At 40.7% G+C, this 72,089-nt stretch overlaps 1 protein-coding gene across 1 annotated transcript; it reads left to right on the forward strand.

Annotated features, from left to right (window-relative positions):
* Positions 1 to 12,722: 12,722 nt before the first annotated feature.
* TXNRD1 (thioredoxin reductase 1) lies at positions 12,723 to 40,646 on the forward strand. The gene is made up of 14 exons (XM_008927960.3): positions 12,723 to 12,890; positions 15,012 to 15,134; positions 18,880 to 18,952; positions 19,067 to 19,186; positions 19,949 to 20,091; positions 20,220 to 20,335; positions 21,989 to 22,214; positions 24,909 to 25,001; positions 26,720 to 26,796; positions 28,395 to 28,551; positions 31,473 to 31,580; positions 33,412 to 33,507; positions 35,637 to 35,771; positions 38,923 to 40,646. Exons 2-14 carry the CDS (start codon positions 15,042 to 15,044, stop codon positions 38,983 to 38,985), a joined length of 1,500 nt encoding a protein of 499 aa, XP_008926208.2. The 5' UTR covers positions 12,723 to 12,890; positions 15,012 to 15,041; the 3' UTR covers positions 38,986 to 40,646.
* The last annotated feature ends 31,443 nt before the right edge of the window (positions 40,647 to 72,089 follow it).

Genomic DNA, 72,089 nt, shown 5'->3' on the forward strand with positions numbered 1-72,089 from the left:
AGAGTTAAGGAACATTAATTCTCCAGCTGTACTTTGAATGGCCTGAGGGAAGTGTTTGTGAGGAGGTTGTAACAACTTGTGTTAGAGTAACACTGTGGGAAGCAACCGATTAAGAGAAGTGGGGTAAAGAGGTGAAAATGTGTGCTAGTGTTTGGGTGCAGCATCAAGATTCTGTTCTGCACCGAGACTCCTTGGTTATAAGTGACCCTGGATAATTCTGATTTTTTGATGCACTGATTTTCAAACTTACGAAACATCTCAAATGTAGAACTTCATTTTTACCATTACTTCAGTGGATCTTCACCGCAGCAATGTAAGACCTTTTCCTTTTCTTAATAAAAGGAAATATGATTAGGACATAATTGCAAAAGAATAAGCAAAATGAAACACCGTGAATGAGGAACAACACTCCAAGGTGGTTTTTAAAATTTGATTTTTTCTCAAATTGGCTGAATTGCCAGCTGGTAGTTCTCATTTAACAAAAATATTGAGATGAGGTTTGGTGGAATAGAGTTCCTTCTCTAAGCTTGTTCAGCAAATTATTTTAATAACTATGTTTTTGAAGCTGTAATAATTCCTGAATACCCGTAACAGTTATTATCCTCATTATCATAATAATTTTTGTTGCTATAGAGATCTATATTGAAGGCATAATTTCTAAAATCATAGTGGTCATTCCCACAGTAAGTTCAGAGACTTTTTTCCACTTAACAGTCATAAGTGTAGTTGTGTGGTTTTTGGTATTTGAAACCCCAGCTGACACTGGAGATATCACTGCAGAGTAGAAGAGTAATACAGGAATACAAATAGGAATTGATTAAGTGTTCTGTGCAAAAAAAGCTAAGGACGGGGAGGCAATGCCTCTTAAACATCAAGATTCAAAGTTACTATTCTGTTCTCTTTTTTCCCTTTGTTGTCGTTCACTATTACTCTTGTAGCAGAGTACTGAGAGCTGACATGGTTGGAGTCCTGCACTGAAAGACAATCACAACTCTGGAAGGTTATAGGATAAATAGATGTGATGTTTACATTTTACACTGGGGGACTCTTAGGACTTACGCAGGACAACAGAGCAACTCAATGGTCACTGATGCTAAGAGCTCCTCAGTCTACAGCATTCATTTCATTGCTGTGTGTTGCATCACAGCATCCTTCAGGCTTACTCAGCCCCAGAGCCCAGCAGTCAATCTGAAATAGAGAGCCCAGCAGTCAATTAGCCCAGCAACTAAGAAGATCCATCGAACAACACCACTGATGATTGGTTTTGCATCCTTTTAAATCTTTTAAAACAAATGTCAGTATTTGTCATAAGCAAGAACGCCGATCAGATAAATTGCTGTGTTTGGTGTAACAAGTCACGTGCTTCTTTTCATATGAAGAGTGAAAAAAGCTCAAATTGGACTGACAGCGAAGAAAGCTCAAAGTGGACCAACAATAGCAGCAGATATTTGTGTGCAAGTTTGGTGGTGGTTTACAGGGTCACAGCTTTTATCTTGCCCTGTCCAGCTTCTCGGCCGATGCCAGAAATCCTTGGCAGGCTCTCCTCTTGCCAATTCACTTGAAAGCCACTACGGTGGGGCTGCAGCCTCGGCAGCCCTGTGAGACAATGGTGACAAATTATGTCCTGAACATAATTTGTCTCCAGACAAGAGAGCACGATAAGCCTCCTCAGGCTTCCTGCCTCACACAGTTAACGGTTCAGTTAGAGTGTTTTTTCTGTATATATGTTTCTTAACATGAGCTGTAGGGAAAAAACCCCGTTCCTGAAGCACCTCCTGTCGCCGGCATCCCACGGGAGGGAGAGCTCCGGGGAGAGCCCATCCCACCGCCAGGGGGCGCCACAGCCCCGGGCTGGCTCCGCCGCGTCCGTTGTCATCGCGACGGGGCCGGGCCGGGCCGCGCGGCCGCCAGGGGGCGCTGCCGGGGCGGGGGGCGGCCCGCGGAGCTGCGTGGGGACCGATCCCCCGGCCCGGCCCGGCCGGCCATCCCATCCATCCCATCCCATCCAATCCCATCCCATCCCATCCCAATCCATCCGACCCGCGCCAGGGCAACCTCTAAGGAAGCCAGGCGGTGCGGCAGGCCGCCCCGCCGGCGCAGCCCCCGGAGCGGGCGCGCCCGGCAGGTAGGCGGGGCGGGGCGGCGGGCGAGAGGGGGGCACCTGCCTGGCAGCGCCCTCGCACCTGGAGGGCTCCGGGCGCGGCGGACGGGGGGGTGGGCGGGCGGAGAAGACTGGCTCCAGCTTCCCGGAGAAACACCCGGGAGGGTTCCCTCTCTTGCTGCCCCCTCCCTCCGCTGCAGAACAACTTTGCTGTGCCTTCAGCAGGAGTGACCGCGGTCCGACCGCCGGTGCTGGTTACCTGTGCCCGACCACAGCCTGGCTGTCTCTTGACTGGCTTTATTGAGGCCAGCGGGGCTGGGCAGGCTGTGCCATTGTCCCGTTCACGGAGCTCGGGGGGATGCAGGGAGCGGGGCCCCGGCCCTGGGAAGATGCAGGGAGCAGGACCCTGGCCCTGGAGAGTGCGGGCAGCAGTGCTGGGTGAGGGTCTCTAGCACACACCGTGACCTGAAGGGAGCCTGTGCTGGGGACCTGGAGTTAGACGGGAGCTAATGACCCTCTGGTCCATGGAGATGTTTTCTGTCTACCGGGATTGAGGCGTGTTCGCACGACAGCATTGGGGAAATTTGTGTTTCAGCTGTCTGATTTGTCCCTCTTGTGAGTCAGAATTTCAGCCTGAGATCCTCCTTGGACATAGCATTTACCGTGCTCTCACTGGGTCTATAAAAATCTGATGAAAGAAGAAAAATAATGGGCTTGATGTAATGAATACCTGAAAATGAACCGATGCTTACATCTGGCACTGAACAGCAGTTCTGCTTAAATGAAAAAGCACTCTTAGGATGTAGTACTTCATTGAGCGTCTACTACTGAAGGAGTTTTTTCAGCTCCACCACATCCTTGGGAAAGGGGACTGTTTTTAAAGATGTGTAATGATTTGAGAACATTGACACTAAAACACCTCGGGAGTTTTAAGGTATTATATAATATTTTAAGTCTTATTATGCATATGGAAATTGTCAGATACTTGGCAAACAAAGAATAAAGATACCTGTGCGGAAGAATTTGCGTAAGGCACAGCAGGAGCTGGCAAATACAAAGATGGGGTTTATAGCAGTTAAAACTCTGGAGATAGGCTTATTGTTATGGCTCTATATTGCTTAGTATCTTTCAATTATACCAACACAAAATCCTCCAGTCTGAGTCAAAAGCCTGGCATTGGAAGCACTGGATGTTCCTTGATCCTAAGAAGAAGGACTAGGAAAAAAAAAGGAAACTCTCAAACCACTGTCAGGAAAGTCTGGTTGCCCTTGTACTTTCAGAACAGTGCAGTGACCTGATACCAGTTAGGGTTAACCCCCAGCAGTTCCCTTACCTAATGCTGCCACTACCATGTTATGATTTAGAAATACCCAGTTTAGTTTTAAATCAGATACTGAAAGCTATGCAGGTGTGGTAGCACAGAGTCTGGGACAGAGTAAACTGCTGTGGAGTTATACCCAAACCTGGTTCCTCTAGCCAACAATATATCTGCTGACAAACTCAGAAATGAAGCCTGCATCTTAATAAGCTTTTTCAGCCTTGTGAAGCTGACTCATTTAGGGTAAATGACTTAAAAGAACATATTGTTTGGGCTTTGGCTTATATGCTCTGCTGTATCTTTGGTTTTTTCTGTTTAAGACTTTCTGCTGCCTGTTCTACAACTCTGGCAGCATCTTAAAGTAATTCTCCAGGAAGGTTGGTTTAAAATGTGACATCGAGGTTTATATTTCAGCATGAAGGCAGCTTTGCTTCTGGGATAGTTGCACACAAGTAGATTATTATCTGAAACCCAACATCCATTTCCCAAAGGAACACATCAAAGTTTTTAGTGTCCACCAAGGACAAGAGATGAGGGAAGTTGGGGGTGCTGTTGAAGAGTTTAAATAGAAGATTAAAACAAAAAAAAAATTACAGAAATGTGAATAATTTACTTTAAAACGGAAACATAATTCAAATAAGCTAATTACTCATTGTTAAACTGACTCTAAAACACAAGCAATCTAAAATTAACCCCTTTCTATAGTTAGTCATAACAGGCAGTAGGGTGTTTTAATATCTCCATACATTCCTTGGACAAAGTATATCTAAACTTATGTGTGTTGTAGGAGGATGAAATTGGGACATTGGTAGCTGTAAGAATTTCTTAATGGCTCTCTGGATTTTTTCCCACCCTTCCATCATTTTTTCAATGGCAATAATAAATTTAGTTATTAATTCACTGTAAGATCTAAAGATGTTTAAAAAATAAACAGTGGGAAATTGGCAGTGAGCAAATCTGGCAAGAAAAATGGTGACTAGCACAGGAAAAAGTAAAAATGTTAAGATAAAGTGCTTATATATGGTTTGCATAAGGTAGCTATTAAATACATTCTCTTGTCCTTAGCTTGTGCTTTCAAAAAGGTTATTCTCAATCTTCAAATACCATTCAGTTTACTTCACCAATTGAGTTTTACACGTGCAGTGTTTATGGCATTTTGTGGTTATAAAGGTATGAAAATTGGAAATAACTCAGAAGAGAGTGCTTTTCCTGATTTTTTTGTTGTCTCCACATCTTTTTAGCTTTCTGTATTATAAACAGGCATTTTACTGCAGAAAGAATTAAGGACAAAATTCAGAGCTATACAATTAGGGTCTAAACTTACACACCTCAGAATTAAGGTAGCCTGAATTGCAGCTTTTGCTTTATAAAATATATTGTTTGTTTCTGTTGGATTGTACCTTGGCATAGCCTCAAGTGCTGCTTTTTTTCTCCCAGACCCTCATGCTAGTTGAATTTTGTGAGCAGCTGTGTTTCAGTTCAGTTTGACTTTGACATAAGTTGAAGTTGCTCAGCTTCTTTTAGGACTGGGCACTCAGGACACAGCACACGCTCGCTGGTGGGCCTGGAAAGTTACAGTAGACGTGGAATGAAATTTGGGCTGGATTCTGCAAAGGGATTTAATAAAGTACTGTTAAATTAATTGTTCCTCATTGCTAGTGCTAACCTGAGAGCCCCTGAATGCAGCATAACTGTGAGATGGAATAACAGGGGATCCACTTTGGTGGTCCTAGTTCTGTGCTGGAGTACAAACACCAACAGTGATTAAGTTGCATTAACATTTACATGTGGTGAGTGTCTGAGTAATGAGGCCCCAAATATTTTTACTTTTGCAGTATTTCCTGGAAATGCCTTGACCATATAATTTACATGTGAGCTGCTCAGGTAACAATAACAGATGTGTCATAGAACTCTTTATGGAGAAGAGTAGAGTAGATTCAAATGCTTAATGTGGCATAATGCCCAGGTACTTCCTCTGCCCTTGTTAATAGTTATGCCATCCCCTTGATTTCCGCTGTGAACGGAAACAGTGCTTGGCCCTCAACAATGTATGGTACTTGTCTTCTTTTTTCCAGTCCTTTATTATGGTTTCTCTATTTTCAAAACTCTACCACTTGTTCCTATCTGAAAGTTGTTCCTTCATTAAGCTCATCTTGGACACTTTTGGTAGGGTGTCTTGTTATTGTTTGGATTGTGCCTGTAGAAAACAAATCAAATACCAGATAGAATCATGCACATTATGCCAAATTGGTAACTCATTATCCTTTTTCTTTATCACTGCTATCTCCTGAGAATGTTCTGTCTTCGATGTCTTGCCTGTTTTTGATACCTGCCTGTTGCAATGCAACTGCCTTCCAGTTTGTGATATCTTGACTCATTTTTTTCAAGTACTTGGTTATTTTTTCCTCATTCCTACTTTTCAGTACCTTCCATTTTGAATGTGGTGTCACACTGTAGGTCTTCATCACAGAACTCAATTATATTTGATGGTCTCTCTTTTTCCTTATCTTCAGTTTGGTTTTACCCTCTGTTTTTCTTCCAAAAAGCTCACAGTTGTTGCTTTTCTTAGCATATTGCCTTTTCTATCTGTACCCTTTGTGCCTTGTATTATTGAGTATGTAGTTGGACTCATTTATGGTAAACCCTGTCGAGTTGTGTGACCTCCTGTAATTTTTTGGCTCTTACAACCCTATCTGACCCAGCACTTTCATTTGCATAAAAGAGATATAAATGCAAAGGGAGGAAGTAAGTAAAGCATGCAAATACTTTCATTTCCATAGAAAATAATGGTAGGTTAGTCTAGTCATAGCTTTTCTTAAGAATCTGCTAATGAACTGGTTTTGCATAGTGAACCGAGATAGCGTCTCATTTAATCTTCTGTTCTAGCGAAGTTGCCTGTTTTGCTTGTCGAGTCAGCTGCTCGGGGAAGAAAGTGCTGTTTGACCTCACCTGTGCCCTGGCCTTGCATCCCCAGTAGAATGAGAAGGAAACTCTCCACTTCCTTATCTCCTCTGCTGTATGCACAGCCTGACACAAAGCAAGCACGTCTCTGTAATTCTGGCTTACGAGTGTAACGTGTTTGTTGTTTTACACCCATCTTTCACAACCGTTTCCAGCCAGAGCTTTGTTAGAGCCTGTGTGCATCAGATTGGTTATGTCATATCACTTAGTTGGCAAGAGAGTTTGCAGGGCAGTGACCTGTTAGACTGTGCTCCTTCACTCACCTCACAGAAATGCTGTGTCATTGCTTGCTGGGCTGTTACTAGAAGGATTAAATTGTTCTGCCCAAGACCTTTTGTTTTTCAGAGACAAGAAACTTTGATTACTCTGAATTGCAATAAGTGGGGTTTCTTTCCCCCACCTATTAAAAACGAAAAAAAATCACAGTTTTTTGAGCCAAATATCTAAGTACTTTCCATGGTATAGTATAGTACCTCCTTAAACTACATGCCCTTTCTGGGACATCACCTACAAATAACTTTTTTTCCTTTAACAGTGTTCACTTTTAATACTGGCTCTTTTGACAATTAACCTGATTTTGTGTGAGCTGTTTTCCACCATATTTTTTATGTTCTCCATGACTCAAATGCAAGCTTGATTACAAAGAGGTGTGTGGGATTGAATTAAATGGCTTCAGTTGTGGTTGAGACAATAAAGGCATGGCTGGGGGCAGTAGGGATAATGAATGGCACCAGCACCTGGGAGATCCTGTTCCAGCCCTGCTGAGTATTGTTTTACCTCTCTGTGCCTCAGGTACCACTCTTGAATAAGTGTGGCTGGTGATGCTTCCTCCTCCTGTCAGAGAGTTATTTATTTACTGACCAGGAAAAAAAAAAGGGGTAGCATGAGAGTATTAATCACAGCTTGTGGGAGCCACAGGTTTGTGTTGGCCACACATTGGAATTTCAAGAAGAAAAGTCAGGAAGTTCAGCTTTTTCAGGTCATCTCAAATAAAGAGTGAGCCAGTATGGATGGCACTGTGAGCATGATACACCCACAGGTAGTCATACCAGAAATCAGCTTCCTTTGCTTTGATTTGGATTAGACAAAGCTTTATACTACTATGGGTAAATCCAAAAGCAACAGTGACTTTTGAAGGGAATAGACAAAAATCCATATTAAAATTACCAGTATTATAAGATTATATTTTCCATAATGATTGCATATAAATCATTAAATGAGATGTTGTAGCTTTTAGCACAGTTCCAGGGGCAGAGAAGCTTTATCTTAAGTTTTTCAAAGCCTAGTTAATTTAGTTCACAATGAAATAAAGTGGAAGTGGTCAAAAATACATAATTAATTTAGGATTGCTTTTCTTTTACTGAGGAAGACATAATCTGAAATTTACCATTTTTAAATTTATATAGCTTGTTCTGTTAGAGCTAACAGAGTTTGTATTGGAGATGTTCTAGAAATATGTGAGGCCAGCATGTGATGTTATGCTCACAGAAAACATCCCTGTTCATGCTAATTAGAGCAACCTGGCTAATTCCTGTATGGTTTGCTGTAAACAATTACATAAGAAATGAGGAATGGCTGAAGGCTCAAGGGCAAGTACCCACTGTCTGATACTGCTCAGGACTTTGGTGTCAGAGAGCACTACTGAGAAAGTCTGTGAGAAAGCCCAGGTCTTGTTGGAGTGGGGTTTAAAGTTCCAAACTTATTATAGCAGAAACATGTCTTCCAGGGCTTTTCATAAAAAAACAAAGAGTACAACTGAACTGTTGAAATCAGTGAAGTAAAGTACTTTTTCATATCACATGGATACTTAAAAAAGCAAAAGAAAAAAAAATGCCTGGAAGTAGGAATTACTTCTGCTAGGAACTAGGAACTGAAACCAGCTCCAGAAGCCCTTTTGCAGACTATCAGGATGTGACAGGTATGAACTTGAGTGGCTGGTTGTTAGAGGCTGAGAAGTAGGTATTTTAGTGTTGAGTTTCTTGCCTTGGGTTAACAGCTCTTCACATTCTTCTGAGCTTTCAAAGGTGGTGGATTACAGCCTTCAAAACACAGTGCTGACCTATCTTGAGTGAAAAGCAGATTGGATGATGTTGCTGAGTCAGTCCCCAGATGTTCATAAGAAAATTGAGCTGAAAAGGGTGAATTTTGTCATTTAAGGGCTTTGTTTGAGTGGGAACTTTTCTGTTGTATATAGAGAGCTTTGAATCAGGGCCTCAGATAGATGTCACTTGAAAGTTAGTATTCTGTTTTATCTGGCATTCGTCATTCCTCTATCAGTATTTCTTCTTTGGCTTGTCTTGGTTTTGTAATTCCTGCCCTGCTCTGTAGAGATTAGATTAACAGTTCTCAGTAGATTTTTATTGTCCTTTGAGAAAACAGTGCTATTAAGCTTTCTGCCATTTTCTGCTTTTTTCATATGTTAACTGCATTTATTTTGCTGAGAATGATGAGGGGTTTTTTTCTCCTCTACCTTAGAGAACTGAACACTTAGGTTACCAAGCTCCCAAAAGAAAGTTTGTATCTACATGTTTTGCTACTTTATGGAAATTATTTTAAAGGCCTTTTATACTCAAATAGTTGTGGTGAAGAAAGAATTTATGTTTTGAGGAAAGATTTTATGTTTTGAAGAAAGAGATGGGTGTTTTGGAGTAATACTGTGTACTACAGTCAGGATTCTGCTAACAGAAATCTGTGACAAAGTAGACTCCCTGCTTCAAGTAGATGGAAAGTTCAGTTATTCCACATTATGCTTTGATCATGATCCCGTTCAACCTATCTGTTATTTAAATGGGAGAAGTTTTAAGCCTTTAGATATGAAAAGCATATTAACAAGAATGCAATTAAAATTAAAGGACTTTGCAGCAACACACTGAATAAATATAAGCAAAAACAGTTCGAAGAACTTCTGATTTCTTAGGAAAATGCACTTTACTCTTTTGCTTGTCAGTCTCAAAGCTTGCTAGGTTTCAGATTTGAGAATGTCGTAATTTAAGCCCAACTGGCAGCTCAGCCCCACACAGCTGCTCACTCCCTCCTCCCTGGTGGGATGGGAGAGAGAATTGGAAGTGTGAATGTGAGAAAGCTCGTGTATGAGATAAAGGCAGTTTAATAGGTAAAGCAAAAGGCGTGCATGCCAGCAAAGCCCTAGGCTTCAATTCTTTCTCAGTTTTGTCAGATCAGCTGATTGCAAGGCATCCTGTCAGTGTGGATTTGTGATCTGATCCAGGCTAGAGGTGTGTATTTTAAAGGCTTGGGTTTTTTCCCCTTGTCATCTGAATGATGTAATGGCTCTGTTCCCACCAATACCAAATGTTTGAGGTTACACAAAGGAGGAGGTAGTGACCTGTGTTGACAGTGCAGAGATGAGCAAACCTAGAAGAGGGAAAACCTGAAAATTTCTCAACCTAAAAGGTTCACTTGGACATAAGATAAATGTTCATCGTTGTATGAAATGACCTGTACTTCTCAGATGCCTGAAGAAAGGGCTGTAAAGCGAGTTACATGCTTATTTGGAAACATTACAAATTTAAAGTCATCTTCTGAACTACTGGAGTAGGGGCAGCTATTTTTAAAATTATAGTTTGTCAAAAATGTGAAGTTTATTCTTTTTGATAATGTTCTTCTGTGTGATACAGAAAATCTAGGTAAATAAGTGAAGACTTTTGCCTTGAAGTGCCACTTCCAAATCTTCACAGTGAGTAGTTGAAGCATGAGTGCTTTCCATGAGTCTCCACATCCTGCCTCAGCAGCCCATGGGATCCCTGGTTGTACACTTCTGCAGAATAAGGTGGTTCTTATCCTGCAGCAGTTCTGCTTATGAGATTACACAACCAACAGTCAAAAGTTCAGAGGCCTCAGTACCAGGAAGGACTTTGGTTTGTGTGGAAGCTCACTCCCAATAAGGAAGGACACAGATTAAAAATACCATAGTTGCTTCACTGCGTTTTTTCCCCCTCTGCTGGAGAAGTGAGGCTTAAAAGGTTGGGGTTTTTTCTGGTTCAACAAGCCACTGAGCAAAACTGGCAGTTTTGCTGCTACCAACAAGGGAAATGTTTCTTCGTCCCTGCCAATCTGTACGGATATGCCTTCTGCCTGGCACCAGCTGTGGTGCTTATGGGATCCTTCCCTGGGCTGGCTGAGCTTGTTGGACTGGTGGGAAACTGTCCACAACTTTTCTTCTCGTGGGTTAATTTTCTCCTGGGTTAGTGAGTTGATTTAGCTCACGCAAAGGTCTGATGTCTGCCAGGGCTGGTGCCAAGTATGCATGCAGACAGCAAGAAGGAAAAAACAGTGTGGTGGAAGAGAATAGACTTGTCCCATTTGATAGTATTGATTTGTGAGATCAATTCACACATGAAGAAGCACTTGGAGGCTCATAAGGTAGGTAGCACTCAACAGCCACCATCTGGATTGGGACTAACAAAAAACAAAGATGGTGGTAGCACTGGGCAAGAGCCTCACTGGATCTTCCTTTAGTTGCTGTGAGTTGCTACAAACTTGCTGAAGTAACACTGATACTCATCAGGCAGAGTCATCCTCACCACTACATCTCTGAGATGTTACCCAGAGCAGATCTGTGATTCAGTTTCCCCTTATCAGTCTCACTCTGCAAAAGGTGTCCACTGATTCATTTTTTGAAAGTATTGATTCACAAGGACCATAGGTTATTGTAACTGCTGTTAAAGGATGGAATTTTATGGGGAGCAAGCAGGTGACGCACAGAGCACTTTCTGCTTTGTCATCCTGCCTGTGGCAGGTTGCCCAAACCAGCAAGGGAGAGGCCCCCAGCAGCAGAGGCAGCCAACATACAGAGTCTTTCAAGTCTCTGCCAGAGGTTATGGTTGCCTTTGGGTTTTGGGGCTATTGCTAAAGCTTTGCACCTCTGGCACAGATCTACCTGAAAATAATTAGAGATGTTTATATAAATACCTGTGTTGTCTAATGACTAGATTTTTATCTCACTGAAGATACGGTTTTAGGTGAACATTCCTGAGGTTGTTCAAACTTGTTGTAAGAATAAAGTATTCCTTCAGTTGCTTCAGATATACCCTGAATTGTAATTTGATAATATATTGAAGCAAAAAATTATCTCTTGTGAAGTTTGTGAAGTTATTCTTTGTGAAGGCTTTGTGTTCTTGCTTTTGTCTTTTTACATTTGTATGTTCCCCAACTAGAAAAGGAAAAGTATTATCCATCACTAATATTACTATTAACTATTACATAACAATTCTGATCCTTAAATCCCTTTACCACCATCAGCAAAGTAATATTCCCAATACCTTTGTGAGATAAAGGAATTCTCTGAAACTTGGTGATAGAAGAAATCAGAGATGACAAGGTTATAAACCAATTTTCAATGACTGCCTTTTTTCATTTGTGTCTCTGTGTGTGAATGCTTTTCAGGTTTGTGGGCTCAGTGCCCAAGGAATGTATACATAGCATATAGTATGGCTGTTTTTCAAAGTGTGGGCACATGTCAGGGTTTGCTAATTAATGCTGGTTGTGCAGTGTAAAGTATGTGATTAAGTACAAACAAGTGTGTACTGACCCATTTATTGGAAATTAAGCTTAACATAACTCAGTTCTGTGCAGGAAGGTAGAGCTAATAATGGATTCCAATCAAGTATTAGATTTTTCCTTATTGTCTTTTTTGATACCACATCAAATAAAGTTTCACCATGTGTAAATATGTTATTTTTTTCCTTTTCACTAATATGCTTAAACTTTAAATTGGAGATATATACATATATACATATATATATTTAAAATCAGTTATGACCAGTGGGCAAGCTGATCTTTTTCAGACTTTGGAATATGTTTATTTAGAGGATTTCATAGTCTGAGCAGTACCATGTGTCAGAAATTACTGGGGAGTGGGGGGAAGAAATTGCATGGAAAAAACCAATTATATCAATACTTCGAACTGAAAGAAGTTTCCAGACAACTAATTGCAGGAGAAAGATAAGAACCTGTAATTCAGTTTAAAATAGTAAATTCTTAAAAAAAAAAAAAAAAAAAGAGCACATCAGAATAAGAATGTCACTTTCTGGGCAAGAAAGCTGAAAATCATAATTTTCCTTTAAGACTGAAGTTTTAGGCTTAACCACAGCAAACATGATTTCCTTGCTTTGTTACAAGCATATTGTTAGATTGGCAAAAAGTACTGAAATCTCAGCCAACTCTCATATGGGATTTTATTCAGGAGAAAAATATAGCAAGTCATCCTAACGTTGCAAATGACTCATCGGCCGCCTTAGGAAACGCTGCCCTGGGACAGGCATGCCGCTGATGAGGAAGCAATGAGGCTGCCAGGCCACTCCCCCAGACAATTTCCCCGGAGGAGCACAGCCTTCATAAAGGACGTCTCTCCAGACAATACGTTATTTTACTCTTTATTTCACAGAGGGAGCCCCAAAGCTGCGAGAAGGGCAGCGCGAAGTAGCAGCAGAAACTTCACGGCCAGTTCTTGTACAGGAGAAGCCGATAGGAGATCATGAGAAAACTTTAAAGGTAGGGGGAGATACATTTTAAAGTCTATAATTTAGTTTTGCCATTGAAAAATAATCAGCATGTAGGCTGTCTTGTAAAAATTGCAGTTCATGGAAGAAGAATGGAGGAGATCCGTTCCCAGGATGGATCATGGTCATGAACAGGTTCCCCTGGTAAATGGGACATAGAGCTTGTCAAGATCCTGGCTGCTTTGGAGTGAGGTTCTAGGAGGTGGCTTCAGAGGAGGTTGTAATCTACTTTGTCTGATCTCAACTTTTAGTATGTTTTCATACAGAATTATTGTGAAGAAGTAATGAAAGATGAACCAAACAGGAGGGAATAAAAGCTGAAGGTTCTTAATCCATGTGAAAACATAAAGCATTTTTCAAAAGTAGCATTATATAAGTAGTGATCTAATAAAATTTCATGAGTAGTTTTTGTGGTTTCTTTGCATGCATCATAAAGATACCGTTCTTGGTAGCTGGGTTTGATGACTGTAGGAGTTAGTCCACCCTTAGGCTTCACACCATTCCGTTACCACTAAGGAAACAAGAAGTTGTGCTTTGGTAAAGAATGGCACCCTTTCTCTAGTTTTACATCCTTAAATAGAAATAAAGTGAAGCTGCATATCATAATACAATATATGCCCCTTTTCCACAGTTACTCTGATTGCAGTAGGAAGTTTGAGCCTGGCTAATGGCTGTGTTAGAAAAACAGTAATAAGGGAACCGGGTGCAAAGTAGATTTAGTGTTAGGGGTGAATGTTGGGATTGCAGAGAGGAGGAAAAAGAATGAGGTGTTTTTGGTTGCCTTCACAGCAGCCACAGGTGGTTTCTAGGTTTTGTTTCTACTGTTAACAGGCTTATGAAATACTATTAAAATCTAACTTTCTACAGGCAGATGCACAGTCTGAATTTCTGCTGACATTGCTGTGTAATTTTTCTGAGGGATACGGGACTTTTGTCAGTGATATCTCTGCTGGCAGCCATCAGTAGAGTACACATAGTTATAGAGAGGGACTAATGAAACCTCAGAGAAAGGTGACAGTAGAATGGTTTGAGTACAAAGGGCTGCTTAATGCAAAATGAAATTAAAATGAAAAGAAAAGGGAAACTTCTTTGGGCTTTTTTCTTTCCTTTGATTTGCCACTACTATTCCAGTAGTACTGAAGCAAGTCCTATCTAGTCAGGCGCATGGAAACACTTGAATAAAAGTGAGCAGATTCATAAAGTGACAAAGTAGGGGTTTCTTAATTTTTGGTCTTTAAAGTTTTTCCATGACTTTTGTTGATACCGATTTACATCAGCTGAGTCAATCCTGATCTTGTCCTGGATTTGAGAGTCATTTGAGGATTTTCTCAGGAACTCCAAAGGCATGAAGGTTTGAAGCCCTGATAATCTGCAGCTTCATGAATTAAGTACAAAGGCTCATTTTAGAAAGAGAGTGTTATGATCTTTGTGGCATACAGCTGTCAAAATGCATTTTAGGATTTATGGATTGTTTTTCTGTGGTAGTAGTTGTGATAAAAAAAAAAAATCTCTTTTGAAACCATAGTGGCCATACTTGATCCTTTTGATGCTGAAGTTAAAGCACTAAACTGGAGCAATAATAAACACATACATGTTACAAAAATGTAGTTTTCAGAATTTTTTTTCTTAATTCAATTCTGTTCATTCTGTTGGCAAGGCTGGGAATTACTGTGAATTGTTGCAATGTTGTATAGGGTTGTTGTATTTTCCTACTAATACATGCAAGAGGAGGGGAAAAACACTAATTAGGAAAGTCCAGGGCAGATGAAAAGAATAAAATAAATTAACGGAAAGCTTATGTCAGCAGTTATGTATCTCATCCTGGAGTGCAGTATGAGGCACTGTGGTTGTATTTTCATGGAAAACTAAGCTCTGCAAGGAAACTCTGGGCTCCAACAAACAAGAAAATTCATAGTTCAGTATTTAACAGGTACTGAGCTATTCAAGGATGGATTAAGAACTTGAAATTAAAAAAAGCTAATTACAAGCAGCGCTCAGAGAATTCAGATGCAATTATGTTCTCTTATCACAATATTTGCTGCTGAAAATACTAATTTTCGAATGCTGCAGTAATGTTTCAATATTCCCTAATACTTTTTTTTCCTCTGTTCAGACACATAAGGAAGATAAACCTCAGAAAGCGATGGAAGTGAACGGGCTCACGCCGGTGCCAGATTCCTATGACTATGATCTCATTGTCATTGGTGGAGGCTCAGGTGGTCTGGCAGCTGCCAAGGTATGAGAGGGAAAATACAGATTCTTATTTTCCTTGTAAGTGGGTGGGTGACATCCTCAGCGTCTTGGATTTGGGTATCTTTAAGACACTGTAGGGGCATAACATTTCTGCCTGATCAGTGATATTTGTTTTGAGGTTAGTGCCAGATATACAATGTTCTTTTCTTTTTGTTCTGAAGAAGAAAAACATAAAAATCTCATGGTACACTCCCTAGTAGAATGAAACTTGGTTCCCCCTAATGGGAGATAATGCTGCTGGAAAACAGCAGGTAGATACCTTAATCGTGTTTTTTAGTAGTTGAATTAAAACCTAACTCATAAATGAAAAGGTTTTTAAAATTATTTAAAATTAACATCAGGAGGCATCTAGTTTTATATAAAAGTATTACCTCTTCAGAAATAGTTGTGTATCTTGTTTTAAGTCTTGAAAATGGAAGAGATTTTGTGGTTTGTGAGCTTATATAGTTGCATAAATGGAGATTTTACCTAGACTTAGGCAGAGTTAGGGTCTTGCCCTTGTGGTGGTGGGTTGACCCAATACAGCTCTTCATTTCTAGGGTGTGGTGTTTCCTGCCTGTAGCCAGATAAATTATGGGGTTTGTTGAGGATATTGCTTTTAGAGGCATATCTACAATTAATTAAAAGAATCCACAGGGGTACAAAATATACCAGCTCTTAGAATTGTCATTATCCCAAATATTTGAAACTTACTGAAATTTAATGTAGACCAGTAGCTCTCCTTCACATCAGTAGTCAGGCACATTTGGATTCCTCTGGCTTTGGTAAGATTAACTATTTATAAATGAATTGAGAATTCCTAGAAATAAAAGTGTTTTGTTGCGCAAGACCTGGAGCTGGATTATTCCTCTAAACAGAAGGGATCTCTTTTGTTCTCAGAAAGTGGAGAGGTCATTTAAGAGTGAAAGAAAATAAGGAGAAAATATTTCAGCATGACATTGGATTCACACTGAACCTTGGTCCCTTTGAAGTACTTCTGTTATAATGGAATTGTGCAGGGCTGAGTTGTGGATTGTACATCCATAACTTATTTTGGTAATTTACTGCTTTCCTATCAATAGAGGCACTATTGTCATGGCACAGGATTGAAAGTAAGATCTACAAAAATTCTGAGAATCACAAAGAGAAGCAAACACTGCTTTTCAGAGGATGAGGATGAACAGAAGAGAGTAACAAGAGTAAAATGGAACTTACAGTAATGCAAAACCAGTTTTCAGTAATAAAAAGCCATCTGTTGAAGTTTCCATAAGGAGACTGGCTGCTTTGTTGTATACATGTGCTATGTTGTGAAGGTACAGCAGTGATGTTTGTTGCATCATTTTTCAGTTGCGTGACAGAAAACATGGCAGCTGGGAAGATAAATTGCCTTATTCCTTCAAGTCAGTGTATATTGATTCTTAGTGTTTTCAAATGATTGTAGAGTAGAGCAGAAGATGGTAGATCAATGAAGTCATCAGTAGTTATCAGTAGTAAAGTGTATTTCTTATCAGTTTCATGAAGTTGAAAAAAAACCTTTAAAAAATTTTAAAACAGCTTTTTAAAAAGAAACTTTAAAAAAACCCAAAACAAAACAGAAAAAATCCCCAGCTACACAGCTCTTAAACCAAGTTCCAGATATCTACAATCACGTTTGCAGTAGTTTAACTAGATTGGCTAAATGTGTGCCTTTCACTACAACACATGCAGCTTTGTGTGCACATCTTCCTCTCTATATTGTGCTCAGAACTTGTTAATTTGGAGGCACGTCTCCACAGTGAGTGCAAAAGCTGCCAAGTTGACTTTGTGCAACCCAACTGCAGATTCAGACCAAGGTGCCAGGCCCCTACTGTCAGTTCACACAGAACACCTCCAGCCATAAGCAGCCTTGCTGTGTTTGTGGGGCACTGCACTGAGCCCAGCAGGGTTTGGAAGCCTACAGGGCAGGTTTTGTGGCTGTGCACATCACTTTGCAGAAGTGGTTATATCTGTTTGTGATCTCTGCTGAAGTAGCAGTGGAATGCTCTGCTGTATTACACGAGCATACAGCTGAGTGTGAGCTTGGGAATCCATGCCTTCTACTTAGTTAACACTAGTAAAGCTGTTGTGAGTGGTGTTTAAGAGTTGTCATTGTAGAGAAGCTTTAATGACACATCTCAGTCCCTAAGCACCTTCCTGAGGAACCTTCTCAGAGGTACTGCTAATGGATAGAAATTAGCTTCTTGGCCAACCTAGATCTTTATTGGAAGTGGAAATCCATTACCTCAGTATTTTCCAAAGGTGTCTACAGACTGCGTTGTTTGAATTATCATTTGCATTTTGCATGAAGTAAGATACATTTAAAATTGAAATTCTTATTGTCAACTATTTGGTTTAACAAGTATTACTGGTAACATAAGGCTGAAGACTGTCCAGCTCCTCCCAAATAAAGCCCAAGGCCTTTGAGTAATACCCTGTGCCTATAGTTGTTACATGTCTAAGAACTCATCATGTGATGCTGCACAGTTGTGGTTACTCCAAGTAGCAAAGTTATGTTGCTACATCTCATGGGGGGAGTCTTTCATTGTTATTTCTCAGCTACACAGGGCTTACTTATGTGTTTCTCCGTGGTAGCAGTTTTTGCTGTGGATTTTTGCCTTTTTCTTAAAAAGCATGAAGGAAGCAATGGAATCAGTATAGAAATTTCAGTTCTCAGTGTCATTTACAGTCATTGATTATAGATTTGCTAATGAAACCTCTAAGGGGAAATACAGAATTGTAGAAACATTAAGTTTGGAAAAGACCTCCAAGATCATCAAGTCCAACCTTTGTCTGAGTACCACCATACCCACAAACCAAATCACCAAGCACCATGTCTGCTCATTTTTTGAACACTTCCAGGGATTATGACTCCACTACTTCCCTGGGCAGCCTGTTGAATGCTTAACCACTCTTTCAGTGAAGAAATGCTTCCTAATATCCAACCTGAACCTCCCTTGGTGCAACTTGAGGTCGTTTCCCCTTGTCCTGTCACTAGTTGCCTGGAAGAAGAGGCTGACCCCCACCTCACCACAACCTCCTTTGAGGTAGTTGTAGGGAGCAATAAGGTTCCCCCTGAGCCTCCTTTTTTCCAGACTAAACAGCCCCAGCTCCTCAGTCATTCCTCATTGGGCTTATCTTTGTTCATCCTGACAGTGAAGTCAGCTTGCTGCAGGTCACATCACCTGAAAGAACAAGAGCTGAGCCTGACAACTACAGATTGTGCTCAAAATCTAGTGTTCCCTTCTCCTAAAAGAAAAGAATTTGAATTAAGCACAGTTTTCATGCTTGGCCGTGTGACTGCTTATGTCATTGTGTGATGTGGTTTCAAACAAATGTTGGAGAAACCATCTTTGAAGGGAAAACTGGATTAATTAGGAATTTGTTAAGTATGTTAAAAGTAAATGGGCATGTTGGGAAATAGTCTGAACAAACTGACAGGATTGAAAAGAGAAGAGGAGGGTGGACTCCCAGAATCTTCTGTGTATCAACTGGTACCATGTGGTAGTGTAGCAGGATGAATGCCTTTCTTTTTTTTCCCTTTCATCTTCTTTTTCCTGCTGAATGCACAGATGAATTCAGAAGGTTAATGATTGTCTGTCTGTTCCCTTGCAAGTCATTCATTGTAACTTAATTAAAAGTCACAAAGCTTTTCAGCAATGCATGATGTTATCATATACTCCAAATTTAACCTCTAATATTTAGATATGGGTCTTATTTAATTTGTTTTGCAGGAGGCTGCCAAATATGAAAAGAAAGTGATGGTACTGGACTTTGTCAAGCCCACACCTCAGGGAAGCTCATGGGGTAAATTTCCTTTCATTGCAAACCTGTTATAAAGGAGCTTTATTCAGACTCTGACTCTCATCTTTCAGATCTGCCACACTGATGTGAAAACCATATTCTGTTCCTTTCTCTCAGGTCTTGGAGGAACATGTGTAAATGTGGGCTGTATACCTAAAAAATTGATGCACCAGGCTGCTTTACTTGGACAAGCCTTGCAAGATTCACGCAAATTTGGATGGCAGTTTACAGAAGAAGGTAAAGAAGGACACTATTTATTTTTGTCATTTGCACCAAAAATCCTGAGGTTGTTCTCACAATCAAGTGCTTGTTGCACTAAAGCATGTCTGCTTTTAACAATGTGGAGCAACTTCAGAGAGATTACACATAAACTTCAGTGCTTTTCAAGTCTAAAGCCATGGAGCTTTTTGTCTTCCAGCTTCTCATCTCTTTATTAATAGCTTCTGATCATGTTAGTAATTGATAAGATTGTTGTGTGAATAAAAGCAGTAAGGTTCTGCTTCATTTCTGAAAGTACCACAAAGTCTAAGGGTATACCCCAGAATATCCCTGTTAGAAACTTCATATAGTTGCAAGCAAAGATTTCCTTAAGTCTCTGTCAGTACTATGTAAGAAGATGAATTTTGCTTTGTATTTGCTCCAATGTGCATGGTTATAGGACTGTGATTTATTTAGGATATAATGCTGTAGTGGGGAACATCTCTCAGAGATGCAAAGTCCTCATTTGTCACCTTCTCAAAGCATCTGCCAATATAATACTCTCGATAATGCAGTAAGTCTGAATTTTCTGTGTTTTAAGCCATATCAGTTCCACTGTGACCCCTCACATTGTCTATGCTGATGTAATTATTTGGATTTCAGTAGAGTTACCCTGGAATAAAAAAGGAATAAATTAAAGGTGACAGGGTCATAAAAGAAATCTGACTGAGAATACAAGTTTACTATGGAAAAAGAAAATCTCAAACTGAAAGATGAACTTTCCTCTTTTGTTTCTGACAGTCAAACACAACTGGATGACTATGACAGAATCTGTTCAGAATTACATTGGTTCACTGAACTGGGGCTATCGGGTTGCACTGAGAGACAACAAAGTCACATATGAGAATGCATATGGAGAATTTGTCGGGCCACACACAATTAAGGTACTCCCTAGCCTTGTTTGCTGTGTCTTCCTACAGTACGTTCTGAATAGAGGTGCTTTTCAAACAGACTAATTTTTCCCATGGCAGGACTGTGAAACACTCACTTTGGATTAATACTTTGTCTGTAGGCAACAAACAAAAGAGGAGTTGAGAAGCTGTACACGGCTGAAAGATTTCTCATTGCTACTGGTGAACGACCACGCTACCTGGGTATACCTGGAGACAAGGAATACTGCATTAGCAGGTAAAAACAGGGAGGAATATGAAGTCATTCCTTGTGTGTAAGAAACATGAACAGTGCTGCTTGGTTTTCTTCCCTATGTAAATTTTTGTTAGGGGAAAGTAGGGGTAGGAGAATATCTATAGACAGACTTTAAGGTGCCGAAAACATCAGTGTCTAGTAGACATCACAAGACTTTGAGTAGCTGGCTAGGATGGTTCTGTTCCTGACTAGTAACAGCAGTAACCGAGAATGTCTGAAGCCATGTGTGTGTTAGTCATAAAATGAATTCGTTGTCTCTACCCCAGTTACCAGTGCACTCACTTCCCCTCTATTCCTCATGGTCTTTCAGTTCTGAAACTGAAGAGCAGAGTTTGCTTGGAAGAAACCTCCGTGCTCAGCTACCAAGAAAGCAGGAGTGGCATAGGAGCTGATGTTATGAAGTTGTTAGAAATGTATTGGTCTTCATTCGTTTTTTTTCCAGCTACTCAGTGAAGTTAATTCAAATTTTGGGAAAACTGGTTTCAAATGGCTCGTTAATTGATAAGGCCAAGCAATTCTAGCATCATTTTGACCAAAAACATGTGATGTGCAGATGAAATGTGTTTTCCTATCAGAGTAACTTTGAAGTTATCTAATGTAGAAACAGAGGTTCGAATTACAGGCTGGCAAACCTATGGCAATGAAATAAATAACTGACATAATCCCTGTGTAACCAAAACACCATGTGGTATGTTTCCTTCTAATAAGTGGTAATGAAATTAAAGATAATAGATAATATAGCCTGTAAAGTGGTGCTTTAAAGTAACATTATGGTGGAAGAGTCAGGAATTCCAGACTTAAAGACTATCAGATTGAGACTATAATTCCGTATAATTTTCACCGAGTTCCTTGGGGGATAGGAACAGCCTTTAATTACACAATGACATTTTATTCCACCACTCTGATGAAGAGACACTTATTTTAGATTTAAATCTTTGGAGAATTGTGTTTCCAAAATCTAAGTCTCTGTTGAGCAACTGAGGTGCCTCCATGAGTTCTGGCTTCCTTGAGAAGCCCTGATTTTATAGTCTGGGTCCAAAGTGTGGTAGAACTGATGTAGCTTGATGAAGCAGTTGAAAGAAATGGAAAGCAGGTAAATAAACATGTTTTCCTTAATTTCATACTTCTGTCTCTGCTTTTTTACTGTGATTTGCATAATGTCTGTGTGTATTTGACACTGCATATAATGCTTTAGCAAAAGGAATAAGTCTTCAAAGAAGTGAAGATGGTATTTTTATCCTGAAGCTGAACCCCTTCCTCTTTTAGTTCTCAGGAGCTAAAATTTACAGCAAAATATTTAAAGCAAGATTCAGAGGTGGAAAAGACCCAACAACCTACCTTTTTAACAATTTGTCCTAAATTTCTGTTAAAACTCTCAACATTTTTGTGATGATTCAGAATTTTCTTTTTTTTGTGTGTGTGTACTCCTAACTATAACTTTTTAATCTGTCGTGTACTGATTTTATATACCAGATGAACGTCCATTAAATTAAGTTGGGTTTTTTTAGTGAGCAGGAAGAGGAATAAAGTCCTATTGTTACAGAACAAATCAGATAAATATAAAGCATGATACATTCTTCGGGCTGCCTTTAACTGTATTTTCTTTTTTCCTCTCTATTTTTTTTTTTCTCCTAGTGATGATCTTTTCTCTCTGCCTTACTGTCCAGGGAAAACCCTGGTTGTTGGAGCTTCCTATGTTGCCTTGGAATGTGCAGGATTTCTTGCAGGCCTCGGATTAGATGTCACTGTAATGGTGAGATCCATCCTCTTAAGAGGATTTGACCAGGATATGGCAAACAAAATTGGCGAATATATGAAAGAACATGGAGTCAACTTTATTAGGGAGTTTGTGCCAACCAAGGTAGGCTCAAAGTGGTATATGACTACAATTGATTGGGATATACCCGTCCTAATGTTTTAAGATGTAAATTATTTTAACGAATACAAAAGCTGAACTTACAATACAGGATCTGCTATGATATAAAATGGGTTAATTTTTGTTTCAAACTGAGTAAATCCACGAACCCTAATTAACTGAAAGGTACAATTTAATCTTAGTATTAAAATTTTGTGAGATTCCCATATTCATTGTTTTTATCAGAATTAGATGGGTTGGTGTATGTTGCATTGAAAATGTTACACCTGCACATCCTGGTCTTGCAAATGTTGAATATACTTAAATTCAGCAGTTGTCCTCAAATCTGTGAAACTTCTTGCAGGCTCATAGTTAAGCAGATATATAATTTCATATAAGATCAGGCTCCAGTGCATCACAAATAGTCATATTTTTCATTGCCAGTTCTCAAATTCTCAACTGGCAAATACTGTTTATATGCCCAGGACTAGTGGACTATTCAGAAAAGTAAATTGGCTTTAGAAGTATCCACCTATATTGTTTATTTGGCAGAGTCCTTAAATATTTGGTCAATTTTTGTTAAATTCAGTAAGAGTACTCCTGCAACTAGTTATGTACGCATATAGGCACATGTCCAGGCAAATTCAGGTTGAATTTGAATCAGATTAGATAAATTCTGGAGCTTTTCTAATTGCTTTATCAAAGACTTCAAAGGGTGCTAACAGTATTTTCTTTATGTTTTTGGGTTTTTTTTCCACAATAGTTAGTGCCTAGTTATTCTGAAATAGGAAATCAGATATTAAGCAATTTTCAATTTGGTGTTAAACCAGCATGTTATCGAGTTTAAGACTTTGGGGATTAAAGCATTAAATTCAGTGAAGACTGTTCATTTTCACCTTTAGCAGTATCAAGAGTAGCTTTAAAAATGCTCTTGTCAGTTATCACACTGTGGGTCTGACTCTCACAGAAAGAGAGTTGCTGTGAGAAGTCAAAATGGATGTTTCAAGGAACTTAGTTTTTACATGTCTTTGTTGCATAAATCCCATGCTGTATAAAAAGCAGGGATGATGATCTAACTTTTTTTTCAGACATATATTTTTGTAAGATCAGATGTGGGATGAGACAAAAGGAAGCACCAGGTGCACCCTGGGAAGAGCAGTCCATCACCCTAGTCACAAAATGCACTTTTGTCTGTTTTACCCTGTCACTTCAGTACATGTCTTTGATTTCAATGGGAATAAAATATTTGTCCCTGTTTCTGGTTGAGAATACCCTCAACTTAAATTGCTGGGTATGTTTTAGCAGGTTTTCTGATCTCTTTCAAACATTGTTTTTGAAGTTATTCATTTTGTGCTTATTAAACCTTTCATTGGGACGTTTGAAGGCAGACAATGAATTATTACAAATAATGCTGCCTTTGAACAGGAGCAACTTCTCACAGTGATTCTTTAAAGTTGGTAGGATGGTGCAGTAGGCTTTTTAAAATTAAGAAAATAAAGGACAGGGGTAAAAACTTTGTCAGAAACTTTACTTTTTCTCTCTCTAAATACTGAAAATGAGGTAGGAACTAGGGCAGGTGTTGAAAAGTACCTTTTCATCTGTAGGATGAACACTAAAATGTCCCAGAATTATGTTATGTGTCACACACTTACATGTCTCTTGTATGTACAGCCAGACATTGGAAGCAGGCAGGTACCATGCCCTTTCTTGGGAAGGCAAGGGAAGGACTGTAAGGACTGTGGCTTAGGATATCCAGTCCTTTCCTCACAGTCCATATATTAATATTAATGGCAATAAAGAATAACTCACCAATATAACTTCAAATTCCATTCACTTATTTAGTTGAGAGGAAAAGGTATTTGGAAAAGAATCAGTGGTATTGCTCTTTCTGCTGTATTGTTTTCTGATACATTTGGGGAGTGGAGGGTGGAAGAGGGGAGTGTATTTTGGGTTTTGTTTTGTTCTACATAAATGGTCATTTTTTATTACTATGAGCAAAGAGCACAGTTGTGAAAAGCTTTTTTTCTTGCTTTGCTAGAATAGACAGTGAGCTACTGCTTTACTTGAGAGAGAGTGTACATCTAGATCTGCAGCTAAAACTAAGAATATTTATTTCAGCTGACTCTGGGAAACTGATGAGGCTTTTTTCTTAATCTGATGGTGTTTTTTCAGCCATTTAGAGCCAGTTGCTGCCCTCTCCTGCAAGGCCATGGCACCTTTGTACACTGGGCTAATATAATTGAAACAGGGTAAAGGCCTGTAGTGCTGAGGTCTGAGCTATGGCAGTGGCTTCCCATGGGTGAAAGGGACAATGGTCCTCCAGAAGCAGTTGGAGAAAATGTCTGATGGTGTTTCTAGGCCTTGTAAGAGTTTCCTTCCTCCTCACCTCCTCTGTCTGCAGTGGACACCAGCAGCTCACACGGTGGACTTGGACAAGAACTTAGCTAGCAGTCAACTTTTATAAACAGAAATGGGGTTTTGTTGAGTTGGTCATAAGAATAAATGCATAGACGTGGAACAAAATGTTTAAATATGAGAGCAGAAATGTAAAGAATCTTCAGAATAAATGCTTAATTTTAGATTATGGTTAAAACACTCCCAGTGATATGTGGTGGGAAAAATATGCTTTTGTGTATTTTTATTTGAAATGACACTTTTTTCTTTTATCTCCTCTTCCACTCAATCCTCAAAATGTTGTAGGTTGAGCAGCTTGAGGAAGGAACTCCTGGTAGATTGAAAGTTACAGCCAAGTCCACAACAGGGGACCAGATAATTGAAGGGGAATACAATACTGTGAGTCCTGTCTATATATGTGAAGAATGTGAAATAGCCTTCCATTTAATGTTGGGATTTTGTGGGGTGTTTTTATCCACATGTTAGATTTTTTAAAATTATTTTAATCATTATAATATGCTAATTGCACACAATCAACAGGTAATTAATGTGAAAAAAGTCCCAAAATCCATGATCATTGTGCCTTGCCAAATCACTTGCATGCTTTTCAAACCTGTTTCTTAGCTTATAGATGTAAATGAGCTTGGTCACGTGGAATCAGTTGCAGGATTTTTCCCTGGCCTGATATTTGTAGTAAATGATAAGTAATGATTTATAACAGCTTTCATAGTAACTAAAGCATGTTTTGTAGTTAGCACAAAACAATGATCTCTGCAAGAGTTAAACAAACGTCATTTCAAGACCTGTTGTTGACACATCTTCATAAAAGCAACTAATACCAACTTGTGGCAAGTCAGTCAGGAAGCTTCATTACCCACTTAAAACAGTAAAATTGCAGTGTGCAGGTATGCTATTGTATGTTTGATTGTTTCCATCACACCTCACTCCAATCATTTTCATAGGCCTCGATGCTGAAAAAAAAAGTTGGGAATAGAGTAGTTGGAAGTACATAGGATGCAAAAAGACAGTCACTTTCCAACCTGGGACTTTAGACTGCAAATACTGTGTACCAGTGACCTGATGTACCTGTATAGTGCATCAGTCATCCTGTAACAAGGACATGCCTCAATGCATCTGAGAGCCAGTATTATGAAAAGGTTTAACAATAACAGCAGCACTCTTGCACAGTGTTGTAATACTGGGGTTTGTTTCTAGTGAAAACTTTTTAGCAAGCAAATCAATACCATCCCTTCATTAAGGAAACTTCTGATTTCTTACTGCTACATCTTTCACTGAAGTGCTGTCACCCCTCATAGAAGCTGTGAGCTGTGTGTGATGCGTTTTAAGACCTTCAGCTCTGAAGATCTGGCATGGCTTGGTCATCTATAAGACTTGAAGCAGATCACTGATTCCTTCAATACAGTTCTTAACTGTCACATGGGAAGCATTGTGTAGTTAGCTGGGCAGTTGTCCCAGACTGCAAAGCATATAGCAATTTTCCTTGTGATAGCATAAGCTGGAGCTTGATTTGCTTGTTAAGGTAGCAGAGTTGATAGGGTGAGTAAGAATTTGGCCTGGTCTGTCCATCATTCTGAACAAATGTTTTAACAAAAAATATTCAACAAATAATATCCTTTGACAGTGACTTGGCCGAGAGCCTATATAAGTAAATATTTTCTGATCAAAACAAATATTATTTTATGATATTTTTATTTGATTTGTGTAAGCATCGAGTTTTTTTCCTAAAGAGCCCTTTCCTTAGGGAACATTTTGAGGTAACCTGCTCTGGTAGGGATATGGTGTAACACTTTGGTATAAAACTGCAAGGAAATAGAGTATCTGTCCCTAACTGATTTGTTTAGAATACTTTTGGGGTACTTTTCTAGGGAAAGTTATTTGACTGTTTTAATCTTAGCATTAAAACCTGATATTGTTGTGTCGTGGTGGTGGTGTGGCTTGTCTTGGACTCTGTGGATGTACAATGGGTAACAAATGTATTCACCTTACTGTGACCAAGCCTTAGATACTAATCTTCAGTATATAATGAAAATAATAGCCTAAGCAAAATGTACTTTTGAGGTTTTAAAAAATCAGTAACATGTATTGCTATTTTGCAGGTGTTGTTAGCAATCGGAAGAGATCCATGCACAAGAAACATTGGGTTGGACAAAGTTGGAGTGAATATCAATGAAAAGTAAGGACAGATGTCTCTATTCACTCATTGCTAAGGTTGTGTCGTGTACTGTTGCAATGGTGGTGGTGCATAGACATTCAAAAGCTTGGAGGACAAATTTGTCCCCTGTTTGTATACACTTGAATGAGAGACTGTTGCAGAAAGCTGCATTTTCTCCCCCAGTGCTGCCACATTTGCTTATTTGATAATGAACAGTCAATTCCTAGTTGCTGGGACTCAAAAAGTGTCTGTTCCATTCTGTCTAGGTTCACAGCTTCTTCCAGTCACAGGGTTTTCCAGACTGTGTCAATTGTTCCTTATACTCCTTTATTCTCACCTCCTTGGTTTTGTCTCTCTCACCCCTTGGGGCAGAGATCTGTGTGTTCATACAGGCTTTTAGTGCAGTGAGTTCTGTTTATATTTTAATATGTTATTTTGAAAGATAAGGTCCAAGTAGCATTCCTTAAACTCACAGGTGGAGTTCTTGATGTGTTTTAGGTTTTGGAGGAGTTTATTTCTTGCCTTGGAGCAACTCTTAGGAACAATCTGTCTCTTGTAGAGGAGTATTTAATGTTTAATGTAGTGAGGTCGTTGCACCAGGGAGTGGAGCTATCAGTAACATTTTCAATATCAGTAACTAAAACACCTTCCAGACATGTGAGGCCTCGAAGATCTTCCCTTTGGAGAAAAGACAAGGACCGTGAACTTGACCACTGCAGGGTTTTTATATATGAACACAGTGACTGATGTTGCCAAAGGGAACTGTTGTGATATTCCAAATGAGCAGAACTTTTGGTCCACTCAAAATTGACAGACCTGTGTTGTCTTGCAGAACAGGGCACATCTTTCTGCTGTCAGGACACCTATTGCCAGCTTAATAGAATGAATTATAAAGTTACTAACATAAAATATATTATTGTTAATGAGCAAAATTGAGGAAGTTGGATTTTTAATATGGGCATTCCACTGGTCTCTCAAGTGACTGTTTGACTGTTTCTGTGCCTGTCTGGTTTCCCTGTTACATGTGTTTCCTGTGGTGATTACTACTATCTCATTTATTGATGAAGTAGGAAATATTAATAATTAAAGCCTTCCATTAGCTCAGTACACTTACAGCTAAAAAGCTTGCTGGCTGTCCCTTAGGTAGGGTGTCTAACAGCTTGACCTGTCTCTGTGTAGTACCCTGAAGGATAAGTTTCTATAAACTGCTTCAGTCACTGGACTGGAATTTCAGCAGTGGAAAAATTCTTTTGTCCTACAAGTGGAGTGGGAGAATGTCTCTTCCTTTAATTCCTGAAAGTTGCCTGTACACAGCTCAGCTGGTGGTAGAGAGTGTTTGAGGAAAAGATTTATGCCTCACCAATGATTCAGGAGACAAATTGCAACTTCACAGGCTACTCCTTGTCCAGTGTGTGAATTCCTGTAGATTTAGTCAAATTTGCACTACTTTATATTCTTGCCTAAGTCTGTAAGATTGTGAATATGACTTCTTTCCCTCATACTTCACATATGTGTCTTTCTCTTAAAGCTAAAGGGCCTAACTCCTGAAAGGTTATTTACACCTCCAGTCTTCAGAGCAGCACACTTAGATCTTTTTTCTTATTTAATTCCAATTGCAGAACAGGAAAAATTCCCGTCAGTGATGAGGAGCAAACAAATGTGCCATATATCTATGCTGTTGGAGATATACTGCAGGACAAGCTGGAACTCACACCAGTGGCAATCCAGGCAGGAAGATTGTTAGTTCGGAGGCTTTATGCTGGGGCAACCACTAAGGTAAGGAAACAGTTGCCACAAAACACTGTCACTGCTCTACTTCTAAGTGCAGAGTGTGAGTCTGCTTATTTATGGAAAACCCAGAAGAATTTAAAGGATTAGCTTTGATGATCATTTTAATTTTCCCCTGGCAAAGATATTACTGCAGATGTGTTCTGCTAATTGTGTGGGATGAAATTAATACTTTATGGATTAAACAGTAGTCTCTTTTTTTTTTTCCTTTTAAGTGGGTTTATTTTTCTCTCTGAGTATAATGATAATAAAATTAACTGAGATCATTTAGCTTGTTTTTAATTCTACCACCTTCCCTAAAAGTCAGCAATCTTCCCCATCCTATTAAATGCTTTAACTCCAATTCACAGGCAGTTTACTAAACCTACCTATGATCCCTAGAGTTTGTGATGCTCTTAATTTCCAGTGTTATTTCCACTAATTTTTTTCACCTCTCATCCATGCGTTTTCAATGTAATACACGATCTGAGTTGTAATTGAATAGGGACACAAAGGAAGACCAGAGGTACCGATAACTCAGCACATATTTGTACCTGGGTAGTTGAAATAATCAATTCGGTGTTTATGGTTCATATTAGTGCAGTTGTGGGTTTTAGGCAGGTTATGCTTGCTTAAATGGGAGCAGTACGGGTACTCATCTACACCCTATGTTTAAACCAGGAGGAAAGAAGAGTGCCTTTAAAGAGCTGTTATCCAGGCACCACTGGTGTGGGTGCTTGTCTCAGCTTCATAACCACAGGGCATGAGCATAAGGGTTTCTTCTCTTTTAGACCCTGCTGAATTCATATCAGGTTCAACTGTTGGCCAGATTTAGAGCTTGATTGAGTTGTTTGTTTTACGTTGGCAGGTATTGTGGTAGCAGAATTCTGAATCAGTGTGCAGAATGTCATTGCATTAGCCAGGCAAAGTTTAAGGAACCATAGCAGAAGCCAGGTTTTTTTCATACTGCAATACTATGGATATGTCTTAATTTACATTTTATGCCAGATAACAGTCTCTCAAGGTACAAAAATCCTTATGCTGCCAAAGGAAGCATTATCTCATTCAATGAATTCTAAAAATGAGTAACTACTTAAATGGGAACCTGGCTTACGTTTATGTTGTAACAAATCTGGAAAAGGTGATTGTATGAAACATAATGAGGTGTTATGGATAGGTGGGGAAAGGACAGTAATCAACATCTTAGTTGATCCCCAGTCACAAAGGAAACTAATTAAAGCTGAAGTCTATAGAAAATAAAATTATTGGAAATTAAATAGAGCTAACCAGCCTGCTAGTCTGTTTTGGCAGAATGACTAATTTGGTGGGTATGGGAAAAGCAGGGGATGTTTGTTTACTTTGACTCTAGTAAAGGCTTTTGACACTGTCTCTCATAACATTGTCATAGACAAATGGATAAAGTACAGACTGGGTAAGTGGGCAGTGAGGTGGATTGAAAACTGGCTGAACAGCCAGGTTTAAAGGGCTGTGACCAGCATTACAAAGACCAGCTGCAGGCCAGTCACTGGTGGTGTGCCACAGGGTTGGATACTCACTCCAGTACTGTTTAACATCTGAATTAATGAATCTGGATGATGAAACAAAATGCAAGTTTGCAGGTGATACAAAACTGGAAGAAATGACTGGTGCAACTGGTGTTTGTGCTGTCACTCAGAGTGGAGAAGTGGTTCAGACTAGAGAAATGGACTGACAGGAATCTCACATGTTCAGCAAAAAGTGGAATGTCCTGCACCTGAGGAGGAATAATCCCATGTGCCATCATAGGCTGGGAACTCAGCAGCTAGAAAGTAGCTAAGCAGACAAAACTTCAGTAGGTCTGGAGGACAAGTTGACTGTGAACCAGCAATGTACCCTCATTGCAGAGAAGGCCAGGGATATCCTGGGCTGCATCCTGCAGATGCATCCTGGCAGAGCATTGCCATCAGGTGGAGGGAAGTTGTAGGAAGTGACCTTTTCCATTCCAGTTGGTTCTGGTAAGATAGATTTGGTTTTGTGTCCAGTTTTGGGATCCCCAGTACAAGAAGGACAAGGCAAGTCCAGCAAAGGGCCATGACTGTGATTAAAGTACTGGAGCATCTGACACATGAGGAGAGGCTGAGACAGCTGGTAATTTAAATACCCTACAGAAGAGGCGGTTTGAGGGGCTCTTATATCAATGTGTATTTATGCCTGAGGGTAGGGAGTAAAAAAGATGGAGCCAGACTCTTTTCAGTGGTATAAAGTGCAAGGGCAAGAAGCAACGTATTCAAACTGAAACACAGGAAAATTCCATTTGAGCATAAGAAAAAACTGCTTTACAATGAGGGTGGTCAGGCCCAGAAGTTGCCCAGAGAGGAAGCCTCTGCAACACTCTGAAGCTGCAGTGAAGTCAAGGGTCAGTGTTTGCCTCTTATGATATCTGACTGGGCACATGGTATCAGCTCTTGTTCTAGCTGTCCCCCAGAAGGGCTGTACTCCATGTCTTTGGTTCTTTGATGTTGCCTAAGCCACAGTTGATAAAAAAAAAATTTATGATTTTTGAACAGTGGTGGTGCTTTTGCAACATCTCCAACTAAAAATAGCATGCTTTATAGAAATGGTTGAACAGTCTACTGTTCTACTGTTTTTATCTCCATTTTGGCCTGTATCTGGTACGTTTTTAAAATAGGGCACTGAATTTCTTTTTCCATTTAATCTGTGCACACTAATGTTAGTGTGGTTTTAAACTGTCTTTTTGTTCTTGCTCTAGTTAACACCTCTGGAATGGACAAAGCCAAAACTGTACCTTAATTTAAAACAATTTTAAAAAAACAGAAGAGCTTTCAGAATTGTGAATAATCCAGCTTTTCTTCCTGTGTTTCAGACTGCTGAGTGCTGATTTTATTACTGATGTTGTATGTTTTTTTTGTTTTGTTTTGAATGCCACACAGTGTGACTATGTGAATGTTCCAACTACTGTATTTACTCCTTTGGAGTATGGAGCCTGTGGGTACTCTGAAGAGACCGCAGTGGAGAAATTTGGGGAGGAAAACATTGAGGTAAATGCCTTAATTTCATCTGGGCTTTAGGTTTCCAATTTGTGATTTAAAATAATGTTAAGAGTCAATTAACACAGCATTCTGTGCTCTGATGTAAGGGCAGGAGCTGACTGGGTACATTTTTTGTCTTCTTTGGCTGTTCCCGGACATGTTATAAAAATAATCCTTAATTCCAATAGTTCTAATTGCAGATATGTTCTATTTTTGGCAAACAGGGACTTGAAGGTGGAATATTTGGTTTAAAAAAAAAAAAAAAAAAGAAAAAGGGTTTCTTTGTGCCTGCAAATACTTCAGGATAAATTAAAACTGGGTATGGGCTGGAAGCAATATACTGGTTTTAATGTCAAAGTGGAGCTTTTTGTACCTACAGTGGTGGCAAATTCCTTGCCATGGAGATTTTTACTTTATAAAGCCAAATGTTTTGCTCATTTTTCCTGTTTACTTTGACTTTGTGAAGAGGTATGTGCTTAATTTTACTCACATGAGTAATCCCTTTTCATTCACTGGGATTGCTGGTCCAGAGTGAAATTAGACATATATGAGCACTTAGTGCCTGAGGCTGTTCTTACAAAATACTGTACTGACCACATTACAGAAAGCATAAGGGGAGGAAATCTCACAATAAAATGAACTTTTGTGTCCTGCAAATGTCACCCGAGGAGCATTATTTGGAGGAATAAGCAGATAAGTGGCAGTTCATGAAGCTGAGAACTTATGTCCCTCTTAGCTGATGTTTTCTGAAATGGATGTGGAGAAAAAGAAGTAAATATGACTCAAAATGTCAGTGTGTAAAGTAATGTTAACCTGACCACAGGGCAAAGGCTTACATTCTTTTCTGCCCACAAAGTTTGCATATACCCAGTCAAAATTTTTGTTATTGAGTGAAATTCTTGCTGTTATATCTGAAACACTGGACACTTTGTTGCGAAAAATGCATTTTTGATTTTCAAAACAGTTTTTTAAAATGTGCATCAAGAAGCATTTGTGTTCTGCCTAAGTCCTCATTTAGTGAATTTTGACCTCTTTATCATGTCACTTTCTTGGCTTTTTTTGCAAGCCTCAGAAAGATTATTGAGCACATCTGTCATTCAGGCCTGTTAAATTTCAGTTTGATAGTGATGCTTATAAATGCTTTGTAACCCCACTAATGTGGCAAAATGTCGAACTGCCTCTCCTAGTTTGTGAAGGAATATATTTTTACTGGAGTTGTGATCAATTAAAATTTTGTTTCAACCAGCAATCAATTTGAGATTAGCTTATAATGGGAGCTGCCGGGAGTTCTTGGTAGAACTGTGCCTAAAAATGCCCCATCATTTTCTGATATGTGTGCTGTACAAGTGGGTGAAAAGCCTTAGCTACAATTTGGGATTTGTCCAGTTGGGGCAGACAGGAAAATATGTTGTCTTTAAGTACTTTCCATTTTGCAGTGATATTCTCATTTCTCCTAAAACCAGACTCTGAAGCTATTTCTTCCCTTTTTCTGCTCAGAGGAACATTTTTGCCTTCATTTCAAGTAGACCCAGAGACAGTACAGTCTTCTCTGAGGGAAGGTTGTGATTTTGTAGTTTAATGAGAGCATGGTGAATTGCTTCCTGGAACTTTAATATACTTATGGCTTCTCCTTTTTTAATTACTGGATGATACCAGCACTTGTTTTGCAAAGACTTCCTTCTCTGGTGTTCATCAAGGGGAAAGAACATCACCCTGATTTCAGATATTCTAAATACTATGTACATAGCTCATTATTTAAGATAATCTGGCAGTTTTTGAAAGATCATGCTCTCTGCTTGGAAATTACATAACTCCTTTCTAACCTGTGTTGTACTTCCAGGTGTACCATAGTCATTTCTGGCCTCTGGAGTGGACTGTGCCGTCCAGAGACAACAACAAATGCTATGCAAAGATAATTTGCAATATTCAAGATAACGTAAGTGCATCTTTCTTTCCAGGGAAAACAGTATCTTTATGTTCATCATAGGGACCATTGATGATACAATGTCTATAAATAAGTTATTTTTAACAAATTAAAATTGATTTAAATTTGTCTACCTTTTGAAATGTAGTAAATATTTATAGTGATACAATACTCCTGTTTATACAAAATCAACCCTTAGTAAAAAAGAAAATTCTGCCATTGCTATTTGTATATGGTACGTGTAAAATGAGAAGTAGATATCTCTAAGAGTGTTCATTAACTTTGAAAAGTGAGCAAATCAATGCACATAGAAATGGTTAGAATTTTTATTGGTTTATTCTCTCCTCCCCAAGCTTGGACATTCTTTTCTGGGAGATTCTTCTCTGAAATGGAGGCGTCTCAGAAGCCATCACAGCTTGTAACCTCTGCAAACCCACATGTGCTTATAAAACTCTTGAGCTTGTTCTAACAGGATAATGTATTTTGCCTGCACAAATCTCATTTAGGGTGATAATGCCAGGATTATCCATGGACTAGGATAAAATTTCCTGGCAATGGAAATGTACAGCACCTGCTGAAGCAAAAGCAAAATTACTAACTGGTTAAAAGAATTGGTGTGTCCATCTCTGAATGATCACCATGTGTTTAATTGATGATTTTAATAATATGAATTACTATGAAGACTAATATACTGTGAAAATGTATTCCTGCTAAGATAGTGGCATATCTGTCTGTCCTTAATTTTGTAAAATTTGCAAACCTGTCAGGTTTTGACCATATCCTCTGTCTGGAGGAGTTTGCACTAGTGTGGAAGGTATCTTAGAACCCATAGTTATGTTCTAATTCAAAGTTACTTAAGAAAATGAAAAGGCTTAATGGTGATTTAAAGTGTTTCATTACTTTGTTTTCATTTCTTGTCCTGAAAATTTGAAACATGTTTAAATATCTAGAGGTAGAGTTGAAAGTTACCCTGGATGAAAAATAATTCAGTAACTATTTAAAACTCTCACAACCTTGGTTGCATTACTATGGTTTTATTCTTACATATGTCTCTATTTTTAAAGGAAAATAAGGATAATTCCGTTTTAGTTATTACCCAATTATAACTTTTCTTATTTAAATAAACCCTGTGGTAAATCTCAGTCCTGAGACTGAAAGAATAATAACTTTTCAGTGTATTGAGTATCCACTACATCCAATATATGTGATATTTAGTGGAAAGAACAGACAACTTTTGATACCCAACTGAGCTACATCTATGCTCAGCAAAATCTGATTAATTCCCTGAAGGCCACTAAAGCCCACAGCAGCTGGCATGTGCTAAAGGAGACTTACCTTTCTTTAAGAAAAGCAGGTCAAGTCAGTAAAGCTCATTCTACTGAGTGTTTTCTGAGGATGCACGTGCAGTTTGACATATTTTGCAACTGAACAGTAGTATAGATATGAGAAGTGTGAATAGTGTCTTCCTTGTAACTGGATGTTTGTTTTGCCAGTGTGAACAGTGTCTTCCTTGTAACTGAATGTTTGTTTTGCCAGTCTCTGGGTATATTGTCTCCCAATGAAAGCAAACACTGCAACCAGAGTAGTCATCAGTTTAGTTATAACACACTTCTTGCCACCAGTTGTGTCTGATTAGCCACAACTTCAGCTTGTGGCCCTTTCCTGTAAGCAACTATTGAACTGAGAGTTCTTCCAAAGACACAGACCATGTAGCCACCTACCATAGGCCCTGCTGTTGAAAACCAGGGTGCTCATCTTTACTTAGGCAAGCATTCTGTTAGGATAACTTGCCTGAATAAAATTCAAATTCATGTTTGCAATTTGGACACACATAATCGAGCATAGAGCATGGGGTGTATTAAATTTGTGTGCTGCTGATGTAAGTGCAGGACTCTTGTACAAAACTTTGCAAGGAAGCTGACTCCTGAGCTCCTAGTTGAATCTTTGCAGAGAGAGAACAAAATTATACCATCTCCCATCTGTTGGTGCTAATGATAGTTCACATTTTAGTGGTTACATTAATTTGTGATATATTTTGTGAGCTGGTTAAGTTATATACTCTGAGTAAGAAACCCTTACATGTTGTCTAAAGAGAACTGAACGCATGATTGTGCTTGCATTTGATTACCTTTGGCATTTAGGAGAGAGTCATTGGTTTCCATGTCCTTGGTCCAAACGCTGGAGAAGTCACCCAAGGGTTTGCAGCCGCCATTAAATGTGGGATGACAAAAGAACAGCTGGACAACACCATCGGAATTCATCCTGTCTGTGCCGAGGTTTGTATTTGAAGTCACCTCATAACCCAGCTTTCACAGCATTCTGGGGTAGGGTGTTGGAATTCTGAATAACAGAGCTCTGTTAAAGAGGTCCGAATTTGGAGGAAAGGACAGGAAATTACTTGGGTTTAATATTTAGAATTCTAACATTTAGGTTTAATCTGGGATATTTAATTTTTTTTCGAGAGTATTCATTTGTGAAAAGTTTATGGCCTCGCTTAATCCAGTGCTCTCTCTACTGGGAAGTATAGAATTTTCTTCCCACTCAAGATTATGAAGGCTTATGATACTATTTCTGCTAAAGTGGTGGTAAAGCTAAATTGGGGTACTCAAAATAGGCTTATAAACTGGTGCTGTGGAAGGGGACTGGCTATGTGACAATTTTTCTATTAGATTCTGCCCTTTTAAAGATTTTTCCTTTATTCTGTAGGCCTTCACTTCATGAGGCCACACAAACATTTCTTCTTGTGTTTGTCTTGCTGTTCCTCTTTAATGAGGAGCTCAATTTTCTGTAGCAGGTGTGGGACAGCTCCTCCCAGATGTAAATCAGAGATGCTCCATTGACTTTAGTAGCAATAGGATGACTTTATATTAGCTGAGGATCCCTGAAAGCATGTTCATGACCCAAGTCTTTGTACAGAATCTCTGTTTGCACCTGCTTGTGTGAGCTACAGAGTGTTGCAAGGGTGCACCAGGATGCTGCTCTGCAGAAGTGACGTCCACCTCTCTTGTTTTATGTTTCCAAGGTGGTACAGTGTAAGCAATGTAATATGAACTCCATTAATGGAATGGACTGCTAGCAATCTGAATCATCTTCAAAGCATCCACAATATAGATCCTGTTCTTCTCTGTAGTATCATCTGATGGTGTTCTTGAAAGCCCTTGGAGAGGGGCAGCATGTCCTTATCTTACCAGGGGCCCTGTGGAGGGGGATCTCTGAGGGAGGCATTCAAACCTGTGAACTCAAGTGGGATATTAGCATATGCAGTGTGAAGAGAGGATGATAGTCATAATTTATTCTGGACATCTGAGCTGCTAAAATTGAAACTGAATAGAATGATGATTAGATATAATTCAGGGAGGTAGTTTCAGATAATCATATTTGTTTGAGTGGGGGAGGAAGAAATTGGCTCAGGAGAAATACACTCTTTAAAAGCTCCAGGGAACAGCGATCATTTCTAGTGACAGTCTTCAAAAGACTTTTTTATGCTTTTACTTAATTTAATCTCTTGAGCAGTAAACAAAAATCAAAGTGCAAGATAGCAGTCTTTGATTAAAAAAATGCTTTAAAATTGTTTGGAATTTGTGAGGAATGAGCATATCTAGATGAATAGAATTATGGATAATAATGGTGTTATTTTTAACTTACATCCATGTAAAAGCTAAGGGAAATGAAGTCTGATTTGAGCAGGATGGGGCAGTGTTACAGGGTTAAATGCTGACATCTTCACTGGCACTAGTACTAATTCATTACTGTCTTCTGTGAAATGTGGTATTATTCCACTTGAAGACCTTAAGACTGAGTCCCATTCTCACTGCTTTCAAATTAGAGCCAGATTTCACTTCTCTTATTTGAGCAGCGTTTTATTCTGCAGAAAACATGAACTCAGAATGGAACTTCCTCCCAGGCAAAGTCCAAATAATTGCGAGCACAGAGTTGTTAGGACCTCAGCCTTACAGAGAATTACATCTCAGCCTTGATTGTGCTGCTTGAAATACAGGCAGGTATAATCAAGCATCTGCTGACATGATTCTTTCAGCTAGCTAACAATGGCTTTCCAGCCATTGGATCTAAGATTTTGTCTTCACTAAAAAAATGAACAAATTCTGTCAAAACCCTCATGTTTCCAGTAATTATCAAATGATTCCCCATTGGGTTACTAGCCTTAGGGAGCTGTGTGGTCCCCTAGCACACCTGGAGCTTGTAGTCAGGCCAGGAAGAAAGCAGATAAATTTTGCACATTTTAATCTTGGTCTTTCAAAGTGAAATAACAATAAATGAAGATTCCCATACATTTTCAACCTGTGGATCAGAAATAAAGAGTTCAGAACCCTGCCTCAAGCAATGCACTATAGTTTAAATATATCACTGTTCTTCTGCCATATACATTAGGCTTGCATTTGTCTTCCTGATTTGTGCGTAATGCTTTATGTGCTTATAGAAAATGGAAGAGGTTTATCATTTATTGATGTTGTTCTCTTCAGAGCTGCTAGCAGCCTTAATGCAGCAAAGCTTCTACTTAGAGAAATATAGGGCTTTCTGATCCCCATTATCTTTAGATACTCCAATGTTATTTGCATAACTGAAATGTGTATGTACTTTATTCTGTGCTAAGTTTATTATTCCTGAGAGATGGCTTTGATGATAGCTAATTATTGCAACTTTGAAGCATTTAGATAGCAGTGGTTTTGATTTCCTTTTTTCCTTTCTATATTATAACTATGCAAAACTATGCAATTATTTGCATAGTAAAGTTATAATGTTAAATAAGTTTTTGTAGAATTTTTCTTCCTGAATTTTGATATCTGTTAATTTTACAATAATTAGGTTTGAATATGTTTTGTTTAAAGTGACCTGAAAGCAGTAAAGATTGGAATTTTTCAAAGTGGTTTTACTGAGTGTTTCATAGCTATTGTCAAGATACAATACAGATCCCAGACATAATACTTATATCAGCTGTCAGTTCCACATTTCTATAATTTCTAGAAAGGCACAAAAGCAAAATTTATGTTCTCTCCAAATGCTGTGGCCTTGGGTTAACTTCACTTTCCCAAACAAAGAAGTTATCTTTGAGCTATAATGACACTTATTCATTCAGTGCACAGACCAGCGTTTATTATTTCTGAGCTCTTTCCCACAGTAAAAACTTAGGGCATTAAGACATGAGGTGGTATAAAGCCATGTGACTTCCTTAATACATTCTTTTCCACTGTAAAAGGAAGACCATAAGGTGAATGAAGAGAACAAAGGTTGTTTGTATGTGTGTGTGCTTTCTAGTGCCAAGGATTTTAAATGCAAGATTTTCATTATTATTTCATTACTTGAAGAAATGGCTGCAGTTTTGAGCATCATGCCCTACTAGATCTTTTAGATTAAAAAAAAAGATTCATTTTAGCCATACTAAGAGTCCTTCTTTTTCTCTCTCTTAAGGTATTCACCACCCTGTCCGTGACTAAGCGTTCTGGTGAAAACACCCTCATGAGTGGATGCTGAGGTTAAAGAGCCCCATTCCTGTTGTTGCCAGAGACTGGCTTTCACCACAGTGTCTGCCTTGTGCAATTCAGAAGAAAGATCTGGGGAGAAGTCATCCTCAGACACCTGCAGAAATGTGTAGAGCTTAACCTGGACATTCCATGGTCCTAAGGAGAAGAGCACTGTGGAAGTTGGTCACTTGTGGTGATTGGCTGGCAATGAACAACGCAATGGGAATATTGACTGTCGAGCTGGCGATTAGCAGGGCATTTAATGAATGCTTTCATGAAGTCATAGCCTGAAGCCTGCATTGTCTGGTGGGCAGTGATGGAAGAACTGCTAACACAGCTGGACAACAACTGTTTTGCTTTGGTTTTATTCCTCTCCAGTTTCTTTCCTGAACATTCCTTTCTAGTTCTTTCTGGAACAAAGAACTTCCCAACTCAGAAAACTTCTCACAGTTTCAGATAACTGTATAGTGCCCCTGTGTGCTGTGTTATGACACAGCAACTGCAAGGTCTCCTCATGAGCATGCATTTTACCAGCTCATATGCTTGTGGAGGAGAAGTTGTATCTACTTGTTTGATCGTGACGAAAAAGATAGCGTTGGAAAAAAATTTAGCACCATCTAAAATAGCATATTTCTGGCCTTCCAAATTGACTCTGTTGTGACTTTTTATTTAGAGTGCCTTGTATGCAAAAACGTTCTTCTTAGAGAGAAAGGAACGTACTTTGTATTAAGGCCTTTTCATACAGAAAGTTGTTGGGTTTTTTCCCTGAGAGTAACAGTCATGTGTATAACACAGGTGTGATGATCTTAGCTTTTCTTGAAGCTTATGGGATTATAATTAATCCAATTTGGAACTGACAGAATGCCAGTGTTGAATGAATTATGCTTCCAGGAACTCTGTGCAACTGTATTAAATTTGAGTAAATTCCTTCCTCTGCAGGTGAGCTGTTGTAAGCTGCCCTGTTTCAGGTCTAAATTGGCCTCTTCAAACACAACAGTACTGAGACTTTCCCTGAGATTAGTGGGCCTGTAAAATAAAATAAAAAAAAAACAAAACCAAAAACCAAAAACAACGCAACCAAACATCCCCTAAAACAACCAACTAAACAACCCCCCCACTCAACCTCCAAAAACCAATAATGAAAAGTCTGTTATGTAGATAGGGCCTAAAAGTTGTATTTAGTTCCATGTGTACTTTGTTTTATATTTAATTAAGAAAACAAAACTTTTAAAACAGAGATTTCCGTGGAAAATATCAGATTCTTGCATATCCCTCCTGTATTGGATAATCTACCTACACATTTGTCAATAAATGACAAAAATGCCTCTTTTAAATGGAAATTAATGTGCTTTGTGATCTGGTTTTCCATTTCCCTCTCTTTTTAGCAGCAAGGTTCGGATTACTTTTATTAAATGGTTCTTGGGAGTTTAGTATTGTGGTGTGAATAGGGGATGAATTCTCCAGCACTCTGGGCACAATACCTTATGTCTAAATTCCTACCTGGTAACAAATTCATGTATTTCTTCTGAGATTTCTAAAACTGTGTTGTAAGTTATTTTTATAAACTCATACATAACTGAAGGATTTTTAAACATGTTTTATATGGCATCTAGATGGTCTGTGATGGTATTTTTCTGGCCAGTTTATTAAATAAATTGAATATTTGCACAAGCAGATGCTCATTTTGATGCCTCTTCTAAGCAGACACCAGATGACAGCAAGCCGACTGTTTTTCCAAAGGCCAGAAGAGGGCACCATGATAAACCCAACAATCTCGAATTTTGAAGGTAGATACTTCTCTGAAAAACGGGGTTTGGGGCTGTTTCATGTGAAATCTTTTTACATGTTAAACACTTGAGAAGGACATAATTAAAAACAAGAAATTAGTTAGGAAACAAATCTTCCACTGTTTGCACTAGCTGCCATCTGTGTAACTTCTGAAAGCCCAGGAGTGCAGGTTTCTGAGCTGTTGGGCAGTGTAGCTGCTCATATTTAAACACGTGAATAGCAGCATTTTCAATCAGGTCTGTAGGAAAGTCAGATCCTGGAGATCCGGATCCTTTATTTCTTGGAGGGAATAAAGACATGTATGAGCTTGGCTTTGCAAGGTTGGACCCACATGCATCTATTCATGTCATCATTAATGATGCGTGTTTCTACACTAGTGGCTTACAATTCTGTAGTTGTTGGTTTTAATTTCTTTTATTTTTACTTTAAAATTGTGAGGCTTTTTTGCTAGGGCTTTTTCTTTTATTTCTCCATAAGGAAAACATTTTCAGGTTTGTATGTGTGTTATCTGTGCATGATAATAGAGATATATAATGTGATACCACATAAGGATTTAATAAATGTCAAAACTAAGTACTTGATGGTTTTATCAAATTAAGCATACAATGAGTAATGCATGCTTTGGAAGCACATACTAGAAAATTTAATAAGTAAAACAGTATTTACGTTCTGCTCGTATTTATTAGTTATAAACATTTTTTGATACTCTGGTTTACCAGGGCGTAAGAATCCATCCTAAGATACTACAGATACAAATGCTGGCAGCAAATTTCGCAAACTTTAACGGGGAATTAGTAGAGTTTCACTACCAGCTCCCAGAATTACTTTTTTAAATTTTTGTTTCTTAAGCTCCCCTGACCCAGCTGTTGGTTGTATGAGCAATCCTAACTTTCCTGTAAGTCTTGTATTCCAACTTGCATCCTGCCTTGCTTCCTTCAAGCCCTGCTGCCTGCCCAGAGCCCCAGTGCAGGGGGCTCGCTTCTTGTAGAGCCATGGATGGGGCCGGATCCCTGTCGGACAGGAGGGATCTCCTGAAGACGTCGTGAATGCTGAAGGTTTCCTGATAGGGTAGGTGTCTTGCTGTGCCTTGTGAGAACACCTTTCACTCCTGAAGCCTGCTAATGATCCTGTCTCTGGCTGTGCCATTGTGGCACTTCCCTTGCTCTAAGTTACCACGTGGCAGCGGGTGGATGGGATGGTACAGGAGAAAAACCATGGCTGTGTGCTGCTGGAGCATGCTGTGCCAATGCAAGGGTGTGAAGAAGGGGCCAGATGGCTGAATATTTTATGTAAGACTTGATAGACACCTTTCAGGTCAAAATATGGTATACATGTTTTTTGTAAATGTCAGCTCTGCACAGAGTGTAGTTTCAGAAGCCCTTTCTCTTTGATGACCACCTTTTCTGATTGCTCATTTATCCTCTGTGTGGGATGGTGTGAGACTCTGCTTTTGCCAAGGCCTGTTTGGCCTCCAAATAGAAATTAAATCTGAAAAAAAATCCAAACTAAAACAACTCCCCTCCTCAAAAAAAAAAAAACAAAAACAACAAAACAAAAGCAAAAATAACCCAAAAACCCAAGACAGAAGGCAGCAGAGGATCTGCTACACCACGGGCCTCTGTTCTGCATGCACTAAACAGAAAAGGCTCCTGAAATATTTCCATCCTGGTGGCACCATTTGTGCCAGCAGGGCACTGCTGGTGGGGAGGTGAGACTGGAGAAAGGCTTTGGCATCCATCAGGAAGGGTGGGAAGGCATTGTGTGAGGCCGTGGTGTGAAGTGGGAAGTGCCATCAGTGGGGAAAGGCGAAGGCACAGTGCATGACAGCAGCTGCAATGCATCTGTGAGGAGTGCCAGAGGGCTTGGTGTGGTTGGATGGCTGAGAGTGCTTCCAAGAGTCCATGGAGCTTGGGAGATGCAGGAAGGCCTCTGCAGTGAGGGGCTGCCTTTCAGCTGAGCCCATCCTGCAGGATTTGTGGGAGCCTGCAGATCTGAACCCCATGTTTTGCAAGGCTGGGATGTTGTGACCAAACCCAAAGGTGTCTCCAGAAAGTGCTTGTTGCTGAAGGGTGAGGAATGCAGCTGGATGTGCTCACCATGAGGCTCCCTTTCCTCCCCTCCCCATGCTGGGTGAAAGCTGCTACTTCAGGGGTGAGAGGATGGCTTTATTCTGGGGGTCTGCAAGGGCTCAGGACTGGGTGTGTTAGAGGTGGCACAGGCAGGCGTCTGATCCTGAGGATGTTGTGCTGGTGCCCGGAGGAATAGCCATGTCTGTCGAGGTGAAGTGCCCTCACCATGTCATCCCGGTGAAAGACCTGGCCCTTGGGCTCCTGTGCTTCTCTCAGCCTCACATGGTGAGGGTCTGACTTGCCCATGAGGGTCACCTTTCTGCAGAGACTGTGTGCCAGGGGATGCCAGACACTGCCGACGGGTGAGTTGCACATTGGTGGGGGAGCAGCTCCACCTGTGCAGGGACCTGGGGAGTCACCAGGCCAAGGGGACTCTTCTTCACCCCTATGTTCCCTCTTTTCATCCTTCTCACTCTGCTCCTGCGCTCCAGCCAAAGCTCTGCTCAGTTGTTGGGGTTTTTCTTTTTATATTGGAGAAAAATTATATGCTTGTTTTCCTTTTGTTTGCCAAATGCTCCTGACCCATATTCTGTTGTGCAGAATTTGACTTTACACATATGATTTCTTTTTCATTCAATTGTCCTTTTCATCTGTCTTTTCTAGAAACTAGAAATCTTCCCAGTTACAGACTTGTCTGAGGGAGTTCTCCCACAGCTTTTTTACATCTTAAAATCATGAAATAAGCTGACACACAGGATATATATCAGGGATATATATATCAGGACAGAGAAGGAAGGCTTTCCTTTCCCCTAGCAAAGCTATGTGACTGGCTCAGGACCACCAGTGACTCCTGACTTGCCCCATCATGTTGGCTGACCACTAGGTGCCTACAAGGGATGTTTATCTGCCAGGGAGGCCATGCTGTGGCCAGACCCTTCGAGGGAGCCCATTCTCTGCTGCAGCTGGCCATCATGAGCCCAGAAAAGTATCCATCCCCATCTTTAGACTGGAACAGAAACCAACTTAGGCATATAGTGACAAATCTGCAGCTAAAACCTAGATTCTTGCTTCTTCCGTATAACTTGTCTCAACAAACAATTCTTTTCTTGAAAATAGGTTTTACCCCTAGGTTAGGCACAGAGTAAATTGAGCTCTGCATATCACTTGCTTTCAAAAACAAATGGCAACACATTTAGCCTAAAGATCTGCTTTCCCTTTTAATGTCAGTGTAAGTTGGTGGGCAACAACACCCAGGATAAGAAGCGTGTGTGTGTCGTGCAGCATGATGTGGTGACTTGCATTTGGGGTTGACCTGGAGTTACTTTCCCCGCATCCTTGTTTATGATTTTCTTGGCTCTGCAAGCACCATTTCTTCCTTAGCTCTACAGCTGCTGAAAGTAACCACACTAAATTAATGGCTTATATTTGGATTCAACCGTTAAACTTGCATTGGTCACTCCAAACAAGGCATGCTGAAACAACTGCACATTTAAGGCTTAAGTGAGATTCCTCAAGGTTTCTTTTTGGTAGTTGTTGGACAGATGATGCTGATTGTGCAAGCATTTGCTTGTTCTTAGAGCAGTGTTTTCTTGGACCAGGGTCAGCTGCAACTCAGGAAGGGTAGAAAGGTGCCCGTGTCCTTGATGAGCAGTCCCTCTGAAGGCTTGAACACTGGACTTGTGGGCTATCTGTGGAGGACATTTGGTGAGCAGACTCTGTACCAGGTCTGGGAGAGGTGAAGGCAGCATGTCAAGGCTATTTCTGCAGATAACCTCACCTCATGAGCACTCTGAGCAGTGCTTACTTCAGGGCCAGAAGAGGAAGCGGAGCAGTGATGCTGCAAACCCCTTTAAATATGTTATTTTAAAGAGTCTGACAGATGGGTATCAGCCCATGTTTATTTCTCTGCTCTCTGAGGTACCATGTTAAAGGAAAACAATGGAAAATGTATGTGACCCAGGGCTCTGGTTAATGCCTGGGCTGTTGGGCTTGGATTAATGCCTGGGACCAGTTAGTCTAAGACACTCGATGGGATGCATGTTGGGGTGTGTGCATGTGTGTCTTTCAATTTAGGAAGATAAAAATGAAAAATGCATGTCAAAGCAAGAGTTAGACTCCTGACTGTGCTGGGAATGTGTACATGAACCATCAGCTGGGTATGCTGTGAAGTACCTTTGAAGGTAAAGTCATGGTGGAAATCAAAGCAGCCTGAAAATAAAACCAGTGGGGAAGTTGCCGTAAAGCACCTTAAAGTAGTGCCTCTGTTTTAGACATGCTGCCTCCTACAAATTAGACAGAAGAAAAGCAATGCACTCAGGACATGTGAGGTGCTACTGATATTCTTAGAACAAGAGGCATGGTACCAACTCCTGTTTAAATGTTGCAGAGCTGTAACACTCTGAGTTGATACATATTTACTTTTGCTTTAATCTGCTTCTCTTTCTTCTCCCTTTGTTTCTTTACCACGTTTTTGCTGGTTTAGACTTGTCTTGGGGAGTTCTCCTAGCACATGCTTTTAGCAGTCCTAAAATCATAAAACTTGTGGGAAGGGCAAACAAGGAGCAATGATTCACCATGTCTCACCATACAAGAGCCATGGCTGAAGCAGTCAAGGGAGGCTGGGCTTTTCTGCACTACACATAACTAAATACAAGTCACTGTCATGGGATGTTACAGTCTAAAAATACACCTATATTGAAAAAAAGATTAGTTGTACACACACAGAGGTGGAGGTTAGTAAAATTATGACCTGACTGTAGTTTATGGGGCAGAATGCCCTTACACCAGTAGGTGTTGGAAGCTTGGGAAGAAATCCAACAGGAAACATTACTGTATATTCAATATGGGTTTTCTTATATAACCTTTAATTAATCATCTTATCCTGGGAGACAGAATATCACATTAAAGGGACCTATGGTATAGGCTCTTCCTATGCCAAAGGAAATTCCCTTCCTTGGGGTCCAGTTTGTTCAAGCCTCACAAAATCGATTTGTAATCCTTTCGTCTTTTAGAGGTTCAAAATTTTCATGTCTCAAAGCTTTCCTCTCACAAGTTTTGTGACACTCTCTGCTTGGGGGATGAGCTGGAGGCAGGACAATGTGAGGGCTGCACCAAAAATGTTTCTACTCGAGCCTATTGCCCAAAGACACTCAGACCTTTCCATCCCTGAGACAGCATCTACACGATGCTTCCTACGGTCAGCACCGAACTTCCTGATCTGAGGCATTGCCATGGGAGAGCCTCTCTCAGCTGAGCCAATACCATGCCTTTTAAATTCTCAGTGAGTGACCTGAAGTAATAAGGGATTAACTTCAACTAAATGCCTGCAAATTGTATGCAATTTAATTAAATTTTCTCCCAGTATTTTTTGAATAGTTGAACTCTGTTTAAATGGCATCTTTCCCTAAATCTCTGCAACATGCAATCCTGACAAGGCCTTTTCTATTACGTGTAAAATGAAGCATTTTTTAGTGAAGTAGTTAGCCCTGCAGTTTATGCACAAGGTGTTTTGTTTTTGTTTTGGAGTCATTCCAGTACTGTGCAGATGTTGGAAGGTACATTTGTACTGTTATTTAAAGAGCATTCAGTTCTCCACCAGTGGTGCCCTGAACTAAGTTGATGTCTCTGGCGTGCAAAAATGACATTATCCTGTCTAAGATCTTTCAGCCAAGAGAGTTGTAATGCTGCTTCTATATGTGGATACTCTTGTGGGGGCTGCTGGGGAGTCCCTCATGTGTCTCCCCTGATTGACAAACACTGGACACAGAAGGATTATAGTAATTGTTTCTGGAGGGTGATTTTACCAGAAACCACAAGCTCAGTTACCTTCTGAGCTCACTGCCAATATACAGAAGGAAGCTCTCCCCAGCTGGCCATGCATTCATCTGTTTTTTGGTCTGATGGTTTTCTTTTCAGGCCTTCTCCCTTTCTTTCCTGAAAGAGGAAAAACCCCATCAAAAAAACCAAACCAAACCAAAAGAAATAGGTTAAGAATCAAAACCACAAAACACAGAAATTGTTAATGAGGAGCTGTGCTCTGCCCTCTTTCCCCCCTCCCCTGGGATAACTGAGGTTTGAAATGGCTCATCAAGGAGCCAGACAAGCAGTAGAGGAAGTGATGGGGTGGGAGGACAGGAGAATAGGGTCAACCCTTTTGGTGACAGAACTAATCTAACACACCAGCACAGCCCATCTCATGTCCAGTGGGGGCAAAATTCAATGCTAATGCCTGTGGAGTGGAAACTTTCTTCTTTACCTTTACTGCTGAATTTGCAGGACATCCCTATATGTAATTTTAGTTTTAAGGAAAATTTTCTGTCTTTCTGCTCAGAGTGGTTTGGAAGCAAACCATTTAACTTGAACACTATTACTCTTTGCAGCTCCAGGATAGTGTGGGTGAGTTATGCAGAGCCAGAATGACTGTGTCTCCATGGCACAGTGGCTCGGCAGCTGGTTTGTTTGAAAGCTCTTCCACACAAATTTCTTGTCTCCACAAGGCATAAGTCGCTAAATCTGCACTGCTCTGAAATCAAAACCAAATAGGAAATCTCCTTCTTGCAATTAAGGCCCCATCTATATGGCTTATACCATCTGTAATCAGTGCATCTGTAATCAGTGCATCTGCTGTAGAGCAGAGGTTCTCATTCTTGAGTATTGGTTTCCTACCACTCAACCAAGGGACAGGTGGTATTTTTCTCACTGACTTGGAGGTAAGGAGATGATGGCCTTGTCCCACAGCTTCCAAGAGATAATGGTGGTGTTCATGAGTGAGGCTGGACATCTCTGGGACACCAGGCTGCAGGGCAGGCAATCACCACAGCAATTCAGTCACTGCAGAAATTCTGTGGACATTGCAGATTTGTGGGTAGTTTCAGCAGCTTGTTTCCTTGTAAGTTCTTCTCATACTCACTGTTGAGCCTAAAATCCCACAGATGCAGTTTTTTTGTAGCATTTGGCCCTTTCTTTGCAGTGGATGGAAGTAAATTGTGGATTAGTGCTCAAGGGGATAGGGACAGAGAAAGACATACCTTGCCCTTGAAGATGTATGGTTTTACATTTTAAATAAAATTTTATCTGAATTTACATGTTGTGCGAGTTTGGCACAGAGAATCAGCTTTATCTACCTGATCCATGCTCATTCCTAATCACCAAACTTGACAGCAAATAATCAATGTCATTTAGAAGAAAGTCATACCAAGAGTCTGAATTTTTCTACTGCAAAACCGCTTTTTTCTCCAGTGACACCAGTGGTATAAAACTTACACAGTTGGGAGAGGGTTTCTGTCATACTGGGGTGAATCAGAAATGGAATCCATTTAAATTCCATCCATAGTGCAGATTTTTGTATTATTTTTGTTATGGTTCTAGCGTCAGCCAAGACCCAAGCTGGCTTGGCATAGCACAGTACCAGTAGTGGCCCAAATTTCTAGGTCATCCTGTGCTTTCTGCACAATTTGGAAACTGCAGATTCAAATGTCTAGGACAGGTGAGATGTCTTGCTGTCTGGAGATACTGGTATCTTTCCACAGGTTATAGTAGAAGTCACCACTACCCCTTAAGATAAAAACTTGCCATTCAAATGGCTAGAGTCATGAAGAGACAAATCCCACTCTAGAGGATGTGAAGCCTCAACAGAACTGACTGCTCTGGACTGTGATATAGTGATACATATTTCAGTGGAGGCGGGTTTCTCTGCTCTGAGTGGAGATGAGCCATCTCCATGGATCAGTTACTTAATCCTATTAATATAAACAGAGATTTTTTGTTGTGATGGCACCAATCTTATTCCAGCTGGCATGAAAAGCTGACACTGGTGGGCAGACAAGTCAAGTTAGGAATAGCTACAGGAATTGATTTACCTCTCATGTAAGGCAAAACTATGTGTCACAACAGAGCATCATGCAGAAATACTCAGCTCCCTCTAAATTACACCCGCTTCTCGGGCTGGGCAGTGTGTTCAGCCAGCATGGCTGTACCACTGCTGCCCCCCAAGCCTGAGGCTCTCAAAGACAAACCCAGTATCCCCACTTAGTGCTTCACTGTGCTGTGTTCCTTCAGAGCACAGGCAGATGGGAAGAGGAAGGCTGCGGTGGTGCTGCAAACAGGAAAACCACATCCTCAATCGGGTAAATTGACTTAGTGATTTCTCTCTCAGCTGCATCAGATAAGGGATCTGTCTCCTGCCCACTGACCCTACCATCAGTACCCAAGGCTCACACTATACTGATTTCTTCCAGACTTTCTTTCAAAACTTGCCTTTGTGGGGTTGTTAGTTTGTTGTTGCTCGTAAGAGACAATCTTTTTTTTAATGGTGTGTAAAGATATAAAACGGTCTAAGCTCATATGACTTGTTAATTAAAGTCACAGTCAACAAGTGTAAAATTGTACACAGCCACTCAAAAAGGGGGAGTGTACCAGTCTGTGCAATTCAACATGCATTTTAAATCACATCTATTAATAGCCAACTTGTTTACGGAAACCAGACCAGTAGAGCAGTTTATAACTAATAAAAATTTACAGAAACTCTTTTTGACTTTTTCTTAACAAGCTGGTCTAGGAGCACATCAAAGCTGACACTATTAGCTTGCCTCAAAATTACTGAAAACCACCCACAGTACCTGACTTTCAGTTTTGTTTTTTTTTTGGTGGTGTGTTTCCTAGAAGAAATCTCATGTTTAGTAGAAGTCCAGAGCATTGCTGGTTATGCAGCTTGGCACATAGACAAAGTGTTCTGGGAGTAAATAGGCATTGGCTAACAAAGGCAGTGTCCCATAAGCAGCATCCTCCTCTTCCTTCAGCTGCTACATGGAATTAGAACTTTGTTTGCCTTTGCATGTGGAATTAGAGCTCTGGTTGCAAAGTCTATGAAATAGTTCTGTTTGAGTGTTAACTTTGCAGAATGAAATCTTGTTTTATGGAGGATATATTTGTATGTGTTATAAACAATGCTTCTTTTTCAAAAGAAAAAAATAGCATTACTATTCAAAAGTAGAAAATGACATTATTATTTGCAGTGGAAAATGTCATTGCTGTGCTGATAGCTGTTGACAGGTACTTGTCATGGTTGTGTGCTGTGATGTGCTAATTATTCTGAAGTTCAATCAGATGGCATTTTGTGTTTTTATTTCAGCTGTAAAAACACGGTATTTGTGACATGTTGACAAGTGCGTGTTTAATTGCTCTGTAGATATCTTCCAAGCTCATGTGCTTTCTACTCACTTTGTGGAGAAAGGTGCGTAATTAGCTCTCAGGCTACAGGGTATGTTGCTCATTATTGTATTTTCATTTCCTATGCAGTGATAAATCCAGAGTGGTGATAAATATGAAAACCCATCTTTGATGCTGAATGTTACCTCAACTGGATTGCGAAGGCGGAGAGTCATGGTTGATTTTGCAAATCAAGATCATGAACCACCCATGGTAAGAGTTTCTTTCCCTGCTCAGCTTCTCTCTGCCTCACTTCCCTTCACAGATCTAGAGTCAAAAAGAAAAGGATTCAAATTAATCAGATGTTTAAAATGTCACCATCAATCTCAGGGACAGAATCTTATATCTGTTGTCTTCCTTGCTTGTTTCTTTGTGACTGTGCTCATTCATTTCGTCGGTGTCAGGGGTATGGTGTTCAGTGATGAAACAAGCCAAACATTACAAGTGCTCCAGTCCAGCTGAAAGCAAATTAATTGGGCAGATGAAGCCCAAATGTTTTTTTTCCCTGAAATCAAGGGGGTCTGGATCTAAATACCACAGCTGTTGACTCTGAAGGTACAAAATGTACATTCCCTTTTAGACATGAATGTTGTCCCTTGTAGATGAATGGGATAGATGTTTTCTCCATGGTATATGAGCTCTTAGTCTGCAGCTGTGCAGGCCTGGATTCAGTGACTCTGAAACTACTTTCGGGTCCTGCCTCTTATGGACCTGCCCATGGAAAGGAGACAATTGACAAAAGACTGAACTCAATGGGAAAGTTACTCCCAGTTTTCACTGATGCTGAAAGCTGTCATGTTGAATCTTAGCAAGGAGAGCTTTGAATAAACCTACTAACCAGGATGAGATTTAGGAGAAAAAAGCATCAAGACTACTTACCCTTCCTCCCTTGCAAGCACAATCTTCAGTTGCTGCTCATATCAGGAAGAAGATGAAGACAATGGTCTTTGGGTGCACATATGCATTAGGTTGGCATTAATCGGGATTCATTACATGCAGTTGTACAGAAATTATAATTGTAACTCTTGGGCTTGTTGTTTTGTTTGGGGTTTTTCTTTTTCCCAAATACATTATATTGATTGTTTTAAAGAAAGACACACAAATCTCTTCCCTTGCTTAGAAAATAGTTTAAGTGTAAATTAGGTTAATTTTTTGTTTCCTACTTGATTAGCAGAGCACCTAACCAGACCCAGGAGTATTCAGGCTCATAGGCACTTGAGGGCAGCCAGAAAGCTACAGCTCTGCAGCCTGGCTTGGTTTTGTCCTTTCAGAAACTGTCTAGAATGGAAGCATCATTGTCCCTTGCAAAGGGATTCATACTTGTTGACAAGCTACATGACAGGGATAAATGATGAGCTGGTGGTAAAAATCATTCTTGTGGCCTTTCCTACTTGATATGGAAGAACCATGTATGTGGTTATAACTCAAAGAACTTTCTTCTGCTCTCCTTCCCTGTACTGCCATCCCCTCTTGGCTTGGCCAGCTGCTCTCTGGGATCTACCTGCCTCTCCCTCTCTGTCACAAGAAGAGTTTAAACCTGCCTGTTTGAAAGGGAGTCTGGTTTGGTATGGCTATGTGAAGGTGGAAGCAGGAGCTTGCCTTATGTTTCTTGTGTGGTGTTCCATGATACAGTATTAACAATATTAGGGTAATTTTAATGTTGAAATGCAGTTCTGACTCATTAATTCTTGCTATATTTAGAAATTCAGAACAGACAAAGTGTTCGAAAGATCAGTCAATCAAGCTGTTCTCTTCTCTCTCTTCCCCTTTAACCTTATAATTCCCTGCCTTTCCTTGGCTAAACCCTTTATGCTCTAAGCAAGCTGGGAAGCAAAACAGGAACTCATCTGAAAGGGACAGTCTTTCAGCCTAAATTTCAGTATGCCTTCCCTGTAACTTGAGCTGGGGGAGGAACAGATCTGCTATTCAGGTTACAGGCTTATGCAACATCACAGTAAGCTTGCCATGATCCTTCAACAAAGAGTAGGCAGCCATAGTTTAATATTTACAGCCTATATAAAAGTACAGGGGAAATAATTTAATTAAAAACACAGCAAAGGAAAAATAGGACATATTTCTCCTGTTCCCTTCTTTACTGGTGCAAAGACCAGCCACTGTGGTATGAGAGATGCCCTGATCTGAGCCTTCTGCTTTTCTTTTGAAATTACCATAAAGCTGTCCTGTGCTCCTTTTCTGCCTCCTAATGCTATTTCTTTAAAAAAGGTTTTCTCCTTACAAGTCAAATGGTTTTGATATGTAGGCTTTTACACTGGTACCTGAGGGAAAATGCATTTATTTGTTTTCATACACTGATATATTGGCTATGATCATATTTTGGATATACAGTCTATTCCCTGCTTCCCCCTGCACTGTGACAATTTTTGAGTATAATAGCTAGTGAAATGAGTATCTTGTGGTAGTATCAGGAAACATGAAAATAATTAGCAGTGCAATTGCCGTGACTCTCATGTGGCCTGTGGAGTTTAATATTTTTAGCTTGTTCAAAACTCTTTTATAGACTTGGTTGACTGTACATAAGTACATTTGCCTGTACTTATTAGGCAAATGAAACAGAAACTCTTGTCATCTGTACAAGAATGACGTTTTCCCTTCTCTCCAGGTTGGTGGAAGGTAGCCAGTTCAGGAGCTGTGGACTTTTGCATATCTGTATTTTGCATTAAATTTGTTTATTCCTATAAGCTCGTAGGTGTCCAGTGTCGTTCTTCTGAGCAGCACTGTGCATGAAAACAGACAGGCAAAGGTTCCCAAGTTTCCATATACAGGTACACACAGAGCCAGAGCAGGCAAACAAGCTTGGGATTAATAAAGACTTATCTTGAATTTGCTGCAAGAGAAGAAAATATTACTGCTGTGTCAGAGAGCTCAAGGGGACCTGCCACACCCTGGAGATGGCAGGACCTCAAAAATAGATAAATTGAAGTTTGTGTTGCTACAGCTTGTGCTATACCTGTTCTGCATATGAATGGAAAGCTTGAGTCCCTGCCCTTATAATTTTGGCACCCTCCTTGCATTTAAATATTACTTTGTCAAGCCTTTCAGCTTTTTAAAATATAGCGATTGCTGTTCTCCAAGTGGCTAAGGGATATGGGGGGTGAGATGTCTCTTCCAACCAGTTTTTGTGTCAGTATTTTGAGGCTGTACTGGCACAAGCACTGATAAATATTTGTTTTTTTTTCAGAAGTAGACTCCTGGTTATGGTCTTTCTCTTGTCCTTGCTGGAGTGTTTAAGGAGGAGTCAGTGAATGAGGAGTCAATCTGGCCTTTGTGGTTATGGCCTGGCCACCCTTATGCTACGAGGATTCAGCTGTCCAGTGATGCAGTAGATGCTCTCCAGCCCTGAAAACCATCACATCTCTTACAAATGACTCGTACCAACCATCCAATATGCAAGCTGGCTCTTTCAAAAAAGACTGAAGGTAAGGGCATTACCAATATTCTAAATTGATAATATTCAGTTTGTTGGTTTCATTGAAAGTGAAATAACCTACATGGTCAGTCCTTGGCTATATACAGTTCACTGGAGATATTTCTGGTGTTCTGAATCTGGCAAATTTGCATTATATTCTCTCCCATAAATAATTGTTCTGTAACAAGTCAGGGTAGTTACAAATGTGTGCTCATATGTTTACAGTGTTTCCCTACAGAAGATTAGGAGACCTCACATATTTGTAGTCAAGGCTGTAATACTTTCCTTCCTCATAAATATTTTATATAAGTTTGCTTAATGGGTGCATCGGTTACTTTTATCCATATTCTCTTAACTCAGGCTTAACAAAAAAGGTCTTCATTGACTCAGGTCGAGAAAGCATTTACCATATGAGCAACATTTATTATATGAAGCAATTTGAGGTCCATCCTTGCTTTGTCAAGAAACACATTCAAACTGCTTAAGGGGTCTGGAAGATAATCCATCTGTATCTCACCATGCACATACTGAAGCAGAAAGGTGAACTCAGTGGTGGCTGTGGTTTGTAGGCAGCTATACATTTAAGAGTTCACATCTAGATCCTCCTATCCTAAGTCCTTGTAATACAGCAACCCCAGAAATGCCTTCTTCAACAGAATTATTAATGGAAAAACCCAACCACAGCTGCAGTCGTAACTGTGGATTAATGGGAGGTTCCTAAAAAAATGTTATTGAGGCCTAGAGTTTTCTGCTGTGAAATCCAGGCATGGTTAGGGATTGGGTGAAAGAAATGCAGTTAAGCCTGAATTAAGCATGGGCTTTCTCAGAGGGTCATCCAGCTGTTGTCAGTGAATCAACACCAGAGCAGATTTTAAAGTAGTTGGATTGCATTTAATTAGGAGCTGATTGTTGCAATATTCACAATTAACTTCTTCTGATCCCATTGTTCAATAAAAATATCAGCTGCACTCATGGTAATGTCAATGTAACATGTTGTTGGTTAGCGATATGAGGCCTGATTTTAATTCATTTTTTTCAACTTTCATGATTCCGCTAGTCAAAAACAAAACAAAGTTGTAATTATTGGGATACAAGGTTCTTTGCATTGATATAATTTATTTCTCCACATACAGTAAAGATCAACTAAGTGAGGATTAGCTACCTAAAAGATGAATCAAAGGATAGAGTTACAAAGACACTGTGATCTTTTGGATTAGATTACTGAACAGGTTCAAACCAAGTGGTAATGGTTTTATCAATGAGGTTAAAACGTGTATTACTGTTAATGAAGGTAGCTGGGATCCTTTCAGTCACACCAGTACGTGATGTACCTGTCAGAATTATTGGGACAAAGATTTGTACTTCAGATGGGGATTCATCTCCCCTTGCTTCAGGTATCTAAAAATGTGCTTCTGATCAGGGTTAAGCATCAGGCTCCCCTCTGCAGTTGATGCAGAGAAAGGGTGAGAGGTGACAATTCCACAGTTCTGAATTCTGATAATTGTAAATGTCTTACAAAGGACAATTCTTCCCACTTTCCTCAGACAGATGTCTTCAAACAGACTGGTGGATGAGGTGACTTCCCTTGTTCTGCTGATGCAGCTATAGGCAGCTTCTTGGAATCTGCCCCAAATATAGGCTAAGTTTGATAAACAGCTCAACTATACCATTAAGCAATCTTTGGACTGCCTGTCTCAGGCATGAACAACGTCTCAGGCTCTTGAGGCAGGATGACACTTGTGCTGACCTTTTACAAAGTCACTGTTCATGGTATTGGGCACTGAGTGCCTTGAGCATCACTTTAGAGAGCTGGCCCCATCAGTGAGGGTCAGTAGCACATCCACATCTCTGCATACTTAATCTAATTCAGGATGCTCAGAAATGACAGTGAGGAAAGTCACGTACCTGTTCCCTGGTGTAGGAGATGGGGAACTAGATTGTGTCTTTTGCTTTCTCTTCTCATCTTCCCACCCTACACACTCGACTGATGCTGAATACAACCCATCCCTTGGGGAATGTAACTTTCATTTTTAGTAGGGAAATGGTCTTGCAATCATAAAAAATTGATGGCTGTCTGAGGCAGAAATTAATCTTACTTGAGAACTGCATCATTAACCTACAGCACAACGTACACATTACGGACACTTATAAATGGGAGAGACTGCAGACTTCAGTTTCTAATTTCCTTCTTGCAGAGGCTCATAAAAATCAAAGGGAAAACACTGCTTTTGACATGTTGCCCTGCCAGACCTCTCCACTTCTGCAGTTCCTTTCAGAAGAAGGTTGGTTCTCTGTGGCCACGCCAGGCGACTGGGACAGAAGAGAGATTTTTTTGCTGTTCCTTTGTCAGGTGGGTGACTTTGGCATCTCTGTAGTGATGCCAGATGTTGTGAGATGTACCTATCACCACGTGCAGCAGCCCAGAGCTGGGTGCAAGCAGTCTGTAAGGCTCAGTGGGGTGAACAGCTGGGAAATTAGGCATGAAATGCTCAGCCTGTCAAGCTCCGATCACCAGATATCTTGACTGGCCCTGGACACCCAGGAAAATACTGCTTCTCACCCTTCAAAAGTTTCTGAGATGCTATTCAACTGGGACGTTGTATTTCCTGTCTGACCCTCTCAGCCCTCAGAGAGGGCATTTGCCAACTCGACCACCTCAGTCAAATCACTTTGTGAGTGGCACCCATGATGTGACCTGAAACAGTAGGTGTGTCCTGAGCCTCAGGTGAGGTCATGTAATTAAGAATGGGAACAAAAGGTGGGGGACATCCAACACAATGTTGGGTTTTCCCTGCATCACATTTACTGTAAGCAGTGGTTTAATATCTTCACCCACAGCAGCAAGCCCACACACGTGTGTCCAGAAGCACCAGGTGCTCTGTTCAAGTCACAAAGACTTGCTCTACATGGATTTCCTAGGTCAAGACAAATCTGTTTCCCTGTGATGGCCATTGTTATCCCTGTCTTGATGTTTCATTTCTTCATCTGTGAAAGAAGAGCAACAGCTTTTCCTTCACCTTTTTGTTCACACTAAACAAATGTTATCATTTATACATTATGTAAACTTTATGTTAAGCTGATAACAAATGAGTGACTTTAGACCAATTTGCTCTAGTCAATGACTGAGACATGCTTCTTGTTAAAAATTGGTAAACTTTTCTGTAAGGTATTTTGAGTTTAGGCTTTTTATGAGCAACACATAAACAAGACTGTTTCTGTGTATTTCAAGTGAAAGGCATCAGTTTAAAAAAAAAAATCACCATTTCATACATCCCAGTTCTTGGATGTTTTCAATCCATTTCAGTAGTACAATAGCAGAGACGTGGCTAAATTTGTCCAACTATGAATGCTCCCTGACATGACTCCATAGCTTTGAATGGGACTAGAAGGTCACAGCTAGCAACCTGACTCTTGGTTACTCCTAAATACAGGGGAGTAAGGGTTACTTTAGAGGAATCTTGCAAGTTAGAGATAAAAATGGAAAAGATTCCAGTCTGTGGCAAAAGAGGAGTTTTATTACAGCTGGGTACCTTAAGCAGCACAATTTGTCATCTTCCACCTATTTTTCAGAGACAGTGACATTGGTTGGAACTGTAAAGAGTGAAAAGCAGTAGCTGAAAGCTTGCTGTCAACAAACATCTTGTTGATCTGTGTGCATGTGTCATTTACATATAACCTCAGAGGTGTTTCCTGATAAGGCACAATCTGCTTGCTGCTCTTGTAGTTTAAAAATGATGGCAAGAGTACTCTGGTTATGCTGTATCCTTACATGTTTTTAAAACACATAGGTGAGTGGACCAAAAAAATTTTTCCAGGGTCTGTTGAGAGCTTGTAATTGAATGTCTTATTTCTCAAGCATACTCCTAAAATTTCCATTCCTCCTTGTACATTCACTTTGGAAATTAATTTGGTACAGAAGGGTTATTCTTGGCAAAACAGAAATTTGTCTTTGGGAAGTTTCATAGTGCAATCAGTCACTAAAACCAGACTTTGCTGTCCCAGCAGCATACCTGTAAACAACTGGCAGTGAATAGAGAGCTTAGAAATATCCCTCTTCCTAGTTTTTATTTTTTGTTTAGAAAACAAACAAACTGGAAAGATTTCTTTGCTCAGGAAAGGAGAGGACTGAAAGTTCTAGTGATGGCTGAGCTTAGCACTGGTAGGAAACACGTTAATTACATTCAGTTCTACTAAGCCCGGTGTACCTGATGTACAGAAGCCTGCTATTTAGCTGGACCACGCCTAAGCTCTAGGATAAATGTATTTTCCTTACACCCCCAGCTTGCCCTCTTTAACTGCTGACACTACATGTTAAAGGAAGAATCCTACAAGGCTGTGCGTGCCAGTAAACAGAGAACATTTTGGGCCCTAGGTCCACCCAAGAGTCCTCAAAAGCTCTGAGTGTTGGATTCAGCGTTTGGCTGGACCCACGTGTCAGCACCAGTGCTGTTTGGGGCTTGTTTCTTTGGGAGAGTCACCGTGAAAGAAAGCAAGGCTGTGAACTTGCAGCAACCACTTTGTTCTGCGCTCACTTGCTGTGCAAGCACTCTGTGTGCTCTGCGTGTGGGAGGCAGGTTACTCTGCTCCTCGTTCACTTCCAGCACAACCATGTCGGGAGTTAATACACTGTGCACTGTAATGCACTGTCTTGCTTGCTGCACACAAACTTCTTTGGAGGTGTTCTGAAGGTGATATGCTTATCGTCTGCCAGGGCTGAAGCGCCTGTTTCCAGCATGTGCTTGTCAGGAACATTCTGGAGTCCTGCTGTGTGCTGGAAGGTCGTGAGGACTACAATAACGCAAACTGCAGTGGGTGACTAGGGCTTTTCTCCCAGGCTGGACACTGACCTGCTGAGTGACTGTGGACTGTCATCTCATCCTGCCCCTTTACCTTGCTTTGTCTTGATCTATTGTGTCTATTTAGCTCTTAAGTACTGTAAGGAATAATAAATATTTTTAATCAAGTAATTGCGAACAGTGAAAAATATTTTTCAATTTGTTAGTAAGGGAGGTCATGAGAGATTTCCCCTTTGGAGCAAACTATATTATTTTTACCTATATATTATTATAGCTCTATATATGCATCAGAAATGGACTCAGCCACTTGCAGGTTAGTGTCAAAGCTGTGCTGGGAAGACATGTCACATGTCACCTGAACAGAAGGAAAAGCTCTGAGTCTGCATGCCGTGCATTTTCACCCATTCATCTCTGCTTTCAAAGCAGCTGAGGACATCTGAAGCTGACCTTGACTTCTGCGTTTAACAGGCTTTGCACTCTGCATCTGTGTAAATCATTACCAGAAATTCCTATCCCAAGAAAACTTTGGGCTACTAATCACGTGAGCCCAGAGGATTGTCATCTCCATAGGGATGGGTCAAGTGCTTTTGGGCTCACTGTTCCCCACTGTATCCATTCTCCAGGTCCAAAATATGACAAAAGGATTAATATTCCTCTTTTATGTTGAGACAGATCCTACCATCTGTCATCAGCAATACAAGCTCCACAACCGGACCATGGTAGAAGTCCTACCTGGGTCAAATCTATGATAAGTGGCAAGGTAGAGGATCCTGACTGTCCAGCTTGATGATACACTCCAGAAAGTGAATAAATTTGCTGTTGGCAAGGGGGGCTTCTATATTGCAGACAAATATCTGCTAGAAACCAAACTGGGACCAAGCCAAAAATAACTACTGGAGGTTTAAGAAAGTATGTCAGGATTTTGCCCTATGAACCTTAACAAGAAAGAGAAAACTGCTTTACCTCGCTCTAGATGGAAGCTTATTTTTCTTGTTACAAATTAAATAACAATGACAGAAGAAAGTACAGTGAGTTATTAGAGCTGGTAGCTCAGTCTGACCTTTTCCACTCCAAAATCTAATCCTAAAGAAGCAGGGTTCCTGGAAATCTAATTTTGCCTTTGAGGTTGATTAATTATTTGATCATGCAAGTGTTAGCCAGCCAAACAGTTTACCTTTCCTGCATGGCTGCTGTTCCAGTTAACAGTGTAGCCTCAGAGAACAGTCAGTTTAGAGTTTAAACTGAGAAGCTGCAGAGAATTTCACACATTATAGTTGGATTCACTCCCACACCTGTTTCTTCGGCAAAAATAGGTGTCTGTATAAACACAAAGAAACACAGAGCTTTTGGAGGGCTGGGGTGTTATAAACAGCTATTTAGACTCCTGTTGATATGATGGAAATATTTATGTGGTAGATATTTTACATAGAATCTCTTGGCTTTAAACAATGTGTATTTGGGACCTACAACAACTCAAAATGTCTTGGTGACAGGATGGCAAAGCCAAGTAGTGCCAAGTGCTGAAGGGAGAAGGCAATTTAGGCACAGGTGACTGGCAGGAGACGACTGCTACATCTCTAACACAGTGGGAATAAGGCAGAGCATGAATCTGGGGGCCAGAGTAGCCCAGTGATGCTGGCAGCAGGAGCTGCCACTTGCTCTCTTCATTCCACTGCCAAGGTGTCAGACCAGAAGCAGTCCCTGCATCAGCCTTGAGGTGTCCTCCACATGGGAGCTGGGCCGTGCAGGTAAGATGGGCTACTGTGCTTGCAGTCTGCAGGCACTCAGTCTACCCTGCAAATGCACAGGCTCGTGAAAATTCTATCATCTCTTCCTCAAAGTGTGTAACACTGGGTGAAATGGCAATTTTTTTGACTTGGCATCATGGTTTTCTGCACTGTTAATGGAAAAGCACAGAAACAGGTATATCATGCATTTGACATCCTTACAGTTTTTGTGCCCAGAAGTTTTGCCAGGTGGCATTTGAAAATTTTGACTATTTATTTGGAGTTTTGAGATGACCATCATCCTTGCTGGATACAAGACTGTGCATCACTACTGGCCGCACCGCTTACATGTGCTTGTTTCTGTCCCAGGAATTGTGCCTTGACGTCTAGAAATACTTTTCCCTGAATGATAGTGAAGTACAGGAAAAGTCACAGTATTATCTTCAGGGTCGGAAAAGCCTTTAAGAATCCTCTAGAAAACTGCTAGTCAAGCATGACATACACAAAGTTCATTCCTGCAAGGATCAGGTCCTTTCCAGTTCTGCATTTGTGAACTCTATGTACAAAAAATTTCCAGAGCAATGTGGGCATGACTACTGTAGCATGGGCATTTGCCTCATAGCCTGCCTGAATATAAAATATTCTCTGGCAAGAAATGGCAATCCTGAAAAAACCTCTCACTTTTCAGAATAACCCTCTTTGTAACTTGTCACACATCCCTCTTGATGGCATTTCTCCATTTCTGCTGAGACAAGAGCTCATCTGTAATTCTCAGTAGAAGTCTACATTATAAATACTTCCATCTCCCCTGCCAGAAGGTAAAGGTGGAAACAGCAAACTGGTTCAGAAAGGGATTTTGTTAAAAGTGTGTTTCTGTGTATGGTAACATGGTTTGGAGAATATTTTGTTTATGAAGAGGGCTTTCTCGCAAAGGGGAGTATTTGCCAGGGAGAAAAAAATGCTCTGGTGTGGGTTTCTCCCTCGCCCCTTTCTGTGTCCTGAATCTCTTACATATCAGTTGTCCATTTCCCCTTCTACTCCTCTCTATTTGTGGCTTATTGGCAAATCTTGCTCATGTGCTCTGAGCTCATGTTAAGTGTAGCAGAACATAAACCTCCAGCAAAGATTGGAGACACTCCTTGCCTTGTGCGTCTCTTCCTGATCTCTGCAATGATCCACTGACAAAAATGCAAACAAGAAAACATTTTCAAAGGATTTGTAATGTCTAGGGCAAAGAAGAATTTCCAGCCAACCCCCTCACCCCTGTCAAAACACCCCCCAAAAAGTCACGTGGATGATCATATTTAAATTAGTAATACAAGAGAACGTTTACTTTGAAATTACAGAGAATACCAGCTAATTCCTTATTCCTATACATGTAATAGGAAGCCCCTTATCTCTAAAGCAATGGGACAGAGCCTGTTGAGGGGTTTGGTAAGAGCCTTTGGTGGGGGGTAGCAGAAATATGATGTTGGTGGTAGTCTACTCGGGTCAAGGTCTGGTTTTAAAATTGAGGCAAGCATAAGATCACTGATGCTGCACCAACTCTGAGATGCTCTGGTGTGACAGCGAGGACCATCTGAGTGTGTTTATCAGTGTAAAATGACAAAAGGAAAAGACAGGATAAAAGAAGGTTTTACTGTAAAGATTTATTTATACAGACATGGTCACCTTCAGCACAGCATTGTTATACCACTGCTTTAGCAGCTTCAGCCTTTGTCCAAGTGGTAAAAAGCCCTCAGGTCTTCACCTCTGCAAAATACCACTTTGGTAAAGTAAGCAGACAAAGCTCCCATATCCCTGGAAAAAGTTTCAGATTGTGTATAATTATTTCAGGAATAAGGGAGGTGAAAGCAGGTGAGATAATTTTTTTTATTCCTTCCCTTTTTCATTCTTTCATTCTTTTTGCCCAGCAGCTCAGATTCAGGAGAAACTTTCTCGTGAACTACACTGAAGTACTTGCTCTTCTCTCCACTTCTTGGTGGTGAGACTCATGTGAGTTCAACGCAGAACAAGATGCCAGTTGCACTCAACTGCCGGCTTCCCCTCACAGGCTGGTTATCCCACACCATATAACGTCCAGGAGCAGAGGGTGCCCAGCACTTCCTTCCTGCAGGCCTTTCTCCCACAGCTGTGTGATGTCCCTACCTGGAGCCACCTGGTCACGTAAGTAACCCCACTCCTGCAAGAGGCTGGTGGCAGACTTGCCACGACTGCCTCCACCTGGAGTGGGGTGTTGGATGTCCTGGTTTGGAAGTAATCCACAGGGATAATTGAGTCCAACTCCTGCCCCTGCACAGGACAGCCCCCAAAATCACACCATGTCCCTGAGAGCATTGTCCAAACATTTACTGAACTCGGACACGCTTGGGTTCAAGTACCCAACCACCCCTGGGTAGAGACCCTTTTCCCAACATCCAAACTAAACCTCCCCTGCCACAGCTTCAGGCCATTCCCTCGGGTCCTGTCACTGGTCACCACAGAGAAGAGATCAGTGCCTCTCCTCCTCTTCCCCTCGCAAGAAAGCCGTAGACTGCGATGAGTTCTCCCCTCAGCATCCTCTTCTCCAGGCTGAACACACCAAGTGACTTCAGCCGCTCCTCGTACGGTTTCCTCCTCTAGACCCTTCCCCACCTTCCTGGCCCCCCTTTGGACCCTCTCCAAGAGCTTTACACCTCTGTTACACCGTGTCACCCCAGCCCGGTGCCGGCGGTGCCGCCCGGCTCCGTCCCCTCAGCGCGGCGGGACGGGCGGGACGGGCCGAGCCTGCAGGGCCCCTCCGCGCCGCCAGGTGGCGCGCCACCGCGCGGGGCCCGCGGCGGCCGCGGGACCCCCGAGCGCTCCCGGATCCGCAGCCGGGAATGCTCCTGCCCCTGCCCGGGGCTCCGGCCTGTCGAACCGAGGTCAGCGGCCACCCCGCCGGATTCCTACCCGTGGGTTTATTGATGTTATTGTATCTAAATCTGTGTACCTTCTTGTGACGCTGGAAAATCTCAAGTTCCACGTAATCTTAGGAGCTGATGCAGTGATTCAAAAAGAGCTGTATTTTAACACACGTACACACGAAAATAATTATACCTTAACTTTTGGGAATGATAGTTAGTTGGCTTTTATTTTCCATCATCACAGCAAGCACAGAAGATGGTTTTTTCCAGTTTCACTGACATCTGCTTTGCATGCACCACATCTATGCATCTTTGTGTGTCATCTTTCTCCTCCTTGTCACAAGTGAATAGAAGACCTGGCCATAAACTTAATATTAAATATTTATGCAGGCCATGGGCCACCTCCTCTGTGCCCCACTGCACCTCAGAGGGCAGGAAATCCTGCTGTCCCCTCTGGGGCTCTACAGTAGGAGCAACCTGGGTTTGACTCACCTCCCACTCCTCAGGGCTGCAAAATTCAGTTTTGCTTGTGCCTTGATCTGTTCCTGCTTCACCATCTCACAAAGGAGGAGGAAATTGCAGTTTAGCAAAAGGCCACCCAGTTAGCTGTGATCCTGGGCCTCCCTTCTGGGAGCAGCTCAATGCAGGGGAATTCCTGCCCCCACAGATGAAGCTCTATGTATGCAAAAGGGCAATAAGGAAGTTAATTTTCAGGCCTGAGTCCTTATTTTCTGTTCCTAAGAGACCTAAGGAACTCTGTTTTTCATTATAGTTTTCATTATATGTAGGACTGGCCCTGGGAGCCTACAAAAATCCAAAGTGCCTTAAGAGTACAGAAAGATCAGACTCTCCTTCCTTTGTGAGAATCCTTTAGTAAGCCAAATTTTGCATCTGAAGTTCATCACTGATTTCTCCCTAAGACCCAGAAGCAGGACTTAAACTCCCTGCCTCCAATTTGTAAATGTATATCTGCTTGGGGGCAGAAGAAAGAAGATGCTTCTTTGGTCATCAGGAGGTAAATGTAGGGACAGCACAGGTCTCCTTACCTAATCTATATCTAACACAGTATCCCCTCAGATTGCATGGGTATTGGTGCCCTGCCTTCCCTTCCTTCCTCTCTGGTGGGAAGAGGGCAGTCTCTTCTGTCCTAGTGTGCTTTAATCCTAGGCAATGTGATGGCTGCAGCAGCTGCTGGTCCAGGAGCTGCTGTGGCTGTCTGCCCTGGGCTAAGCAGGCTGAGTCAGTGTCAGGAATGTGCTGAGATGGTCCCTTATGAGGAAGCCAGGACTAAAGCTGTCTGGAGTGCTGTATGCATCAATCTGTGGCTGATATTCAGGAGAAGAAAAGGGATTAACCAGTCACACATGATGTCTGGAATTGTTGGAGTAAGAGCCATTTCCTAAACATCATTTTTACCTGAACTCTGTGTATCCACATATTGACTCGCGATCACCTGCAGATTGCCAACCAGCTGGGAGAGCTGCTGCTTTTTCATTCAAGGTGTACCCAGTACAAGATGCTGTGGTGGCCTTTTCCACTGCTTAGAGACCTGTAATGACACCATGGCTAATTAGCAATGATGGGCATTGGTCACAAAAGCAGAGAGTGCAGAACACAACCAAGAAACATGTTGGAGAGTAGATGAGACAGACCACGAAGAGCTGTTACTGATTGTTGGTGAAACAGGGCAAGGAGGGAGGTAACTGCTTCTGTAGGAGAAATAGCTATGGTTAACATAAACAAAACATTGAAATGCTGTATTCTGGCTTGCTCTCTGGTTAGGCCAGAAGTCTTCCCTCTTTCCTGACATTGATGGCCCTGTATGGCAATACCCATGTTATCTGTACTTTGAAGGTAAAGGAGCTGAGGCACAGATGAAGAACTGGCCTTACACAGCATCTTAGTAGTAGAGGTAGAAGCAGAATAAATTCTGCAGGTGAGAGTACTAGAAATACTAGCTTGCTTCTCTTCTGTAGGGAAGAAAAGAGTACCTGGAGGATCTGATGGTAACATATCACTCTGTGTGAAGGATAGTGCTAGTCCAGAATTGGAGGTCCTCTTAGTGTGTACTGAACATAAATAATTTGCCTGTGAGTCAAATGGAGAAACAAAGAATTGCATCAGCTTGCCTTTGAAAAATTGCCTTTATTAGACTGGTCTTGCTAAAATTGCTGGGAGTAATAGATTCTAAAATTGAGCTACTGAATTAGTCTCAAATGGAAACTGTGACAGCCAGCCTTAAAGTGGAGAAAATTGGATTTAAGAATTGAACCTCAGGCATAGCAGGATGTCTAGGAAGTTGCTGTGCTGTAGCTGATGAACTCATACGGAGCATGGATTTCATGCTGGTGAATAGCAACGTAGTAAATGTTCTCTACAGAAACATTACAAACCCGGGCTGGAGAAAAGCCCTTTAAAGAGGCGACCCAGGTGAGAAAATACTTTGTAGACAAGTAATCTGCTGTGAGCAAACTGCAGCCCTGGCGGATTACAGTCACTCTCACAACCGTGTGTGGTATGTTCCCAACTCATGAAGAAGGAGGAAGGAAAGCCTCTTTGAAACAGGGTAGTGAGAGTGGAATGGCCAGTCTCTTTTGCATGATTTCATGTGTGCAAAAACATTTCCAGGGGCAGGTCTCAGTGATAAAGACTCTTGAAGGAATGCAGCTCTGGTAAATTAGGAAGCCCTATAGCAATGATAACAGCTATGCCCTTAGAGCATGGTAGGTTCTGGCTCCAGAGGAACAGATAAGGAAAAAGTGAAGGTAAATGTAGAAAGTTTTGAAAGGGTCTGACCACTTAGATAAGTTAGGTCTGAAAGGCTTTTCTGAGAAGACATAAAGGTTTATTAATGTCCTTCTAATATCAGCTTGCTTCATTTACACATGGGGAAAGAAATCCATTACTACACAAACGATGATTTCTAGTCTTGAAGAAAACAATTCTGTAAGTATTTTGCATGGAAGAAGAATCTCTTTGAGATTCTTTGGTTGTTGGGCACAAGGGTTCATGGGTTTAGCACCTAAAAGGCAACAAAAACACCTCCCCTTAACAATTCTACAATATTTTTTCCAATGGATATTCCTGCTGATATGCTGTATAAAGAAATGCAGCAGCTTTGCTGTGTTAAACTAAAGGTTGTTGCAGGTTTCCTGGAGACCCATATTGCCGTTCTCTATCTGCCTGCTGGTTTCTGTATTTATATTTGCTATCAGGACTCTCTCTAGAATGCAGAAGTCATTCTTGGCACTAGCTATCAGTATATTCCTTAAAATAATCAAATGAGGTCACTGTGTTGGATTTTTTTTTTACTCTGGAATATAAATTAATTTTGTAGTTACTCTCTGTTAAAGAGTCCACATCCACTGGCAACTGCTGAGCAGAATCCTGGACAGCTGACAGTTTCAATGCAGACTTTCTGTGCACCTCAGGTGATTTAACTTAATCCATCTCCCTGTCTCAGCTCCTTATCAGCAAGATGGTGGTGATAACACTACTCCATAAGGGTGACATGAGGATAAATGTAATCAAGAGATTGTGGAGGCATTAGTGTACTAACAACCACAAAATACCTAAGATTTCTTATCTAAATATGAAGGTTAATTGCAGTCTTGAGAGGTAGCTGGCTTGCATTCTTTTCAGCTGATAAAAGGGAGTGTGCTTTGTCCAGTTTGAGACCACTCATCAAGAGTGCAGTTGTGTATTGTTAGACTTCTCAGCTGCAAAATGATTGCCACGGACATAGCATGTGGGTATGTAATGCTATCCAAAGAACCAAGGATTGGATTTCCAACAGAGCTGCACATTCTAAATGGAGATTTGGCATTTTCTAAGGGGTTCACCTCCCATTGAGAACAAGAACAGACTCTGGGAGCTTAAGCTCTTTTGAAAAAAATGTGGCTTTTTGCTGGAGCTGAGCTTTCTTAAGGCTGAAAAAATGGATGAAGGGTGTGTGAAATCAAACCATAAATGAGCTCGGAGCAGTGGTGCCCTGTGACCTGGCTGGCAAATGGAATAGCACAGGTGTAATGTGCACGCTAATGGTGAGAGAGAGAATTATCACAGAACCGATGAGGCACCTGGATCAGAGTTTCAAAAGGTTAATATGCCTGTCAGAAGACAGAAGTTGGTCTCTACTGGCAGCAATAGCTCTTCAAAGCTCTTCTCACTATTTGTTTTACCAGCGCTGTGTGCATCAGTATTGTGCTTTTTAGCCACATATGTGGCCTTTAAGTCCTAATCCTGTTCTGACTAGGGTCAAATTCAAAGGCTTTTCTCTGCCCCACACCATTAAGCTTCTGATGACTTTTATTGTGAGTCAGTCAAACATTATACTGATTCTTGGGTATAGAAATGCACAGCTACATTTTCTTATTATGAGAGGCATCCTGCTCTGTTCACACAACACTGGACACTCTGTACAACTCTTTTGGTTGGGTTGAAGAGCTTTGAAACTATCCAAATGATTTTTTTTCTGTTTCTTAACCACTGTTTTTTTTGCTCCTATTCTGAAACATTCTGTCACAGACATGCTGGAATACCTTCACACATCAAAGTGTAGCTGTCATTCCTTTGTAGCATGCCTGTCTTGGAGCTCTGCATGCCAGAAAAGGACATGCCCAACACTGTTCTTCTAGATGGTCTTCTGCAGAGGGAGCTACCTTGGATCAGTTGGTACTAGTGTGGTATATTCTGCCTTCTGTCAGGTAATGGGTACCCACGTCTCTTTCTGTAGGAATATGGGTTGTCAGTGGACTTTGCTCTCAGTTGCTCTCAGGTCTGTATGGATCCTCCCTCCAGATACTGCTGAGTTAGGTCTGTGTAGTTTTCAGGGGAAGGTTTGCCATTCTCTGTGTTGTCATGCTTCCTTCCAACTCTGTCTTGCCTTGAAATTGTGACCTTCTAGGCTGTATAGTGAAATGCTCCGCAGTACTGGTCACTGAGGAGTGTGAGTCATGGATACGTTCCTAGGTGAACTTCCTGTCATAAATGGAGGAGGCCTCCCAAACACCTTCCTTAAGGAGATGAATTTTGGTAGAGATTAAACAGTGGTGATGACTGTCTCTTTTATGTCTCTTCTACTGTGCTCCTCAATGTCCACTTCACAGGCAATACCACGGATGAGAAATCAAGCTATGAAGAGCAGGTGTATTCCCTCTGAGGTGCAGGCAGTCCAGTCTCATCTGAGGACACTTGCAGTGTGGTTTCACTTCTTTCTCTCTGTGCCAATCAGGTACCAGACCCAGGCACACCCTTTGCTTGTGGCCTGCAGAAGATCCAGCCCAATGTGCATATGGAGATTCTGACTTTATTTTCTTCTCTTTGCAACAGTCAGGGTTTAAATTGAAATGTGAGACACCATTAAACTGACACTTATTTGCCTTCTCTCTAGGGTAACTGGCAGATTAATATTTTGGTTGAGAATATATTTTATGTTAAACAAAATATTTTACAAGATAACTGACTGGAAAATATAGAAGAGTTTAAATGTTTTGCTTTTCAGGTTTCATGTGCAATAAAATGATGACTGGTATCAAATAGGGGTAATTTAATTTTTATGTGACTGTTTCTCTCTCTCCAATTCTCAAATAAAGTGCTCAGCACCTTTTAAAAGGCCCACCTGCACTAAGAGACTGCTTTTTGTTGGCCTCTAGAGCACTAGATTTAATTTGCTAACAGGAAAATATCTTTTGAAGGAGGATTATACAAGCTAAGGGACATTTTTAGAATGGGAGAGAGAAAGTGAAATAGCAGGCAATGAGCTCCTAGAAACAGACTCAAGCATAGGATAAATGGCTGCAGCCTTAACTGTGCATCATCTCCTGCAATGTGTGTTCAAACTGTTTAAATTCTGGCCCTTTTGCTTGCTGCACAAGGTGGGTCCTTCAACCAGATCGCCTTGCTGTGCCTTGTGCTGTAGCTAGCAGGAAAAAAAAGAATTGCTACTGGTCTTTATAAAGGTGATTTAGGTTCTCTAAACCATTTGGTCCTGCTCATAGGAATCTCTCTGGTTGATCTTGCTCTTCATTCAGTCCAGGGTGACCTTCCTCCCTTGTTTTGTTTGTCAGCATGTCCAGGACACTGCACAGAGAGGAGCCTAAAAACATATATATGGAAGTGCAGATGGGGGAGATGTTCTGAGTTCAGCAAAGGGAATCTGCTCTGCTCCTGGAGCCCTCCCTTACTGCCAGTGCCTACATCTGTGCCATGCATAAAGTCAAGCAAAGGTAGCAGAAGGCCTGCACACGGATGAACGAGAAGCTCCAGACAAACCTCAAATACAAAAAAGGAAGAATACAAGAAGTGGGAGCAGGGACAGGGAGAATGTAGAGATACTGTGAGTGTGTCAGCCCACCTAAACTTGAATGCAGGGAGGGCAACAAAAGGGCAACAACTTAACTGTGGGCTTCTCAGGTGTCATAGCCACAAAATGAAGTCATGGAAAGGGACAAGATGCAAGATGCAGCCTCTCCCACATCACCCTCTGAGGATAGCTCAGCGCTCTGCTCCTTGTCAGACTTGAGCATCTCTCTCCCCTGAGAGTACGAAGATCCCTCTTTGAGGCTAAAACACCTAATTTCACAGATTTTCTCTGGAGAAGCTCCTGGTACACAGCTGTGGTAGCATTGTGTTACTTGTACATTACCTGTTTTTCTAACATGAGGATTTGCTGAATGTATTTCTTTGCTCTTTGAACGGTAAAAACCTGGAAGCCATCTTCTGTATTCTCAAAGGATATGTACCCACACAACACTCAATAATATAAATAATGTTCCAAATAGTTAAGGATTGCTCACTATGAACTGAGCTCATTGGGTACTACAAATAGTAAAAAAAAAACCAAAAAAAAAAAAATCTTAAATTTCTTGTTGCTGTTTAAATGGCTCAGGTAGACCATCTGCTTCTGAAAGAGCTCATGTATTTTTGTATTTGGTTACAAACTGACCACAGCATTGCAAACAGCACTAGTCTGCAGAGATATCTGTTTTTATATACAACATGAGACTGGCAAGAGAAATGTGTCTAATCAGTGTCAGACAGGAATGGTATGACTCTGACTGGCACAGCCATGTCCTTGTCATTTCACTTTGCTTCACTACCACTTAATTTGTATAAAAGAGGGAAAATTTTAAGTAGATGTTACCATAATAGGAACATCCAAGGAATCCCATGTTTGTGGCAAAAGAAAGCAGTCCATCTAAGGTGACTTCACTCCAGCCTTCTGTGGTTCACATGGAATGTAGAATTACGGCATTTGTTCTTAAGCAGAATTATGGATGAGGCCCAAGACTAACTGACAGCTCAGTTATTCCTTCCTGATGCATTTCATTAATAGCCCCTGCACATCTCACCTCTATGAAATTGGCAGCTAGCGAGGTGCCTGTAAGAGGCTAATTGCCTCCAGAGTCAATTGTCCTGGAGCCAATTGTTAATCTCCTGGTGTTAATTGCCAAAAGTGGGGGAAATCAGAGTAGGCAGGGGGCATGGGAGCTGCATGCATATTAGAGCTATGTAGCAAAATGCAGGTGTTCAACTGTGCTCCACGACACCACAGCAGAGCTTAGCGAGTGGAAACATAATGAGGCACTAGCTGAGTGTGAATCCTAAATGTTTTGCTGCATTTTTTATTCTTTGCCTTCAGATTGCTGTTCTATTTGCAAGTTATAAAACAGGTGGGGTGAAATTTGGGCCGTGAGGAGGTCAAATTAAAAATATCAGGGATCTGACTGGGTGCCTATATGACCTGATGTTAAGATGACACTAGCAGCATTTTGATGGGTCAGGAAGGAAAAAGAATGGAAGTGCGACACTTGTATAGTTTAGCTCTCTGTTTTGCCATGGCTTTTCAGTTTAGTGTTTCCAGACAGAAGACTGAATTTAACCCTATATTTAAATGAATCGCTGGAACTCCTATAGTAACTTCAGTGGACTTGATCCCATGTCCATAAAGGTATGCCTGTAGTGTGTTTTGGATCTGGTTTTCTAACATTGGGTGAGAAAGAGAGAAAACTGTGTTATTTTTTGGATAAGCTAAGATGCATAAACAACTATGAAGTAATACAGACTGTAGTGTGAGCCAAAAATCTGACCTGCGTTTTTCCTTTGTTTAGTTAATAGGAGCATGATATGTTTGATAAGATGCCTATTATGCACATAATCTGTTGCAAAAAACCTTGTTAGGCTGCTTTTTCAGTCTGTCAGACTGATGACTTTTGAGCATCCCAGTTTACAGCTTCTGTCTAGACTATGGTTTGACCTTTTGGTCCTGGTGTCAGATGGTGACTTTCAAGAGCTGGAGTCTGCTGCCGTTGGGCAGTGATGGAAGTGTGTATTCTGTTAACCTGAGCAGCTGGAACATCTGTTGGGGGAATAAAACGGTCAGTTGTTTGTCTGGATGTTTGAGTGATAAGAGACTTTGGTTGGGGGGGGTTGTCAGCATGTGTGAAAAATGTTTTATCTCCCAGTTTACAGTGTAACTCTTCTAAAAACATACAGATTAATTTAGATCTATTTTTTTTAAATCCTTTTTCTTTTTTACCTGCACCCAGAGGAGAAAAAAATGGAAATGTTCTATGGCTACTGTATATTGTAATGGACATTTTCCAAACTAGTAACAGCAGTGATTAAGTTAGCTTACAAATTCCAGTCTGGAAACTCCTTGCATAACTGAAGGGACTGAGAAACACTTGAGAAAAACCCCTCAAGACATGAATGGGAAAATTAATGAAAAAAAAAAAAGGAGGAGGAACTAGTATTACCACATTGACAGTGTTATGGTTAGTGAGCAGCATAACAGTAACAAATTCAAAGAGCATCTCTGTTTTGATTTGTTTTTCACGTTGGCTGCAAGCTGTACTTTTAACACACCATGTAGATGTGCTGAAGAGCCATCTACAAAGCTCTGCCCATCAGCATATTTTTTTCTTTGTGTAATAGTGCACTAACATGTATAGGAGCTGTGAAGGGAAGAGGAAATAAGCTTTATGACCCAGTTTTATATACAAATTAGAAGGCTTAATTTGAGGTACAATCATTTCATCAGGTATGTGTTACAACCTAAATTGGGAGGATGATTGGGTCCCTTGAGAGAGAATTGAATTTTGATTTATTTTTTCCTGCTCCAGCTGCAAAGCTACTTGGTATTTGCTTTAATACGTGTGGAATTGGCACCTGCAGCTAGTATTGTGACAGATAGAGGTAGTTACAAAAATTAAC

This window comes from Manacus vitellinus, unplaced genomic scaffold (genome assembly GCF_001715985.3).
Source record: "Manacus vitellinus isolate BGI_N305 unplaced genomic scaffold, ASM171598v3 scaffold_5_pilon, whole genome shotgun sequence".
Classification (NCBI taxonomy): domain Eukaryota; kingdom Metazoa; phylum Chordata; class Aves; order Passeriformes; family Pipridae; genus Manacus; species Manacus vitellinus.

Coding starts and splice junctions, on each gene's coding strand:
- TXNRD1 (XM_008927960.3), top strand. CDS start 15,042: ATGGAAGTGAACGGGCTCACGCCGGTGCCAGATTCCTATGACTATGAT. Junction 25,002..26,719: donor TTGAAGGGGAATACAATACT/GTGAGTCCTGTC, acceptor GCTATTTTGCAG/GTGTTGTTAGCAATCGGAAG. Junction 28,552..31,472: donor ATGCTGGGGCAACCACTAAG/GTAAGGAAACAG, acceptor AATGCCACACAG/TGTGACTATGTGAATGTTCC.